General features: G+C 34.3%; 10 protein-coding genes, 2 long non-coding RNA genes and 1 other non-coding gene across 21 annotated transcripts in view; 7 read left to right on the top strand and 6 right to left on the bottom strand.

Moving 5' to 3' along the window:
• LOC105107354 (cold-regulated 413 plasma membrane protein 1-like) overlaps window positions 1-858 on the top strand; it is a 1,966-nt gene extending 1,108 nt beyond the window's left edge. The window contains exons 2-4 of the mRNA XM_011001250.1: window positions 1-36; window positions 116-186; window positions 368-858. The exon at window positions 1-36 is cut by the window's left edge and continues 72 nt beyond it. Of these exons, the coding sequence (XP_010999552.1) occupies window positions 1-36; window positions 116-186; window positions 368-621 (361 nt within the window). The 3' untranslated portion in view covers window positions 622-858. The remainder of the gene's footprint in view (window positions 37-115; window positions 187-367) is intronic.
• A 490-nt stretch (window positions 859-1,348) lies between these two features.
• LACS2 (long-chain acyl-CoA synthetase 2) lies at window positions 1,349-6,837 on the bottom strand. 2 transcript variants are annotated; one of them, XM_011001261.1, is made up of 19 exons: window positions 6,413-6,837; window positions 5,563-5,626; window positions 5,367-5,459; window positions 5,198-5,254; window positions 5,000-5,048; window positions 4,831-4,907; window positions 4,659-4,698; window positions 4,473-4,567; window positions 4,173-4,337; window positions 3,877-3,987; window positions 3,661-3,748; window positions 3,491-3,557; window positions 3,338-3,413; window positions 3,149-3,266; window positions 2,589-2,834; window positions 2,288-2,427; window positions 1,966-2,148; window positions 1,763-1,882; window positions 1,349-1,627 (listed from the first exon to the last, which is right to left on the bottom strand). In XM_011001261.1, the coding sequence occupies exons 1-19, from the start codon at window positions 6,559-6,561 to the stop codon at window positions 1,580-1,582; spliced, it is 1,986 nt and encodes a 661-aa protein (XP_010999563.1). In that variant the 5' UTR covers window positions 6,562-6,837; the 3' UTR covers window positions 1,349-1,579. The 2 variants fall into 2 exon arrangements, with proteins under 2 accessions (XP_010999563.1, XP_010999571.1); XM_011001269.1 differs by having other exon boundaries at window positions 5,367-5,456.
• On the top strand, window positions 5,724-5,797 carry TRNAI-AAU (transfer RNA isoleucine (anticodon AAU)). The gene has a single exon. It is a non-coding gene; the product is annotated as a tRNA-Ile (tRNA).
• Window positions 6,838-10,175: 3,338 nt separating the features above from the next.
• On the top strand, window positions 10,176-13,199 carry LOC105107339 (RING/U-box superfamily protein). Its single transcript, XM_011001235.1, has one exon. It carries the CDS (start codon window positions 11,011-11,013, stop codon window positions 12,286-12,288), a length of 1,278 nt encoding a protein of 425 aa, XP_010999537.1. The 5' UTR covers window positions 10,176-11,010; the 3' UTR covers window positions 12,289-13,199.
• A 3,129-nt stretch (window positions 13,200-16,328) lies between these two features.
• Window positions 16,329-19,611, top strand: LOC105107330 (uncharacterized). Of its 2 annotated transcripts, XR_838857.1 has the most exons (3): window positions 16,456-16,718; window positions 18,733-19,016; window positions 19,273-19,611. It is a non-coding gene; the product is annotated as an uncharacterized LOC105107330 (long non-coding RNA). The 2 variants fall into 2 exon arrangements; XR_838855.1 differs by lacking the exon at window positions 19,273-19,611 and having other exon boundaries at window positions 16,329-16,718; window positions 18,733-18,984.
• A 657-nt stretch (window positions 19,612-20,268) lies between these two features.
• On the top strand, window positions 20,269-22,682 carry LOC105107322 (CASP-like protein 5C1). The gene is made up of 3 exons (XM_011001212.1): window positions 20,269-20,838; window positions 22,022-22,154; window positions 22,237-22,682. Exons 1-3 carry the CDS (start codon window positions 20,708-20,710, stop codon window positions 22,429-22,431), a joined length of 459 nt encoding a protein of 152 aa, XP_010999514.1. The 5' UTR covers window positions 20,269-20,707; the 3' UTR covers window positions 22,432-22,682.
• A 450-nt stretch (window positions 22,683-23,132) lies between these two features.
• LOC105107306 (uncharacterized) lies at window positions 23,133-25,932 on the bottom strand. Of its 2 annotated transcripts, none has more exons than XR_838853.1 (3): window positions 24,322-25,932; window positions 23,887-24,220; window positions 23,133-23,607 (listed from the first exon to the last, which is right to left on the bottom strand). It is a non-coding gene; the product is annotated as an uncharacterized LOC105107306 (long non-coding RNA). The 2 variants fall into 2 exon arrangements; XR_838854.1 differs by having other exon boundaries at window positions 23,820-24,220; window positions 24,322-25,917.
• Window positions 25,933-28,917: 2,985 nt separating this feature from the next.
• LOC105107312 (uncharacterized) lies at window positions 28,918-29,895 on the top strand. Its single transcript, XM_011001199.1, has one exon. It carries the CDS (start codon window positions 29,050-29,052, stop codon window positions 29,758-29,760), a length of 711 nt encoding a protein of 236 aa, XP_010999501.1. The 5' UTR covers window positions 28,918-29,049; the 3' UTR covers window positions 29,761-29,895.
• Window positions 29,896-31,852: 1,957 nt separating this feature from the next.
• Window positions 31,853-32,399, top strand: LOC105111223 (uncharacterized). The gene is made up of 2 exons (XM_011006534.1): window positions 31,853-32,139; window positions 32,172-32,399. The coding sequence occupies exons 1-2, from the start codon at window positions 31,975-31,977 to the stop codon at window positions 32,397-32,399; spliced, it is 393 nt and encodes a 130-aa protein (XP_011004836.1). The 5' UTR covers window positions 31,853-31,974.
• Window positions 32,400-39,599: 7,200 nt separating this feature from the next.
• LOC105111212 (uncharacterized) lies at window positions 39,600-48,573 on the bottom strand. Its single transcript, XM_011006523.1, has 12 exons — window positions 48,047-48,573; window positions 45,761-46,395; window positions 45,614-45,638; window positions 45,301-45,355; window positions 43,145-43,285; window positions 42,975-43,039; window positions 42,008-42,124; window positions 41,422-41,492; window positions 40,541-40,735; window positions 40,308-40,422; window positions 40,080-40,196; window positions 39,600-39,905 (listed from the first exon to the last, which is right to left on the bottom strand). The coding sequence occupies exons 1-12, from the start codon at window positions 48,356-48,358 to the stop codon at window positions 39,768-39,770; spliced, it is 1,986 nt and encodes a 661-aa protein (XP_011004825.1). The 5' UTR covers window positions 48,359-48,573; the 3' UTR covers window positions 39,600-39,767.
• A 1,218-nt stretch (window positions 48,574-49,791) lies between these two features.
• Window positions 49,792-54,074, bottom strand: LOC105107246 (uncharacterized). 6 transcript variants are annotated; one of them, XM_011001127.1, is made up of 13 exons: window positions 53,962-54,038; window positions 53,725-53,859; window positions 53,501-53,502; window positions 53,169-53,268; window positions 52,972-53,058; window positions 52,476-52,592; window positions 51,864-52,283; window positions 51,337-51,743; window positions 51,158-51,257; window positions 50,982-51,041; window positions 50,820-50,906; window positions 50,582-50,710; window positions 49,792-50,509 (listed from the first exon to the last, which is right to left on the bottom strand). In XM_011001127.1, the coding sequence occupies exons 5-13, from the start codon at window positions 53,050-53,052 to the stop codon at window positions 50,210-50,212; spliced, it is 1,701 nt and encodes a 566-aa protein (XP_010999429.1). In that variant the 5' UTR covers window positions 53,053-53,058; window positions 53,169-53,268; window positions 53,501-53,502; window positions 53,725-53,859; window positions 53,962-54,038; the 3' UTR covers window positions 49,792-50,209. The 6 variants fall into 6 exon arrangements, with proteins under 6 accessions (XP_010999429.1, XP_010999421.1, XP_010999405.1 ...); XM_011001119.1 differs by lacking the exon at window positions 53,962-54,038 and having other exon boundaries at window positions 53,725-53,922; XM_011001103.1 differs by lacking the exons at window positions 53,501-53,502; window positions 53,725-53,859 and having other exon boundaries at window positions 53,169-53,247; window positions 53,930-54,074.
• Window positions 54,075-57,691: 3,617 nt separating this feature from the next.
• Window positions 57,692-62,545, bottom strand: LOC105107276 (probable E3 ubiquitin-protein ligase ARI1). Its single transcript, XM_011001155.1, is given in 8 exon segments — window positions 57,692-58,146; window positions 58,890-59,041; window positions 59,114-59,662; window positions 60,307-60,787; window positions 61,184-61,449; window positions 61,451-61,464; window positions 61,575-61,607; window positions 62,108-62,545. Coding segments are annotated over 8 exon segments (1,770 nt in total). The 5' UTR covers window positions 62,243-62,545; the 3' UTR covers window positions 57,692-58,006.
• A 6,095-nt stretch (window positions 62,546-68,640) lies between these two features.
• The window catches only part of LOC105107283 (protein TIC 62, chloroplastic), a 4,283-nt gene continuing 3,707 nt past the window's right edge, over window positions 68,641-69,216 (bottom strand). The window contains exons 12-13 of the mRNA XM_011001166.1: window positions 69,143-69,216; window positions 68,641-69,002 (exon numbers count right to left, since the gene is read on the bottom strand). The exon at window positions 69,143-69,216 is cut by the window's right edge and continues 103 nt beyond it. Coding sequence (XP_010999468.1) covers window positions 68,951-69,002; window positions 69,143-69,216 — 126 coding nt within the window. The 3' untranslated portion in view covers window positions 68,641-68,950. The remainder of the gene's footprint in view (window positions 69,003-69,142) is intronic.

The following is a 69,216-nucleotide window of genomic DNA, read 5'->3' as shown; positions in this document are numbered from 1 at the left end:
CTTTACTCTTCCTTCAATATTGTTCAGCCTGCTCAGGTTAGTTTACGTTCTTCGAGCTGCTTTCTATGGATTCCCCACCACATTTTTTTCATTATTGAGCTGTTTCTTTGTGAAGAGGAGATGTTGGAAAATGGATCGCTTTCGTTGCTGTCATTTTGCGTCTTTTCTTCCCAAAACGTTTCCCAGGTAAGGAACTGTTTACTTCATTGTGACTCGAGATTTTCCATATGAAACATTTATTTTCCTAGCCATTACCATTACCATTTTATATTCTCAGAAAAAAAGCTGCTCTCATGTCCATTGAGTAAATGTATATCAATTTTCTTGGCAATCTATGCATGATAATTAACTATGTCCGTTATTGCAGATTGGCTTGAAATGCCTGGTGCTTTGATTCTTCTAATAGTGGTGGCTCCTAGTTTGTTTACAAGCACGATAAGGAATAACTGGATTGGTGTAGTCATATGTCTAGCCATTGCATGTTATTTGCTGCAAGAACACATCCGAGCATCGGGTGGGTTTAGAAACTCCTTCACAAAAGCACATGGCATATCCAACACTGTTGGCATCATCCTTCTGTTTGTTTATCCTGCCTGGGCATTGCTGATTGATTTGCTTTAAGCACACCTCAGCAGATGTGCATTGTAACCTTATTAGCAGGCTTTTTAAGTGTGTTTTAGTTGTTTCATCAATTTGTTGTGATATTCAAATTCGTTGTGATTGATGTGTCATCGAGACTATCATTCAGTTATATATTGGCATTGCTGTACAAAATCAAACTGTTTGCTGAACAAACCTTGAAGGATTCTTGTATTGCTCTCACCTGTAAAAAAAAAAAACATTTCGTGTTCCCTATAATTGGAGCTGTTGTTAACGCACCATGGATCCAGAGGAGGACCATGGTATTGATAATCGTTAGTCACCAATTTGTTTTCTTTTAAATAGCCTCTGGAAATGGTTTAATGAGAAAACAGCCACATTCACCTACGGCTTGCCGATCCCTCGTTACAGAACTGGGGCAGCAAGACCTTTCCTATGAATGGAAAGCACTGAGCTGATCAGGGGGTGAATGGAAAGCATTGATGCTTGGCAACAAAATTTGATGTTACTGATGCTGTGAGGCTTTCATTTTCATAGGAGCTCAGGCTGCTTAATGAACATTTTCTTTTAGTTAAAATCTGCAATCTTCGAAGTTCAAGCGCATGCATAATAAGCTGAGTTGTTTTTTTTTTTTTTTTTTTCCTGGTGTTTTCTACTTGGTATTTTCCCTTGAAAAAATTAATGACCCCAAGAGAATGAAAATGAAAAAAAAAATATTAATGTCCAATCACATGATTGAAATTTGGAATAGCCTAATAAATTTTCTACTTGAAAATCTTCAAGCAATCTTATTTATATACGAACATTGACAATAAATTATCATAAACGTACAGGTACTGAAAACCTTTCACAAGTTTTTCCTCTTCTTAAGGTTCTCAAGAAAAAAAGATTAACAAGGGAACTGAAGGAATCTATTTATTGAAATTCCAGAGACAGCTCTGCATAGCTTGACTCTGCCTTCTAACTTTATGAACTGCTCTCATGCCTTCAAGCCCTTTGCGTCACTGTACAGTTGATCAATGCAGTCCTACACACAATGATATCGGAACATCAAATCACAGATGATGTTAGAATACCTGAATGTTTGATAAGTAAAATCTGTTTAATAATTCAATTAAAGGCTAATTTTGCACTAATTGGCAAAAGACAGAACAAGGCAAACCTTGTAACATTTGAGTAATTGTGGCCTCTTGAGCTTAAATGTAGGAGTTATCAGGTCCCTCTCCATATCAAATGGATGTGGTTCCAAATGAACAGCTTTTAACATTTCAAATCCTCTAAGCTGCGCCAATATCCTTTGTGTCAGTTGAGGAAACATAATTAAATGCAGTTAGAAAGACGTGGTAGAGCCAGGTATTAACATACGTTGTTTGTTTTACCAATGCTATTGAGCTCATCGAGTATATATTTCCTTGCCTTCAGGTTTTTGCATAACGATTTAAAATCATCAGTCTCGTTATGGTTTGCAGCCCAATCCTCAAGTGCCTGTCTGTCAGGGACAACTACGGCAACAAGAAATGATTCGAAACTGTTTCCATAGACCCAAATCTGTGCACCAGAAAAAGTGAGCAACTGATAGATTAGAAGAAAGCAGAAGGTTTCTGTAGTGCTAGTGTATAGATCATTAGCAGCCTGATTATTTGTAATATTCTATGAATATGGTTTCAATCCTATTGGTTCTACATACCGATGTTATAAGAGGGCATCGCAGGTAGACATTTTCAAGGTTCTCTACCGCAACGTATTCACCTTGAGATAGCTTAAATATGTTCTTTTTCCTGTCAATAATCTTCATTGCTCCATTCGGTTGCCATTCTCCAATGTCACCTGCAATAGTTTGAAGATCATGCCTATTCACGGTAAAGAAAAAAATGGTCCCAGGTAGTTGAGTACGATTCCAAGATGAGCCACACATGTCCATTGAAAGCAGTTTTCTTATCATCTTCAAATTAAAGATCAAGGGAAAAAAAGGCATCACTTATTTTTACCTGTATGAAACCATCCATCAACGACAACTTCATTAGTTAGATCTTCTCGCTTGTGGTAACCAGAGAACAATGTACTTCCCCTCAGGCAAATCTCTCCCCTTGGAACACTGGATAACGCATCATATCCCATCTCTGGCACAGACTCGAGTCTTGATTCAATGGTTGTCATGGGCACTCCAACAGTTCCCACCATGGGATACACATTGCCTATGGATGTGAAACAGCCCCCGCAACTTTCAGTGAGACCTATCACCCAGAACCATTCAAAAGTAAGTAGACGGAGAGGAGTCCAGAGAAAAATGTAAATTACTTCAATGCATTGGATGTAGCACTGCAGAGTACAGGCCTTTCCTGGAGACTAGAATCAGTTTTTAAATTCATCACAAGAAATCAAGGGAAGAGATATTAGATGAAGAGATTTATGTTAGCAAAATATTGATTTTCAATATGAAACTTCTGCCAAGTTTAATGCGAAGATTATTTAAGATTGCATGAATATCAATCGATGCATATCTTCCATAATCACAACGAACTTGAGCAGAAAATTTATTCTATCGTACCATATCCCTGTGATAAAGTAGAACAGGACGTGACCCTCAAAAACTCCTCTACATGCTTAGGCAAAGGAGCAGCACCAGATAACAAGATACGCACTCTCCCCCCTAGTGCTTGCTTTGTCTGCCAAAATCAACACATTTTAGATTGCAGAATCCAAGTTTAAGACAGGACTAAAGGGTACACTGGCCAACCTTATCGAAGACAAGCCTGTCCAGGAGGGGTGCTGCTTTCTCTTGTGGAAATCCCTTCTCTAGATAACCCAACTTGCTGCCAACAGCTTCTTAATTAGTCTTACACTAATTACACAGACGATAACATCCAAGTGATAAACATTACAAACTTACTAGTTATAGGCAAAATCAAATAACTTCTTCTTTAATCCACCTCCAGCCGAAACTTTAGCAAGTGTTCCTTCAAGAAGAAATATTAGAGTTAAATACATGGAATAGCAAAGACCTACAATCTACATATCTAATACAATATATACGTATCCAGTTATAATTGTATACAATACCAGTATATATGCGGTCATAAACTCTAGGAACCCCACAAAATATACTTGGCTTCAGTTCTTGGACGTCCTCCATCAAGTATCTTACATCCTATAAGCAGAGTGCAAGACCAACCTCAGTACATACAATTCAAAGGTGATATGTTTAAAGATAATGGGAAAATAAATAAAAACAGAAGGCAAGGAGTCATTGCAAGAAAAATTGATTCTTCATCTTACCCCTCGCCAAAATCCTATTGAGGCACCTTTGTAGATGCAATAGGTCTCGATTACTTGATCGTATACATGGGCCAAGGGTAGGAAAGAGAAGTATGAATCTTCTTCTGCAGCCTATAACACAGAAAACTCAATATCAGATCATTGCTAAACTATCAACACGCAAAATCAAGGCATTTGGCCCGTAGAGGGCAACTACTCTGTTTCCTAAGACAAAAAATCTAGGAAATATCAACTTTGTAAGTCGAGGGGGTTAATCAGAAACGATTTGAAAACATAATATGTGTTTAGTTGTTCACCACTCGGTCTGTCAGAAAAAGTAGCTGGTCCACAGACAATACTTCTGCCATGAGAGCCCCGTTGGTTAGGATGACACCTTTTGGTTCTCCTGTTGTTCCACTAGTGTACATTATTGTGCAGACATCAGTCTTCTGTTTTGGAGGCAATTCACAATCCAAACTCCCCTGTAAAAAGATGGGCAGTATGGCAGAACTCTTATAAATCCAACTTGAATGACTACTATGACATCAAGGATCAATTAAACGTAAAGAGTTAAATGATCAATTATGAAAGAGGAGAAGTCAAGGTCACCACCATACCAACTGAGGAAATTCTTCCCATGAAAAGCAAGATACCCCTAGTTCATCAGCTTCCTTCTTTTGCATGTCAGAAATTTTTCCAAAGCTGACAATAGCTGAACAAAGAGAATCACAGTCAATTGTTACTCTAGAGTATCCTCTCAAAACTTTCAAAAAAGAGGACCTTTTATTAGTCTTTGGACCTACTTTTTAAATTTGAAGAGCACTTTGGAAGGCAAGATAGAATCTGCAAAAAGAGCAGCAATTGTGTTAAACAAACAACACATTATATATCATTTATTAAAGTTCTGAAAAGATCAAGATTCCACTCTGAGATATAAGAACATCAATTCCCAATTTAGATAGAATGATAACGTACAGAAGAGAGCTTGTTCTCTTGGACAAAGGCGATTGAAACTTCAGCATGATTGATGATGAACTCCACAGCATTAGGCCCTGTGATTGTTAAACCACGTTACGCAGTGAGAATTCAACAGGTCATTCTAGAAGTGAACTGAGACTGATTGAAGAATAAAAGGAAGCAATACCAAGAGTGTCATAGAGTGGTACGTATGTTATGGCCTGGCTGTCGCAAGCCTGAGAAATACCAAACACAAATATATCAAATTTAACAAGTTATGATCCAGTTTCCTTGTGAAAAACTTCAAAAATGACCAGTAATGTCAAATGTCCGCTAAGCTCGAAGAAAAAGGTGAATTGTGTCTGGTATGACACGTGGAATTTACCTCCATAGCAATGATCCATTCTGGGCAGTTGGAACCATATATACCGCAACGGTCTCCCTAGTAATGAAAATCCAACGTTTCCAAGTTGATTACTTACATTAATCGTTAGGGGAAAAAGACAGTTATTATCACCAAATTATGAAGCGAATAGTCCAAGTTTTGAACTTACAGGATTGACACCGCGTCTCCTCATTGCGGAACCCATCCTCATGGCAGAATCATAAACCTCTTTGTATGTCAACCACACATAAGGACCCACCTGCTAGTTTGTGTCAAGGACATTTCAGTTTCTTCTATGGGAAATTCATTTATGTCTCTACGATATCTTCTAGTGATCGAATTACATGTGATCAATGAAATAGTACCTTGGAATCAATGACTTGCCGCCTGCCTAGCATTTTGTTTCCAGGGTTCTTGAGAGCAGAATCACTTCACATCATCAACACAAAAATTCATCAAATTCAAAATGATCGAATCTGTCTCTATTTCTAGTTCAATTTTAGTCGAAGTAAACACATAATCAAATGGCCTATTAGCTCAGTTGGTTAGAGCGTCGTGCTAATAACGCGAAGGTCGCAGGTTCGAAACCTGCATGGGCCAATCATTTTTATTACTTTATAATTGATCAAATGCCCCCTCTACTTTTCAAAGTTAGATCTATCAAACCCTCTATTTACTTAGGTCCAAAAAAATTGACCCATTTTCCTGCAATTAAAGGCGATTTGATATCCTCCACTCAATTTTGTCACAAAACAATCGCCCTTCGTTGACAATTTAAAATTACATGATTTGATATGTTCAAATCGCCCCTAGTAGAGGGGTTCATGCATGATTTTTAAGCTTCTTTTTTTTTCCTTCAAATTTTGTCCCTTTTACCATGAACCTGGAATTATAACAGCAAAATTCTCAACAAGCAAAGGGGCAAATGTGAATAAAAAAAATCCAATTCGTTGCATGAGAAAGCTCACTTCAAGTTATCATCGTGTGCCTAAGAGACGTTAAAAAAAACAATCGATCTTAGTCTGGGAATGCATAACCGAAACCAAAATGCATGAAAAACGCCTCTCTTTCTCCAGTTTTCCAAAGCATATTCATTTTCAAGAACCAAAGAAGAAGAGAATCAGGCAATGTCAATCTGTATGCTTAACAGACAGGAATACCATAGTTCAACATCTGTTTAACATAAATGAGAAACAAAAGGGTGATGATTTATACCTAAAGAACTGCCAAGGAGACTCTAGTCCTGCAGGCAAATCCATGAGGCCATCTTTGGCATAAATGGACCTGTAAACAGGCCCTGCTGATGGTTTCCCATCACTTGCAGGTCTTGATTCTTCAACTTTTACTATGAATTCCATTGACATTGTGTGACCGAAACGAAAGAACGGCAAGGGTTTCAAGAACTAATCAAGCCTGCTGGTTATGACAAAAGAAAGAAGAAGGGGGCAGCAGGAGATGGGAGTTATAGTGATGTTTGTGATAAGATTTCTTGTTGAATTTAACGAAAGTGTGAGGAAGAGAGAAAGAGAAAAGGAGAGAGAGAGGTGAGAAGAGGTGGTGGGTTTGTTGAGCTGCTGCAATAAATTCTTGCATTACTACCAGTGGCAGGCATCTGACCAAATTTTATTGCTGTTTTTATTATGATTTCTCTTTGAACTGTTCTATGTAAGTTACTTGCAACCTCGTTTATTATGGTAGTGATGGGCTGGCCCCCTCCTTCCAACCCCATGAAATTAACCTGTTTACCATGCTGATTAATACTCTTGTGATCTTGATGGCCTCCTTGACCCCTACAAGGCTAAGGTTCAGGGCCGCTAAAAGCTTCATCGATAGGATCGTAAGTTAATCGGTGCTGTAAATGTTAATCTACATGTAACATGCTTGATGGTCTCATCACGCCTTTCAATTCTTGGCGAAAGGACTGCTTTGAATTGAATTATATTCCATCGATCATCTCGGCCAGGTCAAGCTTTATTTATTTATTTATTTATTTATTTATTTTAATCGTGAATGTCGAAATACATGTTAAAAACATAATGATAACCCTCAACTGATCTTGTTAGAATTGGCACAACAAAAGTCTCTTACATTGAAGAGTTACATGAATTTATTTTTTTTATTTTTTAATATAATTCTTATTTAAAAATATATTAAAATAATATATTATTTATTTTTTAAAATTTATTTTTAATATCAACTTATCAATACAATTTCAAAATATAAAAACATAAATTAAAAATAAAAATAAATATTTTTAAATATATTTTTTATCATAAAAACAAACTTTTCTTTACTTCCCGTGGAGAGATCACCTTTAGCTAAGTGCAGGATTGAGTTTTTGTTTTTTTATTTTTATTTTTCCTTTTGGATATTAGCCATATTTTCAATTTCACTTTGATGGGAACCCTCAAAAGTCAAAACTACCAAATTGCAATTAAAATTATCCACCTACCTTTTCGGCTACCCTTTACTCCCTGCTTCGGTTATATAATGAGCCGAGCAACACCATTCGATCGGTGTCCAATCCGAGATATTTGTTTTTAGATTGCATTTAAACCCAAATAGATTTCACAAGGCTAAGTCTAGCATCCTGAGTATTTAACACCGATAAAAGATCAAAGTTTCTCAAATTTAGTTTATAAAACTAAACTACATAGAAAATCTTTTCATAAATTTTGAACAATATAAAATCTATTATGAAATAATTTGTAAAGTTGTTCAAATGGTAGTTAAATTGACCTTGGTTTAAAAGAAAAATGAATCCCAAAACACCAAAAAATCAGAAAATAACTAGGAAAAAAATATAAAATTATAACATAGCATGTTCTAGGCTGAATTTGAGCATATTCCGACTTCAATTGGTGCATAAGGAACATGGTTTGTGGGTAAGATTTTAACATAATTCAATTCAATGATTGTTTAAAAAATTATAATTATTCTTGTCAAAAAAAATTATCTAGCATGCTCGAAATTTTTCATGGATTTCATACTTTCTATCTAGTTTTTAAATGCATCCATCAGACATCCCGTGAAAAGTTACCAGCATCTATACAGATATATCTATAAAAAAATTTAACTTATTTTGGATTAAAATTGCCGGAGGTAAAATTAGTGAAATTAAGCTCAAGAGATGGTTGCAATTAGATAGGAAAATAGAGGGTGATGGTTGGATTTGATAAGAGTTAGAAAGGTATGTGATGATCTCTTCATCCACTCAGGATAACTGGTGGCTTCCATTGAAGAAAACACAGCAACAAGGGAGTTCGGAGTTTGGCAGGTTGGATGCGGACATTTGTGATTAATGCAATTTAACGAAACAAGGGGCCATTCAATTCCCAAGACGACTTTTTTTTATTTGTTTTCAGATTTTTTTAATATACTAATATTAAAAAAATTAAAAAAAAACTATTTTAATAAATTTTCAAATAAAAAAATATTTTTAAAAATAACTGCCTAAAATAACACCTCATCAATTAACTTTGTCCGGTTTAAATAGGAAGTCGAAGCATGTGGGCGGGGTCTTTTATTTGAAGACTTTTTCTTTCAATTGTTTTTTTCTTGAATTACGAGTGATTGAAAATGGTGGCGTCACAAGCAAATCCATTTATATAATAGCATCTCCATCGACGCCTCAAGATAGTTGAGCAATGCAAATGATGATTAATTACATCATATATATATATATATATATCATTTATGACGTAAAATATATCCTCTCGATCTCTTACTATTTTGTAGTCATTTCGGGTGGTATACCTCTCGTAGATTGCTCGAGCATGGAAATTCAAGACTCATTCATTCCATCATTCACTTCTGCCGATGACATGCTGAAAAGAAACTAATTGTATTTTAAAGTAATTTTTATTTAAAAATAAATTAAAATAATATTTTTTTATTTTTAAAAAAATTAATTCTAAATATTAATGTTTGAAAAATCTAAAACATAAAAAAATAATTCTAAATAAAAAAATTTTAATGAAGCACGGGTTCTACCGCATCACGGAACAGCCCTTCGGCGTAGCATGGGAAAGTTCATCAGGGGATAAGTAGAGTCATGAATTTCTTGCTGGTGGATCGTTTGATTATGTCGGAACTTGAAAGGGCCCAGAACGAGCCTTTCATGGGCCTGGAAAAATCTGAGAAGTGGGATAAGTATAATTTTGGACCATCTTTTTACAGGGCTTGAGGGTATAGATTTCTTTCGTGGGCCTGCTCGAAGTGTATGAAAATGAGGGGTAAGAATTGTTTCTCCTATTCTTGTTCTCTCCTTTCTGATCTCTTTTTGGGTAGAGAGGATGAACACACAAGCTAGCTTCTCAAGAAATTAACACCAGCAGCATAGCCATACCCAAACCAAGAGTCCATAATCATCAAAACCTTGACAAGATCTCAGTAGATTTCTAGCAAGACCCCACTCGATTTCTTTCGAAGCTTGATATGATGCATCGTAGCCAAATTAACACAGCCCTCGAATCATCTTGAAAGAGAGACAACAAGAACATTGAAAGAGGGGAAAGGATTTTCTTTTTTGTATTTAAAAAACAAACAAACATATTTAATGGTATAGCAACCGGGCCGGTCCATCATTCCATTGAACAGGAAATCGATGCTGAGACCTCACCAAAAGTCACCGGGACCGGGCCGCCCGACATCACACATGAAAAACATACGTTTTCAAATAGCCAACTTTGTAAAATGTCAGAAAAAACAGAAAGAAAGGAATCTAGTAGTAGATCTTGATCATCCGTCGTATACATCCAACATCTTCTTATTATCAAGATTGTGATGCAGAGCCTACTGGGTTGCGTTGAACCACTGTTTTATTATTTTTAAAATATTTTTAATATGTTGATATTAAAAATAAAAACATGACATTTTCAAACACTTCGTTACCGCACTACCAAACCAGTCAAACGCCGCAAGTGCCCAACAGTCAGGATTATCCAACACCTTATTAGATCGCCTTCAACTCTGTAAGGACACAGTGATCCGCATTAAGCACATTAGCATATTATATGACAGATTCATTCAATTAATGAGAGAAAGATTGTTTCAATCAAATAAAGTAGAAAGGATGGAGGGATGAATAATGGGTAAAAGCCATTAAAATTTCCTTTTCCAAGTAACTGGTTCCCATATACATATACTCAACATTCCAAATCTGCAATGAATTTCCAGATAAGCTTAAATTTGCAGCTGTCTTCTTCTTCTTCTTCTTCTTCTGGGCATGATCCCTGCACCTGGATCTGTTTCTTGTTCTATTAACTTCCTGACCTCTAATGGATGCTACTTGCCTTCTATGCGGGTCAAATTCAACAAGTTGGAATTCCATAGTGGAGAGAGCACGAGCACCCTTCAAACTCCACAAGTCTTGTCTGTGAGAGTGTGTGTCAAAATCAACGAGGAAAATCCTTCAAATTGTGGGTCCCTACATCGAACTCCCCTGAAGCCAAATCCTACAGTAGACTTTTTATTTCACTCCTCAAAACACTCGAATCCACAGCCAAACACCAGAACCCACTCAAAAGTTTGCACGTCAAGCGCCTCACAACCTAGTCTATAATGTGGCAGGTTTTAAACCATTGTTAGGAGTTGTATTAGAGTAGTATTATCCACACTGGATCAGAGAACTGACCCGCCTTAAATTCATGAATGTTGACGTGTCATCCAACTGCAGTCCCCCCGACGACAAGTCATAGTCAACCATTACATTAAACCTCCAAACCCCACAAAACAAAGAAACAACACTCACACACACACAAAAACTCGAAGCACCAGCACGATTAACACCTCCTCCCACCACCACTACCACCATGATCAAAACCACACCATCTCCTTCTCCCACACCACACCACCACCACAATTGGGCCCCATCCCCAACTCCCACAATTTCCTCAACCCCTGCAGCCACCGCCCCTTCGTACCAATCCTCACCACCATCACCAACCTCCAAACTACCAGTTGACTTCAGCCCAACTTTAATAGCCATGGTGGTGGTAGTCGCTGCCGCCTTCTTAATAATCACATACTCGCGCCTAATTTCCCGTTCCCTCCTCCGTGTCATCCGCCGATGGCGTCGGTGGCGCCGTCGTAGACGCCGCCGTTACCCCTCCTCCTCGAATGGTGGCCTCGACTCCCCACCTCCACTCTTTGATTCTTCAGAAGGCTTCCATGTTTACTCTCCTTACGGGCTGGACGAGTCCGTCATCAAGACCATCCCTCTCTCACTCTACACCACGAAAAATAGCAATAGCTTTCACAAGCAAATCAAAGACTGTGCTGTTTGCTTGCTTGAATTCGAAGATGATGAATATGTCCGTACACTTCCTGTTTGCTCGCATGCATTTCATGTTGACTGTATTGATATTTGGCTAAGGTCACACGCGAACTGCCCGCTTTGTCGTGCGGGGATTTTCAGAGCCGAGTCTCCATTTATTCCGGTCATGGCCGCAAGAATTCGTCCTAGTCTTGATGAAACACTCCTACGTAGTACTCTTCTTCCGCTCGAACCATTAATTCAAAGCCCACTACGCACTTACTCTGCTGTTGCAGACACAGCTACAGCTACTGTCACGGAGATTACACCATGTCCTGAAGAACCATCACCGCGAAGACATAGTATGAACAACTTCAATACTAATTCAGAGGACAGATTCAATGGTCGTGATCATTTCTTCTTGAAAAGATCTTATTCTTTCGGGTTTGAACGGAGCTTGGCGTCCGAGAGGATGTTAGTAATGGAGCCAGCTACAGCTTCTCCGTGGAGGCTTAGAAGGGGGGGTTTTTGGAGCAAACGGCCATCACCGTTTGGATCAATATCAAAAGCTAGAGTTTTTTCGTTTAGGCATTATAGAGGGATGAAATCCCCGTTTTTGAGACGGAGAGGATCAGGGTTTTTCCCGTTATCGGAGAGGTTCTCCACCGTAGGCGGAGGAGGTGGTGGTGGGTCGTCGAGGAGGTGTAAGTCTATGGCGAGCCCACAGTTTTTGAGATCATCGGTGGGGTCGAGCATGGCCGCGTTTTCGTCTAGCCGGCTAAGGTGTGGGGACCCCGAGGCACTGCTGTCACCGGAGAGGTTTAACAGGAGGTAGAGAAGGACACACGTGGAGGGCGAGATTGAGTGATCGTGAGAATGGACGGTCGAAAAGGAGGCGGTGATGGGGTCAAGGTGGTATTAAATGGAGAGTGGGTGTTTGCATGGAAGGTGGAGTTTTTAATGAGGGGGGCATGAGAATATACGAGTAGTCTGGCAATTTGTGGATGGGTCATTAATTGTAGGTGCCGATGGCATTTAATGAGAAAATTGAAGAGAGATTGCACCTCTGCTCTCTCTGGCTCGCATTGATTATAGAAAAGAAAAGGTATTCTTGACCGTCTCCCTCTCCCTCTCCCTCTCTATCATTCATTGAGCACTGAGCAGATCATAAATGAGAGGAAGGAGAGTGATATTGGGTTATTAATGTTGAAGGAAATGGTGGGATTTTGACGTGGGGGTTGGGTTTATATGGGGGTTTACTTGGTGGGTTTTGCTGGGGTTGGATTTGGGCATAGATGGGTCAAATCGGCTCAGTGGTTTTCCACTTTTGCTAGCTATTTTGTGAAATGCACCGACAGAGGACAGAAAGGCCCATGCCAGAAAGGGGATGGAAGAGAACATGGCATGCTAGTTGCTTCTCGCTGGACCCTCGGTCTCCAAGACTGGTTAATTCGATGAAATATGAACTCTTCATATCTTTTGTTGAACTCCCGACAATGCCTCTCTCTTTCCCTTCAAGAACAAGATTGCTTCTCTCGTTTGGATTTAGGGTTCACATTCTCGTATTTGGCTTCTGCAAGATCGACGACTCTCTTTTTTTACTTTTCTTTTTCTACTATTATTATTACCACCAGCAGCAAGGTCATTTTTATTGTTAAATTAGACGATGCATAGCATGCGGCTATAAATGCAACATAGCATCTGTGAGAAATGTTGAAGTAATGGATCATTAGGTTTCTTCGTTTATAGCAATAGAACTTTTCATGCGATCCTCCATCACCAATCCATGTGAGAAATTCTACAGCTGATAAAGCGTGGGGACGTTGTTGATAAATCCAACTAATTAAAGAGAATTTATAAACGTCTGGTGCTTAATTCCAATTCTCTCGCACTGTAGAGCTTGGTTGATTTAGAAAAAAAATAAAGAAAAAAGTCCGAGGAGGTGACATCCAAGAGGTGCACGTTTCAAATTCCCTACCTAAAATAACAAATACCAAAAAGTTCGAGGATGGCTAAAACAATGGAAAGCGGTCTAGACATCTACAGCTCTGAATCCATTATTTCAATTCAGTTTAGTAATTACAGTGTTTTAACTGTACAGCAATTATTTAAAAAAAAAAAAAATTTGCTTTAGAAATATATATATATATATAAATATATTTTTTAATTATTTTTATCATTATTATGTCAAAATGATCAAAAAATATAACAAAATTAATCTTAAATATTTTTTAAAAAAACAAAATTACAAAACACGGTTTCACAACAATACCAACAAATTTTATATCATTATTTGACACGGCAATCAACAACAGTGAAAAGGTGTTTTGACTTTTAATAGTCAAAATAATTACTAAATATATATTAAAATTTTATATTTTAAAAGTATTTAAAAAATAATTTTTTTTACTTTAAATTAATTATTTTAATGTGTTGATATAAAAAATATTTTTTTAATTTAATGTATTAAAAAAACATTTTAACAAATAATGCTACTACGTTTCTTAAAAAAACTCTAAAACATGAAACTTGTATGGAAGAATACAAGATGCAATGCACGCTACTGCGGGTTTATAAAATAAATCAACCTGATAGTGTTATAATTGTGAATCAATATTAGATAAATAATAGAAACTAAGGTGTAATGGAGCCAATAATTCATGATGGAAAAAAAATTATATTGATGATAAAAAACTTATAGACTGGACAAAATAATTTATAGCAATCCACAGTATTTATGAGTGACTATGCAATATTTTCTCCACATGAGTTAGTATTTTTGTTAATAAAAAGTAAAAAAAATACAAAGCTAAATTCTCTACCAATTTAATATTAAAAAAATCTACAGATAATTTTGAAAGGAAAAAAATCTATAAGGACAAACGTTATAGTAATTGATAATGTTTTATGATAAAAACTACAATGTTTTTCCTGATAAAATTAACAAAGGTAATTTTATAAAAAATCATAAAAAAATTATTTAAAGAAATATTATAACAATACACAGTATTTTGTGAGGAAAAATATAATTTTTCCCCTTGTGATTTAGTTTTATTTGCAATTATAATTTTAACCAACTCAATATTTTTAAAAATAAAATCAACAAAAATAATTTTAAAAAATTATTAAAAAAATCATGTGAAAAAAATATTGCAGTAATTCACAGTGTTTTAAAGAAAATAATCACAAAAATAAATTTTCAATCAGCTTAATATTTAAAAACACAAAAATAATTTTTCAATCAGCTTAATATTTAAAAAATAAAATCAACAGAGATGATTTTAGAAAAAAAATATAGCAAAAAATAAATAGGAAAAAAAACTATGTTGAAAAAACTATAACAATTCACAATGTTTTATCACGAAAGCTACAATGCTTCCTCACATTATTTAACTTTATTTGTAATTACTTGTAATTGTAATTTTCAACCAGCTCAATATTAAAAAAATTAAAATTGATAAAGATAATTTTGAAAAAATGATAAGAAAAAAAATACAGAGAAACATTATAACAATTCATAATATTTTGCAAGGAAAGTTAGTTGAATTTTCCACACGATTAAGCTTTATTGCAAAGTTAAATTCTAACTAACTTAATATTAAAAAAATAAAATCTACAAAGAAAATTTAAAAATATATATTACAAAAAAAACATAAAAGAAACTGGAAAAAACCCATGCGAGAAAAACCTACATCAATCAATAGTATTTTGCGATGAAAGCTATAGTGTTTCCCCACATAATTTAGTGTTAGTTGTAATTGTAATTATTAACCAGCTTAATATTTAAAAAATAAAATTAACAAAGATAATTTGAGAAAATATATATATATATAAAATCATATGGAAAAAAACACTGTAGGAATCCATAGTAATTCGCCTGGAAAGCTACAGTGTTTTTCTCATATATTATAACTGTAACTCTTAACCAGTTTAATATTAAAAAATAAAATTAATAAAGATAATTTTAGAAAAAATCATAAAAAAAACATGCAGAAAAATATTATATCAATCCACAATGCTTAAAAAAATTACAAAACTAAATTCTAAATAAGTTTAATATTAAAAAAATAAAATCAATAAATATACTTTTTAAAAATAAACAAATAAAAAAAATCATGTGGAAAAATATCATAGCAATCCATAATATTTTTAAGAAAAAAATTTTAATTTTTTTAATTAGCTTAATATTAAAAAATAAAATTGACAGGTATTTTCAGAAAAAAAAAAAAATACTGTAGCAATTTGTAAGGAAAACCATAGTACTTTTTCCACATGTATTTGGCTTTATGTATAATGGTTTTTTCTCCCTAAAACTATTGTTTTTAACTATACATGATAAACAATAACAAAACCAAGTTCAATTCAAAAAAAAAAATTCACTAAACTTATAAATCAGAACAACTTGGGTTATCTTAATAAATAGATAAACAATTTTAAATTTTAACTTTGTTAAAAGATGAAATGAAAAGAAATAAATTATAAAATTTAATTTTTAATTACATTAATATTAATATTAAAAGAATAATTTTTTTAAATAATAATAATAATTTTTTTTTAAAAGTAATATATTTTAGATTATTATAGTAATTTATCATGCAATAAGTGTAGATAAATAATAATTTCTCGAAAAACGTTTGTTTTTATAGAAAAAATGTTTTTTTTTAATTATTTTTTTTAGCCATGGGAATTTGGAAGGACTTCAACTTTTGATTTCGTAAAATTTTAAATGGACCGGCCCAGAGCCTAATAAAAATTCTTAAGAAATAGCAATAATTTATGAAAATTATTATAACTTTTTTTCCTCGTTGTTAAAGACTTTATATGAATATTCAACACGACCGAACATTACATTCTCAAAACTTGAGGACCCAAATCGTAGAACAATTCCTGGATTGACCACACACGTGTTAAGTCAACATCAAACTCACACGTGTCCGAGAATGATCTGAAACCCCCAATCCCCATTCCAGCAATAAAAGCAAGTACAAAACTGCATCTAGGGTTTTAGACAAAGCTGGGGGGAAAAAAAACCCTAATTAAAGAATCGGAGATTCAAAAAAATCGAAATAAAAAGTAAAAATGTTTCCAGGATTGTTTATGAAAAAACCAGACAAAGCAGAGGCTTTGAAGCAGTTAAGGTCACACGTGGCCATGTTTGGTGCCTGGGTTGTTGTGCTCCGTGTCACTCCTTATGCTCTTCATTACCTCTCTCATGAAAAGGATGAGCTCAAGCTCGAGTTCTAGATCCCACCGTTCTTTCTGAAGGTAATCAAATTCTCTAACTTTCTCCTTGTTTTTGGTTTATTAGACTGTTCTGGGAGATGTGTTTTTGTTAATTCTAGGATCGATGGGAATCGGATTTTGTTTAGTTTTTGGGTTCTTTGACAGTTTTGGGAGATGAGTATTAATTTGATTTTCTGTTTGTCTGGGCGATAGGAGTTTCAATTGTCATTCAAAAGAAACCCCTCCCGGGTTAAAAAAGCCGGATTGGGTTGTTAAGTGTTTTTTTTTAATTATTTTTTTATGAACGAGTGTATTGAAATTTTACTGCTTAAATCTATGACGTGGGCCTTTTCTATTTACGATCTTAATAAATTTTTATTTATAAATAAAATAAATAGATCAATCACTTGAATGCTTAGAGTTGAAATCGTGACTTTGCTTGTTCAGTGAGGTGATACTGGTGCTTCGATCTTTGAGCTAGCATGTACTGCTGTGCTGCAAATGTGATTTTATGGACTGTTGGAAATAATTCTGAATTGAAGTTTGAAATATATGGTCCATAAACATTGAATGGAAGGGCTAATGTAAGTTTAGAATGATGAAGGGAAACTTATTTTTCTTCCTTGGGTTTTGTTGAAGAAGCCTGTGGCGAGCAGTGGGTGAAGTAGAGAGGAGAGGAAGATGAAGTGAGGGTATCAGTCAAATTGTCCTCCAGGCATTTACAGGAAGGAATAGTGAATTTTGGCAATTATAAATTGGACATCGTTGATCATAAAAAAACAGTGTTTAGAATGAAATGATGGGATGTTAGTAGTGAGGGGATCTGTTCCATTTGAAATTGAATATGATGGTTAAGCTCAATGTGGAGGATTTCGTTTGGTTTAATGTCAGCTGAATTCTTCAGGTGAAAAAAGGAATTTATGAAGTTTACTGACATCAGTTATCTTTTTTAATTGTCAAATAAATGAACACAGCAATGCGGTGCTGTTGTCCTCCTGGACCTCCTGGGTCCTAGGTGGTTCGTTCTGGTCATAAACCAAAGTCATTTAGAAATGTCTTGTTTTTTGTTTTTTAATATTGACGTCCTGGTAGTGTTGTCTTTTGAGGAATGTTGGTTTGTTATGTGCAATGCTTCAACTTGTATGGTGCTTACAGTCAATCTCAGAGCTGGCTTGCTCAATAGGCCTTTTTCCTTGACAAATAAGAGGAGAACTAGATGCCGGGGCCATTTTAGGCACTGATTGCATGTTAGTTTCCATTAAGAAATTGCTCTAATGCCCAAGCTATATGGGTTGCAAAATTAGTGGCATACTGCCTAGTTAGTATGTAAAGCACATTGATCAATTACTTACTAATTAAGTTGTACAGAATCCCAGGGAGCTTTAGATAGCGCCTCACCCTGCATTTGCTTGAGTTCCTTGTTATTTGTTTCACCAGCTCGCTAAACAGTCCAGGGAACTTTTTTGCCTGCATTGTTGCCTTTTTCATTTTTGCATTTCTGCTGGCATGCTCCTGTGCTGGCACATGCACACTCATAAGGTGTTCGAGTTCTATTTTTAATGTCTCTTGAGCAGTGATGATATTTGCACCATAATATTACTTTATGTTGATGCCTATTATTGTGCATTGAAGGTCATAGTGTGTATTTCTGTGAAGTATCGTGAGGAGCATTTTATTATTTGAAACTTTTTTTCATTTATATGAGTGTCGATTATATTCTGCTGTCCATCAAGGCCAGTAAATTGGTTCAGACTTCTGAATGGCAATGTTAGTCAAGTTCACTGGCTTGTTTAAGTTTTTACTTGTTAATTCGTTATCATTGCTTGTTGCAAAACATTTAACATGCTTTCAGTCTCGTTATTTTTTTGATTTTTTTAGAGATTTTTTTTCAATAGTTGTTAATTTGCGCGCCATATGGTAAGCTTTAAATTGCTAGAAAAAACCATAGATAAACTCGATGTCTTATTTCCAGGTTCCAGTGCCACAAATTGTTTTTAATTTCTTCATCTTATTTACTGGTGTTATATTTATTTGATCTATTTTTCTTCTGCTGCAGTGGTCCTGGAGGAGACGAATTCTGTTGAGATGAAGATGAGTGTCCGAGCTCTATCTATTTTCTTTCCTTATTCTTCAGCTGAAAGCACGTGAAGTTATCTTGTACTTGCATTAGGCCATCTTTTCTAGCTTATGATTTTGGAGTTTCAATACTGTGATATTATTTAATGGCTGGTTGATGTATTTATTCCGCGGAATATACTTAGGTGAAAGAATTTTATTTCTTAGGAGGAATGTTTTACGTGTTATTTCTGAATGGTGTTCTCTGCCCGGAGGCCACTTTGGGCATACAATATTAAGCATGTTCCATATGATTTTTCTTCCATGAAAGGTGGGGAAGACGGGTTGGGAGGGCTGCCGGGAAGGCTGCGCTGTCTTGAAAGTAAATGTCATTAAGGATCGGCCGGCACACCTCTGTTGCAATTTGATCGTCTTTGAAATGAAAAGTTTGAAAGTAAGGGGAATTGGAAGCCGCATGAGAGATCTCTCTAATGCAACTAGAAATTTTACAGGGATATTTCAAATCACCCCGATGAGACAGGCAGAAACCGCGGGTCCATATAAGCAATCTAGTGAAGATAGTTGATTTCATTGTTAAATTAGTAAGAGGGTGACTAAAATGGGTTTTGCTCCTGAAAGGGAAAGAGAGTCAATGAAGGAGAAGACATGCTGGCCAATGAGTGGCTGAACAGTAGAACATCATGCAAACGACCAATAACCAGTTGCCGACAGGTCCAATCATGCCAAGTCACCAAGGCAAGCTTTATCCCGCGCTGTGCTGTGTTGAGCCAGCATGATTTGAGCTGTTTTACCTTTTCTTTCAGCCCTTTTTGCTATGCTATGCATCGATGAAAATAGAAAATACCAGACTCTCAAGGCACGCTAGCATGGTATCTCACTGTTTACTATTTTTGTGCACAGGGGCGATTCACCAGCATTGCTTCCTTTTAGTCCTTCCTTTCCCACTAACAAGGGAGTCAATAAAGGCATGACAAATGGCGAGTCCACAACCCTCCAAATAAAGCACCGGTTAACCTTTCTCTCCTGGCCATCCATGCCTCGTTTTGACTACCAAGGTTTAATTATTTCTTAATGCCTTGAAAATTTTGCGAAGGTGCTTTCTGGTCCCATCCCCCGCGGCCCACGATGAGTAAAATAACAATTAAAGGAAATAATAGAAAGAAGACTGTGGTAGCGCTGTAGCAAATTCCTTGAGTTGATTTCTTGAATGGATAAATTCGAGTAAAAATCAAGCTAAGCTTCGAATTTTATGAAGAATAAAGATACCTCTCCCGATCATGAACACTTGTACAAAATATATAAAAACAGAAGCAGAAGTTAAGACAAACACCCCATAACCTTAATGTATTTATTAACAATAACAAAATTACTTTATATAACAATGTCTTGTATTGAAGTTTAAAAGGAAACAAATAATTCTTTTTCATAAATATATCATTTTAAACATGAATAACGTACCTAAAAACCAATCTATATTTAATATTGATGCCCTAACCTCCATGATAAATAAAAAAATGCCCTAACCTCACTCTTTAAAAAAACGAGAAACGAAAAAGAAGAAGTAAGACCATTTCTTGAGCTCTTAACTACTAAATACTATTCAGTCACCATAAACAGCATCTCCATAACACTTATCCTTCCTTCTTCCCACCTACAAAAACTAATTGCAGTTTGACTCCAAAATTCTGTGACGTTTCCTTGAACACCAATTCTTCCTCTCCATCTCTCTGTCTTTGGCAATTTCTCACTTTAGGCAAGAAAAGGCCAAGAATGTTGATCAAATCCTCGGCATAACACGCACATGTTAGAGACCTTTGGGTTGATTTAGATGAAAAGTCTCTTGGGGTGGAGATGGCTATGGCTGAGAATTGAAGGGCCAGTAAGATGAGCCTTGAAAAAGAGGGCAATCAAAGAAGAAGTAATAACAGGGGAAGAAGATCCCATGCAACAAGCCCATGGATGATGTACCTGGTTCAGTAGGGACTAGTGCTAGCTTCTCTTTGAGATTGGGTCAGACCATCTTCTCTTCTGCTTCTCTTCTTTTCATGTCTCTGGGTGTTGAATTCTACAGCTACACTGCTTTCTGGTAAACTCTGTTCTCTTCTTTTCATCTCATTCATGGAAGTTCATCTAGTGTCTTCGATTTTGTTGTTTCTTGTTTTGGTATTGCAAGACAGATGTTACATTTTCAATTTATTTTTCTTCGGGATAATCTAACGCAAATTTAGGAGGACACAGATTACCGTAAATCTTAAATTAACTCAATTGTTAGTTTCGATCATGAGTCAAAGCAACAACCTGTGATCGATAATGGAAATAGCCTGCCTTAAATTTCACATGATCTCTTACGTTTGGTTACCGATTTGTTGGTAGAAATGAGGAAATCTTCTGTTTTAGTGCTCTAGATTTTTCAAAATAATCCTGGAAACAGAATTTGTCCTCTCAACAAATCAAAGTTACTTAAATTTTCTGTTTTCTGCTTAATTTGTGAAACCATAATGTCTAAGACCTTGTTTTTCCGAACCCAGTCAAGAGCTTTGAGAAATTTACTTCAATCAAATTACTAACTCTAGCCATTATATCAAAATGGATTATTTATCCCCTCAATTTGCCATTTCTGGTCTCAGCTTTCAAGCACGAAAAGTTTTCTTCTGGTAGATGAGCTCTTGTTGATGTTTTTCTTTTTGTGGCACCCACTTCCTGGCGCTGCGTTGCTTCTGGCATCTTTGACAATATTTCACCTGAGTTTAATTTTATTTTAAATTAGTTAATCAATGTCAGGATCTCCGTGTACTCCCCCTAATAGATCTCTTGCATTTCTCTTGTCCAAATAGTTTCAGGTTTTGTTACTCATCTACCTTCTTTCAAAAGTCCACCTTGTTCTTCTACATGTCACGTCTTTCTCGTCTCACACAAACCTTAAATGAAATGTAGTATAATTTGTGTGATGACTCATAATACAGAAACGGGATTCCACTCTGTCCATAAGAGCTAGTTTAACTACTGTGTTGGTTCCATGCGGTATGTTCCCTACTTTCTGTTTAGTGGAAAGCATGTGCTAGTGCCTAACTTTTTGTCCAAAAGTTCCAGCGATTTTAACCATCACTTTCTCGAGAAAGTAGTGCATATTTTGATCAAACAATGGCTGCATATTTTGATCAAACAATGGCTGATTTTACTTGCACAATATCAATTGATCAGCATATTGAATCATCAGAGGCCCTTCATGGGTTTTTATGCTTTTATAAAATCATATTTTTGTTTTTCAGCTACTTAGTTACAATCATGGGTTTGGCTATTCCATGGAGTTTCACATTGGCAATAGTTGATGGATACTCTGTTCTGGTAAAATGCCCTATTCGACAACCGGGAATACTTCTGATTATTGTCCTTGGAGATTGGGTATGTTCCGTAGTTATTTATCCAAAATTAATTGATGCGGGTGATTGGAACAAGTGACAAATTCCATCATGATACATGGCAGGTGTTATCAACTCTCATATTAGCCGCAGCAAGCTCAACAGCTAGCGTTGTGGATCTCCTGCTCCACTCTAATGGATCTCATTGCCCTCCAAAGATTTGCAGCAGGTATAAAATATCGGCTGCCATGGCTTTCTTGTCTTGGCTTCTGTCTATGGCTTCATCTCTTTTCAATCTTTGGTTACTCCCTTCCTTGTGATTTTTCACTCGTAGTTCAAAGGCAAATTTTGCGATTAGTGTAAGATTGTTCATGGTTAGAAAATCCAAGTTCTGTACGTACACATGTTCAAAGTTTTGACAATTGTGGATCCAAAACCATACGGCTACAATTTTGTTTATGTATTTGAGAAATTATACAAAAGCTTTGTAATTAGGTTTACAGTAACTAGATAAAAAACCATCAATGTTTTGTACTTGATGTGCAAAAAAGTTGAAAAATTGGAGTACAAACTGTTGTGGCTTTTCTGTCCAAAGCGCTTGAACGTGGGTATCCTCCAGAATTACTCCTGTTTCCTGATTCAAAACCAAAGGGCCCCTGTAATCAATCCTAAACCTTCCACAAACTCAACACTCCACTCGAATTTCTGCTGAGGTGCTTGCCAGGGGTGACTGAAGTTACTGTGGCTTGCTTGTGGGTAAAATATATCTTGCTCGTAACATCGACTTCCTATTAGGTGATTTGACATATTCACTTGGAATTCTACAGCATCAGCTACCAGTTCTGTTAAGTTCCATAACAGCAGATTCCTGCATCCATGTACCACGTCGTATCATATTATTTTTGTTAATGCCATTTTCTACCAATGCTTTGCAGACCAGTCAAACTCAAACTACAATATGTGCATTAACAGCAACTTATCTTAACTAGTCAGCATCCCATTGTTGTACTAGGCAAACGGGTTTTTTTTCCCCAGAAAAATCTAGCGATTTCATTGCTGCTCGCATATAACTTTAGAAAGTACAATAATTTGTTCGGGAAGCTAACTTAAGCTTATAGCCAACTAGGTTAGCGCCAATCTGAACATAAAAGCACTCAACAGTTTTGCGGCAAACATATTATCTCCAACAATATGTTCCAGGCCTGCAGAAGGATATGGATCGATAATCTTTACGGCCAGCATAAAACTCGTTCTATCAAATTTTAAGTGCCACTCTCCGGTAGTTCACATTTATCACCAATGGACAGACGACATCGCATCAACAGAGAGAAGATTAAGGTCACCAAGTTGGCGGGCAACACCTAAGTCTTCACGTTTCATAACTCTGCATGTTCTTTTTTTAAGGAGTCATTGCTCCGACAAGGAGCAAAACAAATAGATTTCCTTGGTTGCAACGCACCAGAATCTGCTCATCTTGATGAAAACAAACTCGATACCTACAAGATGAGAAGTAAATATATTAATGATGGGGGAAGATAAACATATGCGTACTCATCAATCATTATCTATCTCAACCATTGAATCCACCAAGAAAGGCTGCTTTCTGAATTCATTTGGAGCACACTTGACTGTCTGTTTACATGCTAGACACCTATATGAACATGGACATTTGCATTCATATGATTATAAGAGAGAGAAAAAATATTACTGTCAATAATCAAGATGTTCTAGAGGACCATACACCACCAGCCATCCAATTAGCAAATATCATTCACCTGATTGCCGTGATCTCGTCAATCATTATCTATCTCATCAATCATTATCTATCTCAACCATTGAATCCACCAGGCAAGACTGCTTTCTGAGTTCATTTGTTGCATACTTGAAAGTCAGTTTATGTGTTACACCCAGCTATACCTCCATCGAGCATGTGCACTTCTTTGATTGTAAAAGACACAAAATGTAACTGTCAAGAATCAAGATGTTCTTGATGATCATACACCATCAACCATCCTTTTAGCAAATATCATTTGCCTACTAGCAAAATGCAGAGGCTGGCAGCACATCCATGGTGCTAAAAGCTTTCAAAGATCCTTACAGAACATGCACCTGTATTGAACAGTAAAGGACAGAAATGCGGAAAAATGATATAACAAATCAAATTTGCAGTAAAACCTGATCACAAACATGTAAGTTTAACAAAAACATACCAAATTTCTCAAACTTTTGAAGATGAACACAAAAACCCAAGGTATAGGCTCACAACTAGTCAAATGTTAACATTCAATCCTCTTGCTGCTGCTTTTGAGCTACTGACATTTCCTTCCTCAACAGGCTGCCATGTTCTCATTTCCCAACTTCGCATACCCTGCAATAAAAGCACCATAAATTGCTAAATTTGATTAAAATCCTTTCCCCACCATCTCTGATTGAAGTTTCAATGCTTCCTCCAATTTCCCATCCTCGCAAAATCCCTTAATCAACAACTCACAACTCTTCCCACTCGAATGCAAACTCAGATCTCCCATTGCATTCCTTATAATCTTCAAAGCTTCAAAAACTCTTTTCTGCTAACAAAGCCCTCCAATCAACATCTCCATTGTCAAAGCTTCAAGCCTGAAGTCTCTCCTACACATATTCTTATGCACAATAGCCGAATCAACACCCCCAATTCTAGAATATCCCTTAATAAGATGCTCAAAATTAACACAAGTACTCTCAATTCCACTCAACCCCATTTCTCTAAAAAGACCCTCAGCTTTCTCAACCTCTCCAACCTTACAAAACCCCCCGATGATAGTATTATAAGCAACAATGTCAGGCACTATTCCTTTCACTCTCATTTCCTCCAATAACTTCTCTGTTTCACCCAACCTCCCTCCCTCACAAAAAAAAAAGCCATTAAAACACCAAAGCCAAACCCATATGCAACACAGCCAAATCTGCTTATTTCACTCCAAATCCCCTCAACCATCTGCACTTCACCATCTTTATAGAAACCCACCACTGATTCATTAAAACTATGTACATTAGGCGTCACTCTAAAACCCCTTCTCATTTTCCCCTCAAGTTCACAACTTTCCAATCCGAAAACCTCCTTAAAAACCCCATAACCAGCAAATGACCCTTTACCCCTAGAAACCTCACATATCAAAGTATTACAAGTACTAACTGATGGGCTGATCCCTTTAGACCTTAACATCCTCACAATCTCAAGAGACCCATCAATCCTTTTCAATTCTAAACAAGATTTTATCAACAAATCAAACACAAATGGAGCAGAATCACACTCTCTATAAGTTTTCACAAAAACTTTTTTTAAAAAATCACCTCTTTTAGCGTTTGGTACCTGCGACAACCTTTTTCCTGTACAATTCAGTTCCATCCTGTCTAGTCCTGTCTGCCCCGCATAGGCACCCTCATCATTAGTTAACAAAACGAGTGACCGGAGTCCGGACCGAATAATGCCCCGGCCCTTGGACTTAAGGTGGGCAAGAGAGAGGATATAAATGATGGCGGGATAGGAGTGGAGATTGTGTGTGCAAAGGGAGGAGTTGTGGAGAGTGACGCGGAAGGAGCGGGGGGCAAGATGGAGATTTGATTTTAACTGGAGGGTGATTTGGGAAAAGCGGGTAGGGTTGAGGAGTGTGGTGGTGTTGGTGAGAAGAGAGCGGAGGCGGGACTAGTGGGATTTGGAACGGTTGTAGGTGAGGAGGGAAATGATGGTGGAGAACTGGAGATTAGGGGGAGTGGTGGCTGGGTGGTGGAGGTGGTCGAGAGTGGGGTGGCAGTGGAGGAGGTGGAAGGGGGAGGAGGCGTTTCAGGAGTTTTGGTGGCATTGGAGGGAGAGCATCGACTGCCCTAGGCTGTGTTGAAACTTGAAAGCCAGCTGTTTTTTTTTCTTTTCTTTTCATTTGTTTTTTTTTTTTTTAAAGGGCCGCAAATCCAACAAGTTTTAAATTTTGAAGGTAAGATTTATGTTCCGTAATATATAAGATTGACAAGGTACATCGGAAAGTTATTAAATACCCGTTTGGTAAATTGTTTTTGGTTTTAAATTAACTTTTTTTTGTGGTAATTTTAGATTATTTTAATTAATGATATAAAAAATAAAATTTTAAAAATAAAAAATTATTATTTTAATATATTTTAAAGAATAATCTATATTATATTTTTAAATACTTTATAAATTCATGTCATGATATTCGAGTATGATATGTTTTAATTTAAGTTATAGCTGGAGTGAGTTAATTAAAATTTAACTAATTAAATTTTAATTAATAATATTTTAATATTTTAAAAATTAAAAATTAAAATTACATTGTTTTAATTTATTTAAAAAATCAAATTAGATTTTAATTACATTCATTAAATTATGAGTCAAATTTATCAGATTATATTAAAATTATTTTAACTTGATTTAATTAAAAATATAGTTCAAATTAATGATTAAGTCAGCAATTCATTTAGATTAACATGCTAAATTGAGTCTGATTTGATAATATTAGTATATTATTTTTATATATTGTAATTATTATTTTTTCTCTAATTATCATCTAACAATAAGTCGAGATGAGAAGAAATGAACACTTAGCCATTGAGGTGTTGGTTGAATCCGTTGATGAATTTACCCTTTATTAACCTTCAAAAATCTCGAACTATATATAAGAATAATAGAAACTGGATGATTAATAAATTCACTTGACAGTGTTTCAAGTAACATGAGGTCATTTTCTCAAACAGAAAATTAAGATTAAAAGTTGTAGAAATTATGATCACTAATGGAATCTTAAGGGGGGGTGCAAGAATGACACCAAGGGCCTCTGCAAACAACATATGAATTCTTTACCATCAGAAATACCAATCTAGTTACTTAAGACAATGACCAACACGAAGTATCCTACAGAAAGGAGTCCAAAACAATCTAAAACTTGAACTAGAACCTCTGGAAAAGAAGATTTTGGAGCAATTTTGAATATCAGAAAGGGATTAATGTATACAGGTAAGTGTGTGTACAGTACACACACACACCATATCCATCTGAAACTGGAATAAAAATGCTTTTGGACGATGAACGAGTCATTTTCATTGTTGTTCCCTCTCAAATTCTTGCTAGTACGATCACAAAAAGCAACTGGCTCTGAACAATTCCTTCCAGAATCAATTGCATTTATGCCCTTATTCACTAATGGAAGAAACAAAAGAATAAAAGAAGGCTGCTGAGAGAGTCTTGGCATCATGAGACATCACAATTTTTTTTTTTTGATTTATATGGGATGTCCAGGTCAGTTTGCGCGCATCACAACTAATCTCCATGGCCCACTGAATACTCTGTAAACCTAGCAAACAGGTAAGGCATTGTAGGGGTGACAGACATGCACGTCAGGACTCGAACTCATGTACAGTAAAAGAAGACAAACCCCTTTCACCGCTAGGCCAAGCCCTCGGTGCATGAGACATCACAATTATTTCTTTCTTGTAGTGGTTCTGATCATCTAACATTGACCTGTCACTGTTGAGTGCTGTGATCCTTTAGTTGTATCTTCGATGATGATGCTTTACCAAGTTTATTGAACTAAAAAAACTCAATAATTTATATTCATTCTTAGCCGCAAAGTCTTGAATCTGCACAATACCATGCGTAATCAAATAACTAAGAATAAATTCCCTTGAAAGAAAGATGACAAAGTATAGCCGAAGAGACAGTCATATTTATGGATAAAATATGTATTATCAATATTATACATGCATGTTGCAAAAGTTGCTATCAAATACATGAACAGTTTGAAGGTTAGACCATAACATTACTAGAACAGGAATTTGTTCTCCTATGTCAACATTTCTATCGACAGAGTGATAAATGTAGATATAATTCAAGATCTTAATCATCTTCTAAATGATAGATACATCTTAAGGCCACATGCTTTCATTCTTCCATATGTTTGATTAGCATTAATGAACATCTTTGAATAGTATCATTCGAATTCTGTCTTTAGTCTTTAGAAAATTAGGTCATATATAATTTAATTAATGCCATAAACTTTGGATGCTCTACTAGTGATGAAAGTTAAATTATTGCAGAATCTTTGCTGAGTTATTTTGGTAATCTCGTCTAATCAACTTTTTTAGATGCTAAATTCTTATTCTCGTGGAATTTCCCAGGTTTCTTAGTATGTGCGTGATCCCTCTCAAGATATGCGGACTGGACCTAATCCCTTCATTCTATACCTAATTTACCTGCATCAAGATCAAAGTTCCAAGTTGTTAGATGTCATGTCAAAGATTTATCGGTTGGAACACGTTGTTCAATGTTTTCTGAAATTACTATATTTTTGGATTTCTAATCTTTTTTTTTATTTACGTAGGGTATCCGGGCCAGCTTACGCGCACCACGACTAATCCCCACGGCCCACTGAACATCTTGCAAGCCCAGTGAGTAGGTAAGGCACCGTGGGGGTGACAGGCGTGCATGGTGAGGTTCGAATCCAGGTACGGAGAAAGGGAATAAGCCCCTCCCACCGCTAGGCCAGAACCTTACTTGCTGGATTTCTAATCTTTGATAAGCTTCAGTGTTGGTGGATTGGGACAAAATAGACGTGGAAAGTACTGAAAATTCGTATATATTCTTCAGTGGGACATCATCTAAATATATGCCTAAATGCTCTAATAGGTGCCTTGTACGCCCTTGCCCTTCTTGAAATGGTGATTCTTATGCATCCTCATGTGCCCCCATCACCATATCACTAAGCATAATTCCTTGCGTCAATTATAAGCCAAAAAACACACAATTCAAATTTGAAATCCTCAAGCACAGTCTCTATATAGATATTTGACCTCTAATAATCTCTCTATCAGAAACCCATCATTTTTAGCCCTATATAATGCCTGCTTAGGTAAATTGTTAGACGCAGCAAAAAAATACAAAAAAAAAAAAAACCATGAAATACAGTGAGATAACTCACGATAGCCACCCTCAACACAGGCTGAGATCTGAGCACTCAGAATTCCCATTCAAGTGTGATGGCTGCAAGGAAGTTGGGATTGGATCGCGTTACAAATGCACCATGTGTGATTTTGATCTCCATATGCAATGTGCCATCTCCTCTCCCGCATTCTCCCACTCTTTCTACACCAAATGTTCCTTCCAATTCTTATTCAGACCTCCTGGTGACAAGCCTCGCCTTTGTAACGCGTGCGAAAGGGAGGTCACGGGCTTCCTTTACCATTGCAAAGACTGTGGATTTGATCTTCATCCTTGTTGTGCAAAGTTGCCTATGGTTCTTGACGATGGAGAAATTAAGCTATATCTGTACAAGAAGGTGAGTGCATCATGTCAAAAATGTGGACGTAAAGGCAGGAGTTGGAGTTACAGATCTTCATGCAAGAAATACAATTTGCATGTGGCATGTGTTAAGGACATGCTCGTGGAGAATTGGCAAGGGTACTTGGGTGAAAAGAGTGCAAGGAAATTTGATACGAGGATTCCTAGCTTGAAAAATACACTCCTTACTCATAACAAGAGCAAAAGTAAGGCCAGGAAAGGTTTGGAGATGGCTGGATTGGCCCTCCAGTTTGTTATATCGGCGGTACTGGGCGACCCAACAACTGTTCTAGCAGGGGTGATTGGTACAATGATTTCAAAAGCTTGATGTAAGCATATGTTATGCTTAGATTATTATGTTTTTCCGGTAGACCCTGCAGTAGAAAATGTACAAGTCCGGTAATATGGATAAAGGATCCATGTCCCTCTTATGTGAATAAATACTGTCTCATCTTTATTTTCTCGTGGGCTATTTCTTCTGCTGATGTTTATAGATTTAATGTTGAGAAATTGTAGAGAACAAGACTAAAATGTTTGGTAATCGAGCTGTTCGGCTTATTTTTTCCCCTCCAGTCCACTACAGGCCCAGAACAAGACCAAGCTAGGCTTAAATAAGGGATGCTTCCATATGGGTTGTGGTTTCAATTTGCGATGTAGAGTGTGTTTGGTATTATAATTAATAAAATTAACACTTAAGAAACATTAATAAAATTAAATAATATTAATAAAATTAACACTTAAAAAATATTAATAAAATTAACACTTAAAAAAAATTAATAAAATTAAAAAATATTAATAAAATTAACACTTAAAAAACATTAATAAAATTAAATAATATTAATAAAATTAACACTTAAAAAACATTAATAAAATTAAATAATATTAATAAAATTAACACTTAAAAAAATATTAATAAAATTAAAAAATATTAATAAAATTAACACTTGAAAAATATTAATAAAATTAACATTTAAAAAACATTAATGAAATTAACACTTAAAAAAATATAATAAAATTAAATGAAAAAAAAATAAAAATAAAAACCGTATGAACAGTGCAAGTGAATTGCATTGTTCATGTTAATTGCACTGGTGCAATTAACGTGCACAGTGAATGAAAAGTAGCATTTATCTGCTTTTCATTAACTATGTTTTAAATGTAAAAGTTACGTGAGACCCATATACAATAAACTGATTTTTTTCTTTATCAAACGGCTGCGACTGTGTTTTAAACAAACGGCACCGTAAAGAGAGAGGGTGGCTCGCTGTACAAGAGTCAAGATTGAAGTCCATTATCATGAATTGCAACGCGATGAAGAGTGAACCCAACTTTTTTTTTTAATTTAATTAATTAATCCACCCTGAATATTATTATCATCTATGAATTTTCACTATTCAGTGAAATTTCATTCTAGTTCCTTAATTTTTCAGATTTAGTGTCCTGTAATTTTATATATTTGTGTTTCAATCTTAAATTTCATTTTCCTCACTTTTAATTTCTATAAGTTGCAAAAGTGAGAGAATCATGAAAATGAGATGAGAAAACAGTTTTGGATTAATTTAATTTCACAATAAAAAAAATTGATCTTGTTATTAATAAATTCATTTTAGCAAGGAGAGTTTGATTTTGACTTTTAATGATGCCGAGAAAAGCAGATCAAGATCTAAAAAGAATTTTTATTTGAATTTGGATTTTTAGACTAATTGGAGGGTGTTTATTGGTTAAAAATAGAGTTATTGAGTTTCATGTAATTTTTTTTATATATGTTTCTAGGTGATGACATATTAAATATACGTCTTAATTCCTCTATAATTTTAGATTCTAAAATAAACTTTTTCATGCTACTTTGAATGTGTTAATAAGAAGAAAATGACTATAAGAAAACATAAATTTCAAGTATTTTATTTTATCTTCAATTGTTATAATTTACCATGTATATTTCATTTAATAATACGTTATTTTTATTTGTAATGACGTCTTTTTAGTTCCTAATATATCTCTTTAGCTAGTCGTTACGTCATAAAACAATACTAAGTTATTATTATTAATATTTTATGATCTACAGTATGTGATCGAACACTAGAACCCAAAAAAATCCAGTTATTCATAAGATTCACCATATCTACGTACCAACCCACAGTTTTAAGCTAGTAAGAAAAAATATTTTATTTAACTTGTACTTTTAGAAAATAAAATCATAAAAATTAGACATACATTACTCTTCTTCTTCTTCTTTTTTAATAGAGAAAGACTATTTTAAAATTTGTTACTTCAAAATTTTTAATTAAATACAAAAATATATTAAATACAGTTATTCCAGACTTTGCAATAAATGATGGAGCAAGAATAACAAAAATTGCAGTGAAAATAACACCATCCAAATAATTAACCATTGGATTCACAGGTAGTCACTTTAATTAAGATTTATTTATTAAATAATCCCCAGATAAACACGGTAGTATCCTAATCAAACACCCCTAAATCTTGACCCTCACGAGCACAACAACCATAAATTGAAAGTCCAAGCTAGGAAAAACAACCTATGGGCAATACTTGCAGTTCATGTGAATCCACCTCAGTGGTCGCAGCAAACCTGATCGATGAAGATGGCAAACTCGAAGAATTTTCGTACTCAATTATGGTTTCACAGATACTACAAAGAAACCCTACTAGTTTTGTATGCAAAGCAGATGATATGGACGTCGATGAATATGCAAAATGAATATCTCCAGTTAGGTCATCTTTACCTTTGTGTTGCGATCAAGTTGGTTAAACAATCCTCTTAGAACTAAACAGATGGCTGCCTTGGCCGTGAAGGCAAGTTTGGCTCTAAAGATGGGTAATGGGGGTGGAGATTGTTGTTGGTGTGGGATGAAGAGGTTGGATCCTGTGATCGAGTGGACCAGCAAGAGCACTCGTGATGAGACTAGTCCGACAGTGGCCAGAAACGAGAATCACGAGGTGTGATATTAATATTCTACAAAGCAACACCGTAACATAATAAAGTAAATATATATTGTGCATTTATAATAATAATAATAATAATAATAAGAGTAAGAATGAAATAAACCTCAGAAGCTGTGACAACTTTGTGACTTTTAACCGCTTAATATACAGGGCTACTTTGGTAACGGTTTACATCGTGTTTTCTAAAATTTAAATTTTTAGATTATTTTGATATGCTAATATTAAAAATTATTTTTTTTATATATATATATATATATTAATATATTTTAAATAAAAAATACTTTAAAAAATAATTACTACCACACTTATAAACACCCAATTCATCTGAAGTAATAAATAAACTAATTAGGATAAAATATTTAGTCTAGATGCACAAATCTATTCGGTTATTTAGGAAAAACCAGGTTCTTAGCTTTTGTTGCCAACTTTTATTTTTTTTATTTTTAGCGTGAATATGTTTATAGACTAATTATACATGTTAAAATCTATATATATATATATATAAATCTAAACATGTCAAACAAACAATTTAACAAAAACATTTATAACTTTAAATTTGATTATTAGATTAAACTAATTAAAATTCAACAATGAGGTTTAAATACTATTTTTTATGTTTTTATTTTTCTATTCTTTTGTTTTTAATTATTTTTCATAGTTGTTTTTTGCTTATATATATATATATTATTTTCAAGAGAATTTTATAAATGATTAACTTTTCAAAATATATGAGATTTTTTTCTATAATTCAAGGATATAATCTATTTAAGAAACTCTAGTTATGTCTTTTAAATGCGCTACGTGAATATCACCGCCCAATGACCCAAATAATTAACGCGGCAACAATTGTGGTCGTTGACGAGGTCTTTTCCTGGAAGAAGCGCACATATCTTCAACTCATTTTCCTCGGTCGGTTTAGTGCTTTCTTTTAGATGTTAATAGACAACACCATTGATTTCAAGAGTGCGTGTTTGCAAATAAGTGTAAATTATATTTTTTTAATTTTTTTATTTAAAATAATATTTTTATATTCTCAGATTGTTTTAATGTGCTAATATTTTTTATTAAAAAAAATTAAATTACCATCATTATCATAATTCCAAATACACTCTTAATCAGTCTTAACCAGGCTGTGCTGAATACAACATTCTATAAATTTAGAGGAAAGTTTCCTTTGAAGTGTAGATACCTAAATCTTGAAATTCCATGTCAAATGAGGGGACGGGTTTGCAAAACAATCGAAGATTACACACTACACTTTCTTCTTTATGCCAATGATGCTTGCTCTAGCGGGCAGCAAGGCAAGGCGTTTCCGTGTACTGCTAAAAATGGTCAATTCCCTCTATTTCTAAAAAAGTCGCTCTCAATTTATTAATCTAGAATTAAACTCTTCCGCTTTTAAGTTAATAAGTATTTTAAATATAGCATTTTCGTTAATATTTTCACAAAGTAACATGTCATAGAATGATGAACTTTAAAATTTAATTTATAATGTATTTATACTAAAGAAAATTCTATATTTGATGTTAAACTTTTTATTATTATGAATTCTACTTATAGTTTCTTCATATATTATTTCTCTTCATGCTTGGCCTCATAATTATTTATGACTTCCAATACTTCAATATTTCAATATAATTTCCAATACTTCAATATTTCAATATAATGAAACTTCAAGATAATTTTTTAAAATATTTATAGAAAAATTATCAGAAATTACCGTGTTGTTGTTTGTAAGATTTTTATAAATAAATATTTTAAAAGATATTTATCTCTTATTAATATATATTTTAAAAATATTTTTTATTATTATAATGATTAGGATAAAATTACAATTTATCTCTTCACCTTTATAAAATAAAATACTTGTATGCTATAAACATATTATAAATTCTTCAAACTCTTGGTTTATAATATTTATTCTCTCTATATATATTCAGAATATCTTTTTTTTTAAATATCATTATTTTATATCTCTAAAAAATTATTTATTTATGCATATGAGAGTTTTCAAAAATTTATTAAATGAAACTTTTTACTCACATCAACCATTTTAACCTACCAATCACTATATATCAACTACCACCTAGCTTGATAAAAAAAATAAATCAATAAATTAATTGGTTTTTCAACACATAAATCCTGTATCCAAGCTATTTAAATATTTTGAAATATCATCATTTATATAAGCATATTTTGAAATTCAAACCAAATAAATGTGCTCCCGAATACCATAATATAAAACAACCGGCCCTTTAGTGTCCTCCAATAGAACCAATGGTCAGGCTGTCAAATATGCTGGTTCGAATTCTGGAAGTTCAACACAATTCCATGCTTAACATTATCACACGAATCAAGTCCTGGGAACCTTTTATAGAAGTCTCAAACAATATTAATCTGTGAGTTGTAAAACAAATAAAACAAGAAGTTTCCTTGAGTCTTAGATATGATAGGTGAATTGGTTGGATACCAAAGCCATAATATCAGTATATATGTTCATGGTCTAGACAAGCTGCAATATGTAAATTTTGTTATACATAATTGGCACATTCTATCACAATTACTCCTAAGAAAAATACCAACTGTCTTCTACTAATTAATATACTAATTTTAAGCATTAGCAAGCGGTTAATAATTTCAAATAATTTTTTAAGATTAACAGCTATATATATTTTTAATAATTTTAAAAGAACTCAAATTTATAATTATTACATAATAAATTTAATACCCAATCAATTAAACTATAACAGTGCGGATGGTGGTTAAGGAAACTCTTTCATCTGTCTGTCATTAACAAGCACTTGAATGGTCATGTTTAAATTAGCAGGCACAGATAGAGCGTAGACAAACGGAGAATGGTCCCGCATGTATGATAAAAGAATGAAGGTGACATTTATAGATGGGAAATGGACATTTTGCCTCAGATGGCTAGTAATTGAGCCGGAAAACGCCAAGGCTACGGTCCCAAGAACAGTAAAGAAATGTGAAAGGAGGATAAGTCAAGTCAGTCTAAGCACCACAGAGTCTTGAGATAAGAAATAGTTCCTATAAATTATTGTTCCTTTTCCCCTTACCTCGAGGCTTCCAAGAGGGAAACCTTCCATACCCTTAATGATCACTTCGGCCGAGTAACCGCGTTGAGAGTGATGTGAACTGCCACTGTGAAAGCTCGATTGAAGGTCCATAAACATCGAATCATATTAATCTCTTAGATGTTGAAATTGATGATGAAGGGGTACGTTCTTATTATTATTTTTTGTTAGGTTTGATTTTTATTTATAAAAATAATAAAATTAAAATTTTATAAAATATAAAAAATAAGACTAGAATTGAACTGAAACTAATTTCAATCAATCAATTTTAATTATATTTGATTCAATTATTTTATATTAAAAACTAAAATTCAACCTATTATATTTTATTCGGTTCGATTCAGTTATTTTATATTAAAAATATAAAATTATATTTTTTTTGTGATTTTTTAGACTTTGTAATATGTTTTATGATGGGTTTGTTTTTTATTCAATTTAATTTTTTTTGATTTGGTTAATTTATATTTTTAACTAAAGCAGTTCAGTTGAGATTTTTTAGTTTTAAACTTATAAAATTGAATTGAACCAAATATTTTTTTAATATTTTTATTTATTTTTTTATAATTTGGTTTTTTTTATTTTTTTATTTTCTCAATTTAATCCCTTTTTTTTAATTTTTTTTCACCCCTCTCAATTTAATCTTGCAATATCAAGATTGAATTATAAACTACGTGATACTTCAAGATCCTAGCGATGAATATATATAAACCCTGCAAATGTGGGCAGATCTCTTCTTGGTAGCCACACAACGCCGTGTCATAACTGTTTGGCAGCCACACAGCGCCGTTGTTTCTTATGCTAATTAATCATATCAAAATATAGTGGCTCACATTTTATTCATTACTAGCTATTTCACCGCTATTTTGTAACGAGTCAGATTTTGTATTTTTAATAAATATATAGTTTTTTTAATATATTTTTAACGTCTTTCTTGTAAAAAAAATCAAAAATAAAAATAAAGAAACTTATGTATACATCTAATAAAATTAATTAATTGGTAATCAATAACTAAATAAAAATTAACAATAAATTAAAATTAAAATTAAACAAAATTAAGATTCATATTCAGCCTTGTAACTTGGATCTTGGACATGGTTGTGTCTAATGACCTTACTCACAAAAATTAATTTTTTATTTAATTAAATAATAATAAAAATAGACACATGAAATTAATTAAATATAAAAATAAAAAAAACATTAGACAAGGTTACATATATTAAAAATATTATTCAAAAATAAATATTTTTAATTTTTTCAAATAAATCTTATTTATACAAAAATTAAAAAAATTATAGATAAATTAGAACAATTTCTCAAAACATCAAATGCATATAAAATAACTGTTATTCAAAAATTCTAGATAAACATAATAAAACAAAGATTGATTATTAATTGACATATAAATTTAAAAATTATTTTGAAAAAATACATATAAAAAAATTAATTAAAAAATATTTTTTTAACAAAAACAAGCGCTACTAAGCTTGACAAGTTAAGCAGCATGTGTGACCTGTTTAGTAAGGGCCATGTATGGGCTTGTAAGAGTAAACTCGTATGTTTAAGTCTTTAAATTTTTTATAGAATGAATGACATGTTGTTTGATTTGATTTTTTTTTAAAATAGACAATTTATCATTTAATATTACCTAGTCTTTAGCCATTGTAGTAGCCAAAAAAATAGGACAAAAGTTTTTTCGACTTAAAAAATAAATTTTTAATTTATTTTTTATTTAAAATACCTAGAAAGCATCATGAACAACTTGATAAACTCGTTCATGCTCTAGAAAACCTAAAAAATCATCACAAAACCTGAAATCAACTCGAAATAAAATATTTTATCAAGCTTAGATTTATTTTTCTAAGCAATTTTAAGAAAAAAAAATCTAATATGAACTTTTATCGTTAAACAAAACAATTTAACATCAATTTCAATTGTTTTTGTTATTGGAATTGATGCTAACAAGAAATCTCTCTTTATATGCGAGTTTCTCTCAAATCAAAAGCCAAGAAATAAAAAAAAAAATTAGATCAAAATTGATTTTATTCTTAGATTTTAAAAATTAAAGAAATCTCGTATTTATAATTTAAAAAGTAAGACGATTACAATTAACATTTCATCTAAAATTTTTAAAATCATCCTTTCTTTCCATGTTTTTTTATATATTTTAGTTTTTCATCTTTCAATCTCACCTTTCCCCTATAAATAAGTTTATAATTTGATCCAATAAGAAAAAAAAGCATTGTGAACTAATTATTTAAAGTTCCATGTAATCCTCCACGCGTTAAAGATTTTTAGTTGATACTTCTCCTGTTTAAATCACTTTTGTTGGGTCAATATTCTTGACCTTATAATATTCTCGCCCATGCCTTTTCCCTCCCTGTATAAATTAATCACTTGTTGATTCCTTCCATGAACAACCCAATTCATCACTCTACTCTCTCTTCAGTTTTAAAAACAAAAAAAATTCTTCCCCTCTCTTTAGAAGATGGGCAATTGTGCATCACCTCAATACAAAAAAAAGGTTGGTCGTGGTGGTGGTCTGAACTGGCCATCCACAGCCCAAATCATTCACGTAGATGGAAGGCTACAAGAATTCAGGCAACCAGTCAAAGCCAGCCATATACTCTCCCTGAACCCCAAAAGCTTTCTCTGCAGTTCAGAATCCATGTACATTGATTGTCACCTACCTCAAGTGCCAGATGACGAGGAACTACAATTGGGTCAACTTTATTTCCTCGTGCCACTATCCAAGTCAAATGTCCCGTTATCCTTACAAGAATTATGTGCACTTGCTAGCAAAGCTAGTGCTTCTCTTGCTCAGTCGGACACCATGGGCTTTACGCCGGACAACATGGGTTTTACGCCGAACAAAACAATATTGCCGTATTCGGATAGAAGTGACCCAAAAATCCTGGCCACTGATGAATGGCGCTGTAAGATTCCGCTTGCACTGACCCAATCCGCGAATTGGTTATTAAAACCACAGAAACAATAATGAAATGAACTTTTTTGTTTCTTCCATCGATTTCAGAGTGTAGAAAAACGTGATTAATGGCGTACGATAGGGTTTCCTCCACCTTCTATAGCTAGATTAATTGTAATGCAAGATCAGCCCTCCTTTAGATGCATCTAAAGCAATGAAATAGTTGTTGAAGCTTTGGAGGGATAAAATACAGCAGGAGCCTTGTCTTTTGGCCTCCCTTGCGCTCTATTTGTAAGATTGTACATGCTTTTTAATATAAGAATCTAATGCTCTTACTTTCCAGATTAGTTCATGGGATTTGTGGGGGTGATGTTAAGGCTCCCTTAAATCATAATATTAATTTTGAGGCCCATCAATTGAGCTATCTCCAGCTGAATTTTTGTAAAATATTTTTATTTTTTTAAAGCACAAAAACAAACAATATCTAAAAAAAAATTAACAGATCTTTTGTACGTTAATTCATTACCAAACATTATAAATCACTGTCATGGAGGATATTGTTCAAAAATAGTGATAACAACTCGTGTAGAAAGATTATTAGGTGCCTCCGAGAAGCTGCTAAGAAATAGCTAGCATGGCACTGCTTCTTTGAATCTAAAACTTTGTAATAAGCGGACAAAATACTTTATTTTTATTAAAATAATATTTTTTAAGTTAAGGATTGGATTGACTAGATTAAACAAATAATTTGGGCCCACTTTTGATTTTTTGTTTTGAAATATCTTTGTAAGAATTATCACATCGAAGAGAAAGATCAGAGGAGATTTTGGCATTAGCTAGCTACTTGCAGGTTATTAAACCTCCATAGTAATTTGGATTTAGAAGCAGACGAAGACATGATTTTCTTATAATAAGCTTTTAGCTGGTTTTTTTTTTCAAGATATTATATCTGCTTTTTTTAAAGGAAGTTTTTTTTTTCCAAACACTTATATTTTTAAAAATTATATTAAAATTTGTTTAAATTACAAGCACAACGTGGTCAAATGAAAAGGAAAAAAAAAAGTCCTTTTGTGACTGAAATTGGTTTTTTTTTTTTTTTTTTTTTTTGAGGAGGGATTTTATATTTGTTAAAAAATCACAACATCTGTATAATTGAATTGATATATAGCTTCGTGGATTCTTCACACGATTATGAAAATATGATAAGTTTTATTCAAACATACCCGCTGCCGAGCGCGGGCCAAACTCTAGTAAATACATGATGAGCAAACATTCCCAGACACCCGGATTAGTAAACAAAGATTAGCATAACACACATGCTTAATTTTGCAAAGTTTAATTCATTCAAGAAACCTAGGAAGGGGGCTTCATTTCTGTCTTGATAGCAGCAACTAGCTGATCGTAAGCCTCTCCCCATGCTTTCTTCATATCTGGTGACCACATTTCAGGTACAGCTTCCTTAATTGTCTCCAATAAGGCAAACTTTGTTACCTGTGCAACATTTACATAGGCAAAGTTGAATAAAACAGGGTGTATGCACACTAGTTTAGTTCTTAAAATGGGCAGATTTGTTCCCAAAACAAAAATAAAGTGTTTTTTGTTTTATTTGAATTATATTGCTAATTAGTTTTAATTTGATCACAGGTTGATTATTAACAATTATACCTCATAATGTTCATCAACCACACCATATTTGAAGTGGACAGCTCCTAATTTTTTCAAGCTGGACTCTCTCACTGTTACTTTCCCAGCTTTCCTTAGCTGCACAGCAGATTCACAAGTCTGCAATATCACACGGTACAGGATATTTTAGTGTAAGATTTTGGAGGCAATGAACCCATGGAACTTGGTGATGGACAAAGTATCAACAGAATATAAAAGGTGGGTTTCTACCATGATAAAGACAGACATGGCATGGGGCTTGAGTTTTGGATTCTGCTCGACAGGAACGCTTGAGTCTCTCAGGAATGGGAACAGTTTCTGTGCTGATGGAGCAATTTCAAATATCCTGCAAACATCAATTAATGCAACAGTAAACAACTTGTACTATAACATTTGGAAAATGCAGTGTTGAACCTGAACTTGTTGGTGCACAGGAGGATATTAAAAGGACAAGACTGGCTTACTTCAAGAAGAATTTAAGACCCAATTCTGAAGCATTCTTCTTCATTGCACTCCATGACTTCACAACAAGAGCTTCTTGTTCTTCTGTGAAACCCTTGAACTCCGAGGAACACATAGTGGCCCGGTGTTTTAGAATGTGACAGGTTGGTGATTTTATAAAAATGGGATTGGTGTTCTGAGCCCATCTTGGATAGCTTTTCATTTATATAGCCAAATTCAGAGAAGATGAGATTGACTCTTCGTGGCTTTGGAAAGCCATTTTGTTGGACTATAATAATAATTCACAAAAGTTACCAGCAAACCAAATGTCCAAAAACCAGGGGCCAGGCCAGGTTGTTTGTGGCGGACGTGGTTTTAATTATTCAATTTGGATTGGCATTGTAATGGGATTGACCAATGGCTAGTATATCTTCGACAGGATACAACTATTCAATTTGAAATTTTCTTCAATTGTTAATGGAGATCCTATAAGTAAATTCTCCACAGACACTCGCTCAACAGCTGTCCCCCTTGATTTTTCAGTTTCCCCCCCTCTTTTTTCTTCAGTTTTGAAGGCTGATTTTAATAAACAGAGTTATGATTCTGTTTAAATACAGTGCACAAAACTACTGAACCTGGTTCTCCAGTGTTTGCTACCCTCATATATTTGTGAAGGGTGTTGATGGTGAAAGTTGACTTTCAAATTATAATAATTTGTATATCAATCTCTCTTTAGGATTTGAACCATCTGTAAATTCCGTTCAAATTTGGGGAGCATATATTGATGTGAAATCCAACGGTTGCATTTTCTCACACTTTCTTTTTTGGATTTTGGTTACAAGGTAGATGGGACATGGATGCCGGACGGTTGAGCTACATGCTCATTGGCAACATTTTCAAATACTGTAACAGTGTAGTCGGCATTACTTCTATGGCAGTGTCATCAGCAACTATGGCATTTGGAAGAAGAACAAGCTACAACGGGGTTTGAGACAGGAAAAACATCACGAAAAAATGACCTATTCTGATAGCTTCTTCGTTCACCATGTTATTCAAAGAAAACAGTACAGCAGAATTAGATACGCAGAGTGAAAAATGACCTCTTCTGATAGCTAAAACATTAACAGAAAAGAATGACCAATTCTGATACATTCTTGGTTCACCTTTTTATTCAATAACTAATACAGAATGATCAAAGAACCCTACTTGAACATTTTTATGACAAAAATTCAAGCTTAATTCATCAGATATAATGTCTCCCTCCCAATGTCTTGCTCAAGGAGTCTGTGAAGGGGACTTCATTTCATTTTTCTATACCAGCAACCAGCAGGTCATAAGCTTCTCCCTATGAATTCTGTGGATAATTAGTTAAGCAAATCATGTTCTGCTGCTTAAGTAAAGAGGATGTTCCTGAATTTATTAGGGTTGGTTAATGAATAGATTGATAACTTAATTTCAACATAACAGTTAATTATTAATTGCATTGTTACCTCAAAATGTTCATCGACAAACCCGTATTTCAAATGAGTAGCTCCTAAATCTTTCAGACTGGACTCTTTGACAGTGACTTTGCCAGCCTTCCGGAGTTGCGCTGCTGATTCAGAGGTCTGTAACGGGCATCTTAAATCTTAGTTATTCTAACACTTGCAATAAAAAAATCCATCCATTCACTATTTCAAAGATAGCTCAAGAAGAAATAAGCACTTAAATGCAACTTGTTTCCTATTTCATACTGCACTTGACTTGGCCCTGGGATTCTCCTTTCATGAATAGTGACTTGCCTACAGGATCAAACTGCCATTGTTGAAGTCCCAGACCAAATACGGAATTTCTTTATTCCTTCTAGCATTTAGGTCTTCGAATTTATGTTCCAAGGAATTATCTAAAGACATTGTTAACAAGCAGGATAGCACATGGTTTAAGTCAGAGTACTTAACCAGGACACAGTAGAGAATGATCACACTTACACAAGACATGGTTTATATCGGCGATTGATTGCTTTCAAGTTATTTCTAGCAATGTTCATTCTGTTTTGGAATAATTTTTGAGAAGTTAGCACTCTTTCTTTAGGCCGGTTTGAGAAAATGAAAAACCCAACTCACATAATTGTCATGCCTCAATAGCCTGCCTAGTTCTCTTTGTCAGAATCTTCATCATCCAAGTTATCTATATGAGTTATTTCAAACTATCTATCCAGATCCTAATCAAGCCAGGTGTTGTGTTTCTCTACCTTCAACTTTAGCTTAATCCAACAGAAATTTCATTTTTAACTTTTTTTCCTTTTGTGATATATCCCATAGCTTGTTAAGACATCAAATCTGAGCTCTTCACAAGCTGTGGTTCCTTTAAAAACCTAGCAGTGCCTATGTTGCTTACCCGACTACCATATTTCTAGTAAGCATATAGTACGGAAGTAATTGAAATAGTTATGTAGATAGGAGAAACGAATAGACTGACCATAACAAAGACAGTCACGGCATGAGGTTTAAGCTTTGGATTCTGCTCCAGAGGAACTTCTGAATCTTTCAAAAATGAGAACAGCTTCTTTGCAGTGGTGCAATCTCAAAGATTCTGCAAATAAAAACTATCTCGTTCAACGTATACTCAAGATTAAATCCCAAACCCGCTTGGTATTAAAGTAAGTTCGCAGAAGAACTTCAGGCCCCATTCTCCAGCATTGTTCTTCATGGAATTCCATGATTTGACCATCAGAGCCTGTTGCTCTTCACTAAATGCACCAACTTCTAATCTTACACTCCTTTCCAAATCTTTGTATATAGCCAGATCATACAATGAATACCAAAAACCAAGAAAATATAGCCAGGGAAAAGGTAAAAAGAAAAACGACGCTACTTCTGGAATATTTTGGAGTTCTGCATTCAAGCCCGTGGAGTGCTGCCTCTCTCTCTCCCAGTGGTGGAGCTAAAAAAAATTTAAATGATGGTCGAATTACAAATAAATATTTAATATTATATATTATATAAACATGTATTACTAATAAAAAAATAAATTTAAAAAACATGTGTTAAATAAAATTAATTTAAAAATATTTTTAAAATAAAAAATTTTACATTATAATTATTTTTTTCAAGTTTTTATATTTTAAATTGTTTTATAATCTTTATTTTTAATTTTATTAAAAATATTTTAAAATTATTGACAATAATTTTTTATTGACTTATTATTTTATATAAGTGAGTTAAATATAAATATTAATATATTTTTAATTTTTTTTTTATTGTATCTCTAAATTTTTAAATTTTTAAATTGTTCAATTTTTTATTTTTAATTTATTTTTAATTACTACTAAGTTAATCAACATTATTTTTTTATATAAAATTCATAACAAAATATATATTAATTTATAAAAACTCATTTCAATTCATATTCATATACATATAATATTATCCATACACATATTATTTTAATAAATTTATAATTACTTTAATAAATTCATAAATTATTATAAATTTTAATATTTTTAATAACTAATTATTAAAAAATAAAATTAAAACTAAATAAAAATAATAAAAAAACTTACATAAAAGGTTATTTATTTAATTAATTAATAGTTTAGAACTTGAAAAGAAATTTTGTAGAATGAAGAGAGGCATGAAAAATAATTAAAAAAGAAAAGCTTGTATCAATTAGTAGTTAATAAAAAAATTTAAAATTATTAAGTTATTATATTAAAATTTTAATAAAAAATATTAAAAAAAAAGGGATTAAGGGGGCAATTGCCCCCTTAATTTTCATTGTGTCTCCGCCACTGCTCTCTCCTGACCCATGATAACTCCCATGGATTGCTGATGCAAGAATCTTGGACCAGATTTTTGTATTACATAATGCTTAGAGACATCTCTTATGTCACATTTATTGATGCCTGTATCTGTAAGTTATAGTTGCAGTTTTTTCCAAAAAAAATTAGGTAAAGAAGTCAAAAGAGAGAGAGAGAGATGGAAAGCAAAAGATACTAACCATTAGAGAGGATCGTAGTAGCCCTTGTAGTAGGAGTGCTGATAGTGAGACTCATCATCTGGTGAACACTTAGTAACAGAGACAAAGAAGAACTTGGGAGGAAATGATAAACAGCTGAAATCGGTTAGCTTTGAAGCACTCATATAGATGAATAGAAAGCAGCTTCATCAGTTAGGTTCTGTTATTAAAAAAAAAAAAAACCTGGCTTTGGCTGAAACCAAAGAAATTTAATTTTTTTTTTTTTTTGATTTACGTGGGGTGTCCGGGCCAGCTTACGCGCACCACGACTAATCCCCACGGCCCACTGAACACCCTGCAAACCCAGCAGGCAGGTAAGGCAGCGCGGGGCTGACAGGCATGCAACTCCAAGACTCGAATCTGTGACAGCAGAAGGCGTAAAACGCCATTCCACCGCTGAGCCGTTGCCTTGGGTGCAGAAATTTAAATTTTAACCTTTCAGGTTGTGGTGGAGCCAAGATTATTTTTCTACTCTGGTGGGGTCATTCTAGTACAATGCATGACCTGGGACAGTGTATTTCTTGAAAGCTGGCATCCATGATTTGGACTTGGTGACTGAAGATGCGACTCTCACATAGTTGCTGCTTTATTTTGGATATGTCCCATGCTGGCACAGGAATCTGGACTCAGAGAAAAGGCCTGGACGTGTATAATATGGGGGTTAAAATTTGTAGCATCTGTAACTGCTCAACAAGACCTTCAACCCCTTCGGAAGATGCTTGAAAAAGTTTGGGCTGACATTAATCTTAGTATCTCACCAGATGCGCAGAACCAATTCAAGTCTGACCCCTGTGAGAGGCCTTCAAAGAGAAACCATAGTTAATAGTGGCCAAAACTTTCCGCTGTTCACGTTTCCAGGGTTCAGTCAAGGAGACATTGGCATTCAAAGAGAAACCATAATCGATACACTGTCAACTGCCGACAGCAAGCCCTCCTGATAATCACAATTAATGTCAACATGAAGAAAAAGCCAAGGACTGCAACGAATGGAAGTTTTGTATAATTTGTGAAGCAACCAATTTTATTTAGGATCTAACGTGGCTTCTCAGATTTGGAAAACAGGATTTCCAATTATCAACTGCAATAAAGATCATGCATACGCACCACTTGCGAGTATCGTGAATACTACAGGTCATTGAAGCAAACTCTTCATTCACTATAATGAAGAATGGAAGTGTAAAAAAGATAGACAATAAATCTACCAAAACTTTCGAAAGAGAGTCAAGATAAGACACCAATTATGAAACTATCCACTTCCATAATTTACATCAGGCTTTCCAACCACTGAATTAAAAGGAACTGCCACCCTTTCTTTCACGACGCAGCGAACTTCCCCATGTTGCCGTACCAGGATTCTCCCAGGTGGGCATTGAACACTTTGTTTCCTCTCATCAGCTGCTGGTTGCCGACACAAGCCCAAAACCTTGAGAGTAACATTTTTCTTTCCAATGCCAGGTCCAAAACCAGCCAAGCTTAACACTGATATTACACCAACAAGGCTAATCACAGTCTTGGCTGTTGTACTGATGATGTGCCCCAACCCTTTTCTTGAGTTGGATGCAGTTGGTACCTGATTGCTTTCTGACTCGTCCTGATACCTCTTTGCTTCACCATTTATTATCCCATTGGACTTGTGTGTGGAATGAAAGTGCGAAAGATGGTGATTGTTTAAAATCAAGGACTGTGGAAAGCGGCTAGGATATGGAGGAAGCAAGAGATCATTATTATGCTCCACAGTTTCCCCAGCAAATGCAGAGGCTTCCTTTATTACTTCCAAGTCTTCCCCTTTGTACTCCTTAAGCTTATCCAATAATATCTTGCGGCTATGTTCAATCTCACCAAGGGCAACTTCTTTTTCATAACGTTGCTGCTGCTGCAAAGCCTGGCCACCAGAGGGAAACAATTAAAGAGCTCCTAACAATTATGTATTGCATCTCAAAGAAGTTTGTCTCTATACATGTCCTTTTATTGAATAAAGAAAGGTATTACCTATTGATTTTGGATAATTCCCATATGCATAAATCATACAACTAAACTTTGGACTGAAAAAGTTTACTACCTCATTCTCTTCATTGTCAATCACAAGTTATTTATACTACCAATATTCTCCATGCCACCACAATATCTCCACCCGCACTAGCACACAAGTGCATGCACACATGACGAAGGAAATTACATTAAAGAAACAAAAAGAAGAGAATGTATGTAAGCTGAAAAGTTAAAGAGTGCAAAATATGATTGGAATATCCCATTTCAAAGCAAGATGGAGAGAACATTGATAGGATGTCAAGTGAGAGCAGTTCATGAAACAAAAGATTTTCTTAGGCTCACAGAACAGAAATGAACAAAACTGATTTATCAGATCATACAAGTATTCTAAAACATCATTGTTTGTGTGAGCCTGACACCCCCTTCAAAATTTTATACCCTGTCCTTTTATTAGTTCGTAATATGTGCAGCAAAAACCCTGTGAAGATAGAGCACATTCTAGTGAAGGACTAAAACCCACACATAATTCACACCCCTGTCCATGTTTACAAGTCACCACATCAAATTAGACGCAAGGCATCCATGCCTCAGTAGATCTGAAATCGAATACTCATCAAGACCTCGCAGAAAGTATTCAAGTAGTAACTAAAGTTTTCTTTGCTGCCAACAAAATCAATTTTAAAACAAATCCATCTCCTTGTCATTGGTAAGGAAATCCACTACAAACATACAGAAACAATGAAATCATTGTGGTTAGTGTGTGATATGTCACAGTCCTTGTCATTAGCAAGGAAATCCACTACAAACATACAGGAACAATGAAATCATTGTGGTTAGTGTATGATATTTCACAGCTGTAGCAACTTGTAAACACTAGTAAGAATTCAGTAAGTAATCTTTAGCATTTTACAATCTTGAATAGTAGGTACTGGTCAAATGATTTACATCAGGACTATAGCAAAGACAAACTCAAGTACTTTCAACATAGTTTCAAGAGAACTACGGCGTTCAAACAATTAGTTGCATGACATGGAATAGCTTTTTTCAGTCTCAGTAAATCATAATTTGTATGATGAAGTAGGAAAAAATTGAAAATGTTAACATCAATCCAAGATGATAAAAATAATTCTATCTCTGCTTTCATGTGCACAAAATTTCCCAGCTTCCAATTGATGAGTAGCAATCACATGATAAGTTCGTCACAGCAATTTTGCAAGAAAAGCTGATTCCAAAGCCAAAAGATATGAAAAATACAATAAATCAACCCAAACCTTAGAAACCAAATCCTCTCACCCACTCCCATTCATGCTCAAGCTTTTGCCTTTGGGCACAAGACATAAACTTCAAAATATGGTCTCCACAATGAACCTAAAACCCAATTTATACGTCTCATCCATTATTCATCAAAAACAAACAAATGGGTATTTTATATTCTTCTTAAAAACACTCTTATTGTCAACAAGGTTGGTGTTTTGGCGTAAAAAGCCAAAACCCTAACTTTAACAAGAACAGAGAAATTGGAATCATAGAAAATGAAAAGAAACCTGCAAGTTAGAGAGCTGGTTCTCAAGGGACTCAAGAGCATCACGGATATGCAAAAGCCTCACGGTCTCATCATCATCTCCTTCCTCTGCTTCACTCAATAAAACCCCATCAAGAAACTCCGAATTATTATGACTCTTTCTCTTCTCCCCTTTCTCTTCAAGACCGTCACTCTCTTGCTTATCTTCTTCAAAAGATTGATTCTTTATGCTGTTGGAAATGTTGTTGGTGGTTGCTTTCTGAATGCAATTACTGATTTTTAATCTCAAGTCTGTAGCTTTAGCCAACACTGCTTCAATTCCCTCATCTTCCATTTTTGTTTTCTCTACGTGGGTTTTGTTGGCACTGAAAAGAGTAAAGAAGCTCGGGGTTTGTAGGTGATATTTTATTTTTCAAGGGTTTTGTTATATGTGGCAGAAGCGCCAAAAAGGGGTGCTGGGTTTGGGCCATTCTGCGTTGCGCAAGTGATCCTGGTGCTTTCTGAAGAGATAGATCCCTGTTTCTCTTTCTTTTCTTTTGCTTTCCACTAGTGCAAGACAAGACCGAAGTAAACAAATTTCATGTCACGAACATCTTCACACACACACACACACACACACACACACACACACATATATATGTATTATCCAGAAACAATTTTTATAAATGGTTCATACAGCTTATATTTTACATTCATAAATTAACACTTCAATTTGTATAAGAATTTAACGTGAAGAATTTGTTTTCTCGAAATCCACGCACACACACATATATATATGACCATGCATTTCATTCACGAAAAAAAATAAATCTTCGACTTTATAATAGTAATAAAAAGTCTTAGAAAGTTTTTAACATGATTTGCGAGATTCAAATCTTACCATAGATCTATGTATTGACTTTTCTTTTAACTAGCTATTTTTGGCCAACTCCCCTGTATGAAAATTGAGTTTTCTTATGTTTTAAATAAATTATTTATATATAAATTGGTAAAATTATAATAATGTTTTTTATAAAATGAATCTATTTTTTGCCATCTCTTCCGTATGATAACTGAGTTTTTTAGCTTTTAAATAAATTGTTTACATTTAAATTGATATATTTAATAAAAAAAATTATTTGGAGAGGAAAGGAAAGGATATGTAGAGCACATAGCATCAAAGAAAAGGGAGCAAGAAAAGATGCTTTGTGTGGCTGAGGGAAAAGGTGCCCTGCCATGGACAGGTGGTGCACCGTGCACATGTGACACGGGAGCAAGGTTTCTGTGCCCTTTTTGTTTTTTCAATTTATTTAACTCACAAAAAAATCTTATAGTTCTGTTTCCACCATGTTTGATTCTATTGACATCCTAGGGCAAGTACTGGAAGCAGCGCATTCGTAGTGTTGACCATGAATTTGGAAAATCCCACCCACCCATACTTTCTGACTTTTGAAACCTTTCCTTCATATTTGTTGGGAGATAGCTTATCTCTCTCAGATAAGGCTAGCAAGAAAGGTCAGATTGTGTTTAATTTTTCTTCCCTCTTTTTGGTTCTTTTCCACTTGGTCAAAAAGAGAACAGACACTGTTTGCTGGGGTTCAGCCACCGTTTGAAGCAGAGATTGATCCACTATCAAAAATAAAATTTTTAAAAATAAAATAAAAATATTATTTTAATACATTTTCAAATATAAAATATTTTAAAAAATTAACATAAACATGTCAAGTTGGAGAAAAAGAGAAGAAAAGAAATCAAGTGTAGATAAAAGATGGTGAAGAAGTTATCACGTGAAATACTATCTAGATACTTCCTGTTGATAATATTAAATTTTGCTGAGACATTCCTTTCACAAAATGTTACGCAATATGGATAAATATTACACAAGGTAGTAACAACCATACTATCAACTTTTGCTTCCTTTGCATCATGCCATCATCATGGATTTTGTAGACAAGAGAAGGGGAATGACAGCCAAATCACAACAATGCTGATCTAAGAAGATTGTTGATCATATAAGCTCAAGCAGTTGGAATATTTTTCTGATCATAAAGCCCATTTGATCATCATTCTTCTAAGATAGATACTTCAATATGGTGTCTAAATCAACTTGGTACTGCCTAGTTGACCATGAATTTCAGTTATGATTCTTCTGTCGTTTCCACATTATATTGCAAACACTCCCGCCCATGCTGAGGTAATGAGGTAACTAGGCTAATTCCTTGGAAAGCAGATAGCGAAACGTGAAGTTGTGAGGAATCCACTCGATGTTCTTGCCAAATTTTCTGTGCCGACACTCCTGAATTCTTTTCCGCAAACAATTAGGCAGTAAATGCTCTATCATTTCCATCAAAGCGGCAGGGCAAAGTTCCAAATCCTTGGCGAAGGACTCCACAATCTTTGGTATATGAAGTTTCTTTTCTTTATGTACAATGAATGTTGATTGGATGTATTCTTCCTTTGCAGCTTCCAGATCCTCAAACACTCGCTTAGGAGTATATACTCGAACCTGAACAATCGCAATTCATTGCTTCAATGAGGAGCATCAGCCGGCATACAAATCATGAATAATGGAACATACCGCAGGATCAGAATAGCTTCCTGCACAAAGTGCAAAATACAAGCGAGGTTCAGGATGATCAATAGAATAAGCTTTCCTTCCATCTCCAACCTTGAATTTTGTCTTAGAAGAAAATAGCTGCCATAGCCACTGCATCCAGATATATTCCATCATTATTAGGAAACCTTAGTTAAAACTGAAACTAAACCATACTAGCAGGCAATGTTGTTAAATAGAAGTTTCAGAGAAGCATATTTACCTGTCCTGGACGGAGAAGCCGACATCCCAGAATAGAACTCTGTATCATGTCTACATTAACTGTATGACCCCCAACATTGTATGCTGCCTGAAACATACAACAGCTTTTAAATGGTGTTACACAGGCTTTCTTCTTGAAGATGAGCGATAAAGTTTTTCTCACCTTGAGTATTGAGGACATCCTTTTCATGTTATTTAGTGGAATGCCATTTACTAAATATGCCTGTTGGGCAACATAATGCAATGTAATGCATTAGCTCGGAGACTAGAAGTAAAACTGCAAAAAGGAACAAAACAGAGTAGAATCTTGAGGATATATAATGAGCTTTAGAACCTCACGTGCATCACAAGTGCATTGTGCACATTGATCCAAAACGCTAGTTTTTCCTCGTGTTTCATCTTCCTAGGATTAACCCCTTCTAGCTGAGAGACAAGTGACCTGAAACAGGATTAACCAACAGTAGCATTAGACCATATGGTGCATAGTGCATTTTGTCAGCTATGGTCACTGAACTCACCTAAAATCTTGCAGCTTATGTTGAATATCTCTCAGCTTTTGACTATCTCTACAAATGTGTTGGACCTTGGCCATTGAGCAGTATGGTCCACTGAATTCCTTGGAGGCTCCAATGTGGAAAGGATTGTCAATTGATGAGTTGAAGGATGAAAAGTTCCCATACCGGGGGCTCCATATATCACCATGGCCTTGTGATGGAAACTCGTTTGGTGATGAAGAGACTGAAATACGTGAGGAAGAATAATCAGGATTGATCAAAGGTGGGTCTGCAAGTTCACAATATATGGCTGAGATCCTCCTGATCATCTCCTCAGAAAGCCAGTTCGGCGTCTCTACTACACCATAGCGAATAGAGGTTCCAAGATGATCTGCTAGACTGGTTGCATTTGAAGTATCATTCGAAGCTTGCTGAAAAGAAAACGAAAGAGAACAGAATTTTCAAAAAGTTACTAATTTTTACCAAAGTTCAGTTGTTGAAGAAACTTTGCAGGAGTGATTGCTAGGAACACTTCAAATCAATCAAGTTACCTCCAGCATTGACAGTGGGAGAGAATGGTACGAGTCTATGGCTCTGGCTATAGATCGCGTTGGAGGAGAAGTTCCAATAGACCGCTGAGATATTGAGGAATGACATCGATGAATGCTGGAATCTAACAGTTTTTCCAGTCCCCAAGTGTCATTGAATTCCTTGGTTAGTGAAGTAAGATGACTTGCATTATCAGTGGAATTGTCGTTAACTGACACGACATCATTTCTAGGAACTGCTGGAAACATTCCTCTATGTGCGTCTGAACTCTTTTTGAATCTCTCATCCTCCCTTTCATCCTTGGTTGACAGAGATGATGCTTGTTGATCAAATATTTTTCTATACAGTGAGAGAAGATACCGTTCCATATACACTACTTCCAGTTCCAATACTGCAATTTCCTTCATCAAATCCTTAGTGGGCTGCAATTTCAGTAAAATGAATGTCGCATTGCTGTTAGAAGCAGTTTCACTCAGCCTATTGCTAAGGTGAGAAAGGGAAACAGCTAGGCAAAACATTTAAATCAACGATTAGTAAATTACAGTGCATAGTAGGAGATACGTATGCATTGGCAAAATGTAACCTACTATGTGATTTACAACAAGAAACCTTACCTTGGGGATTGACCTATCAGTCATGATATCATGGGAAAAAGACCTACTACTTAATGCCTTCTCCAAGGCACGGCGAAACAAAACCTGGTCCTGCAATCGGTCTTGAAGATCTAAAATCTGCATGAGGAAACAACTTGCAATAAGTGAAAAGATTGTTGCATTCTAGAATACAAAAAATAACAAAGACTCTTCTCTGTTTGTCCTATTTCTTCTCAGCTGTGGACTGTTGGATATTTTTTCTCAAGCACTGGCGAATTATATAAATTACAATTGTTCATAGCTTCCTCTGCAGATTGACCAAATTTCTGGTCTAAACTTGCAATGGGTAGCAAAAAGTTAAGAGCAAAGCATCTAGAGAGACTTCCTTGAAAGGAACTAACTTTTACAGAGGAGAAATAAACAGGGTTCTTGAGCATGTACTAACATTAGCAATCTTAATGAATTTCTTAAAGCTTTTACAAAGTTCGAACAGAAATAAGTCAAGAAATATACCCACCTCCTGCTTTAATGAATTTTGAACCTCTGTGTTAGGAAATTGCCTCTTCTTGGCTTCAACACAGTCCTCAAGCTGTCCCATTTTATTCTGTGAAACAAAATTAACAATCAAGCTAAGTTAAACCTTAACAGAAGCAAATATACTTGTAAACTGACTGCAGATAGTTTATTGCTAAATATCAACCTGTAAAGGCTTACCGATTTAAGGTGACAAAAATCTTCAAAGATGCTGTTTGGTTCTTGTTTAGCAACATCAAATTTTCTTTGAAATGGATCACTGTCAATGAAAAGAACAGAACTGATCATGATAGATAGCAAAAGACATCGAAGAAGAATAAGTTCTTCTCTTTTTTACCCTAAAACATGGTCCATCAGCAGCTAAACATGAACAACCAGAACAAGCGTGTAAGACTTAGATGATGATTCACTGACTAGAAAAGAAAAATGGAGGCAGAAGAAAAAATGAGTTCATACTTTCTATTAATAGAGATCTATTTCTAAGATCACTGCAGAAGAGCCATATATCTAACAGCTGCTAGTATCTGCTGGGCCAGAAAAAGTATAGAGTATGGGCATGAAGCTACACCAATAGTATTATGAAGTTACAACAAGTAAAGGCTACCAACTGATAGCCATAACCAGAAACCATCATATGCTTTAACTTCTACTTCTCGGCTTCTGCCATAGCAGCAATTTAAAACCGAAAAATAATTGTAAAACATAGACTCGGCAAGAAAAGTGTTCGTAGTCGTACCTCCTTATTTGTTAGCCTAAAAACGTTAAGGGTATGGACATGGAGCTGCACCAATATTAATGTTTAGATACAGAATATTTCAGCTCTATCTCTTCCCAGAAACCATCTTTTTTCTGATTTCCAGTCCTAGCACGCCTTCAGAAGGATAAAATAAGATTAGCAGCAATAATGATTATTTTACTACTAAAGAAAACAGTGAAGCTACCTATTACAATGCTTGTGCCTTGAAACTCTTACCTCCATGGACTTGAACTGTTTAAAAGTTGAACCAGCCCGACACTTCACTGCATGCATTGAGGCAAATAAGTTGTCTTTAGACCCCACAGCTGAGGATTTTCTGAGATAGCATTAAATGGATGGCAAATACTACCAGAAAGCATTGACATGCACTAAGCATATAAAAATACACTTCATGAAGGAAACGTCCAAAAAACATTAAATGATAACAGAATAAACTCGGTTTATAAACAAAAGAACCACCTTGTATGGAGAGAGACTAGTCATGCAAATGGGCTCCTTTTCTTTTTTTCTGTTTTTTAAAAAGCTGAGCAGAAACTAGTGGTTCAAAAAACCAAAGTCGTGTTTTAGCTATATCTATGCGAGCCCCCAAAAAATCCAGTTGTTTTATTGACATGTAGCATAAAACTATAGCAAGTATGATGCAAATATAACATGCCTGTGGATAAGTGCTATACATAATAGATAGTGCTTAAAGGGGTTGTCAGTTTTTGACTAGTCGCTTTGTCTTAGAAAGCAATGCCACCTTTGAAGCTTTTGGCTATGGTGGGCTTTTTGCATTGCATGAAAAGAAGCAAATGATCAGTTCATGGCTTTACCTTGTAAGATCTTAGAGGTGATGCTTAAGTGATTCAAAAGGAAGAAAGAGACAAGAAACAAGGAGGTTACTGATTTGTGCTGTATATATAGCAATTAGAGTTCATGGGATTTGAGCTTCAACGAAATTTAAACTTTGCACTTCATTGAAAGCATGAATATAATAACAATATATAGAGAGATCAAGATACTAACCTAACCAAAGGATTATCAAATATTCAAATTATATATTGTGCCATGTCTGCCATGCAACAGTACCATGTTTATCCACTAATTATAGTGATTTAATGATTTTGATACTGAAAATAATTGAAGTATAATGTTCATTTCATTCAAAACCGTTGGGTTTTCAATCCCATGATTCTCCTGTTCAAGTACTTGCAACACGTGCAAAGATTTTACTTTTTGAAAAGCTGGGAAGTGTATCAAATATGGATGCAAAGTGATGTTCCTCTGATACTCATCAGCAATATTGTCTTTGTTTTTCCAATCACAAAAACGAAAGGGCTCGTAGCCTGCGCTAGCTAGCACATTCTGCACCAGAGAAGGCATTAACAGTGGAGTTGGTGATCTGTTAGAAATAGAAAGGTGAAGAGACCTTAAAAGAGCCGAGAGGTAGAGGTCAAAGGAAAGGAAAAAATACAATAATATTGTTTTGATATGAAATGACTGGTTTGGTGGGCTAACCATTGCCTAACCATGCAAAGCTCCTTTTTTCTAGTAAAAAAAACAGTACTTGCTGGGGAAAGCCTCTTGCCTTTATCTTGGGTAGAGTGCCATACATGGTAAAATAAAAATTAATTAAATAAAAAAAACAACATTGAAGGTCAAAAAACAAAAAAGATTCTAACGGTTGCCCTAGTGGGAATTGTTTTGAAGTGGCACGTTTAACTAGGGTTCCAGGACCATGCTTCGATCAATGGCGGAGCGAAAGACACAAAAATAAACAAAGCATTGGGTAAAAAGGCTACAGTGTCAACAGAAATTTTTATAGTGTTTAAAATTTTTAATTTTTAATTTTTTAAATCATTTTAATATATTAATATTAAAAACAAATTTTTAAATATAAAAAAATACTAAAAAATATTCTAAAAGGTAATATTACCGACAAACTCAAACACTTTGAAAGTACCCTTTTGCTGCCAAAAATAGGGAGGGAATTACTGATGATTTCAAGATTATTTTATTTATTTATTTATTTTTGGACCAAAGTATATCCACACCAACTGGATTCTATGAGAAGATAAATGGCACTAATCCAATAATGCTGGGATAGGATTTTTTTTTATTTTTTTTTTCCTGTCTTTTTTACTTTGCCTTTGGCTTGCCAAATCTCCAATCCAGCGACAGAAAATATGGAGTCGTCGACAGAATGAGTAGGAGGACTACACCTGTCAAAATGTTAACCCTACGCTGCGACACAAGCCTAACCACATGGGATGATGTCACTGACACCGCTCTTCTGGTCTTTGACGACTCCTAGGTCCTCTGGTAGCATATGTCTGAAATGCCCTTAACTCTTTTAGAGTTGGGATACATGTCGTTTGCTGCAAAGGAGAAAATCTCTGACCACAGACGACAAACTATCATAGGCTGACAGGCTACATGTCGTTGGTGCACTCTCATATCCCATAGTTTTTATTTTTAATCACATCCCTTCATATTAATTAATTTTATTTTTGAATGGACTGTAGATAAGTTTTGACCACAGATCGCATCTCAAGAAGTTTCTAATTTGGATCGAGGTGATGGGTCAACTTGGAAAATCCAATCATATAATCATAGATTAAACAGGCCATCGATTTCATAAACTTGTATAAAACCAATAGCAAACAAAAATCCAAGAGCAATTTGACTTGATGGAGAGCAAGATACTCGAGATTTGCAGAGCAACGTGACACAGAGAAGTTTCCGATTTGGGGGTATAAGGTGCGGCAACTCTGGCAGTACCATAGCAGGATTGAATCAAATTATAGTTTTTAGTTTCAATCTACCAATAAAACTTGATATAGACAAAATGACAGACAAGAGGTCTCGTTCTTGAACAAGCCAAGCTTCAGTTTTCAAAGGAAACTGACAGACATGCTCCCTGGTGTTTATTTAAAATGGTGGCACTTGCATTTATTGTTTTTGTTTAACCCAAAAACAAACAAAAATCTCTACTAACTACGAAACCCATTTGATTTAGTGCAAAATGTAGACATTAATTAGCATCTCTAAAAGACGGTGTTGGAAGGCAAGTCCACATCTCTATAATTTTTTTAAACCATCTGTTAGCATTTTCGGAACAGTTTCATTCACTATTCATATTAAAAACCAGGAGAATCGTGAGTCTCTCTCTTTGTAACTTATAGTCTTGAATTTAAACCCTAACGACATGAGAAGAATTATACCTCGAAGCCATTCAAACCCCTCATGCCAAATCTCTATAACTATGGGATGGAAAGAATAGGATCTGATTAAACGAAAGTGTTCTCACTGGGAGGCCAACTGGCTAGTGATAACGGGTTTCTAACAATTAACTAAACATCAGGTTCCGTTTCCGTTTTTTAACATCGATTCTTCATGTCAAGACTAATGCGTTCTTGACTCCCGTCATACAGGTGGAGCCTCGTGGAATGGTATTATAGAAACCCAGGAAGAGACACATGAAGAAAGTGAAGTTTCCAATAGCAGCTTAGTCAATGCCAATGATAAAAGATAGAACAACCAAAGGCATCTTCTGTTGGTTTTTGAGCTCTCTCATTTCCTGTTGCCTGCGAGTCTGCTGACAGATTAAAAATTTTCCTTTCTTCAAAAAAAGAGAAGCTTAAATTGTTTCATTTCATGTACAGATGTCAGGCTGTGCAATCACTAACACCAAAGTAAAAAAATCTGAGCTTCACAGACAACCTAGAATCTAAGATCCGAGGGTTTGTCTAACCCCATCAAACACACAAGTTGTTGCTCTGGTGTATATGCAAACCCACAACCAAAAAGGCGATTGTGGGACAAACAACCAGGCCCTCCTAAATATCCCTAAGCCCAAGTGTAACTATCTAATTAAAAGTTTTATTTATTTATTTATTGTATATAATAACTATTTTGATTTCTGCATCTGCATGCTTATTTGCACAAAGGAAGGTGAAAAGAATACGAGGAGCTGACCTGCCACCAGTAAGATTATCATCATTTGTAAAATTACGACAAAGATATGTTTCAAGTCTAGCTCAAATCTCTCAGGTAGAGAGTATTACAAATCTATCACCAACCAGTGTCCTGATAAAAGGCTATGTACAACAAGAAAACAATATGTAGACATGGAAAATCAGATTTGACTTCCAGAATATCCTATGGTAACAGGCAAGCACTTGATGCTTAATCCACCAATTATCAATTCCATAGCAAAAAAAGAGGGTCCTGAGTTAGAGCTGTACAGCAGTATATATGGAGTCTGCAGTCTCTGGGTTCAGTTCCTGTCTACAATCTCTGCTGGCAAGTTCAGATCAAAAAACCCACCACCCTCCTTTTTAGCACGCTTCCGATAAGAACATCCACTATCATCTGAACTCCCAGAGCCAGAAGGTCTGTCATGTTCTGATGTCCCACCTACAATGCAAATTTGTCAGTGCACCTTTAAAAAAAATACACAAGCGTCAATTAGCTTTCTAACCTTGCATAGTCTTATTGGCACACACGCTATAAACCAAGATCTAATACATAAAAAAGAGAGCATACTCTATAAGAACCGCAATGGCTCCCTACTCCATGTTGTAGACAAAGTATAGCAATAACAATACAAGACCTCATTCTGCATGTCACAAGATATAGTTGAATGAATAAAAGGTTTGAGATGTATACTTTCCCAAAATCAAGGATTTTGGGAAAAAGAAGAAGATTGCTTATAAATAACTTCTGGCAGCATTATAGTAGTATTATGTGATTCACAAAATTGGACATTCATTTAGAATGGAATAATGCTTTTCTTTTCAAAGATATGAACAGTCTTTCCATCCTCCAAACAGACAGCCCTTGCACTAGAAAATCTGACACAAAAATCAACTGAAAGATTTTACAAAACAATAATGGCCAACCCAAAAAAAAAAAAAAAAATTGCTGACAAAAATGAGCACCACAGATGCAAAATCACCTGACAATTTACATATAGTAGAATATAGACATGCAATAATTACCTACAACTTCCACATGATTCTAAAGAAGAAATAGATAGTTAAAATTGTTTTTGATGCAACACTACTGTATGGCTATTAAATGGTGGACAGATAAAAAAGTAGTTTTCTCCTCAACTAAAATGAAGCGTCCTTGTTAGAACAGATTCAAACTCAAATTACCACTTGGTACATATTCATCTGTAGAACCAAGTTTGGTGTTCCAACAGGAGGAAAGTTCCGATGCCCTTTCAATGCCCTTTGACTTGTAAGGAGCTATATGATGGGTGCCTAGATGAAGAGAACCCAACAAATCGCTCTCAATGCATTCATACCTGCAAATCCCTTCGTTAGTTTATGAGTTACAGTTTTTTAAAGATATTCAAAGCCATTGTAATCAGACTCACATTTTCTGACAGAGGGTATCAATGGTCACAGACAGATTGATGACACGCATCCTTATATCCATAACTTTATCCTGGCTGAACTGCTGAAAGGGCTCCTCCAGAAACATGGAGAGTTTCTCAACATTCGACTCAAGCTGCTGTTGTTGATCCTCAAATAGATTCTTTTTTATTTCTCTTTCCTCGTCTGTCATCTCATCCTTAAAAAACTCTTCACCAAACATGTAAAATGCAAATGGGTACGAATAAGAAAGAACCCGTCTTGATCTGAAAAGTCTGTTGAGTCCATTAGTTACCCAGCTGAAATCTTTGAGTCTCAATTCCCTCTCTTCTGCAACAGACACCTTGTCTAGGATTGATTCCTTCAGTTTACTTTCAAGCTTAAAGGAATCTGTATGAGCCTTGAAGCGGTTATGATAATGCATATATCGATAGAGATCCCGTTTCGCCCTTTCAGTTTGTTTCTCTCGGTCTTCTTTGTAGCGACCACAACTGTGACCTGCTATTCTTGACCAAGTGTGGTCTCTACCAGTAGCTCCACCACACACCCAACTGTGACAAGTGAAAAGAAGAAGGACAAAGTTTTAATGTCAGCCAACTTCACTGAAAGATATTATCAAAAGACTAAACATGTTGCAGCAATGCAGTAAATCAGTACAATGAATCCACAAGAAAGTGGTAGTGATGGAGGAAGAAAAAGGCAAAAAATACCTAACACAGCCTTTGGCTGGTTGTCTGCGCTGAACAACCAGAAAAAAGAGATTATTTTTTATAGTAGCAGCACTTTAAATGGTAGCAAAATCACAAGTAAAATCATTGCCCCTAAAATAACTAAATCTTATCTGTCCAAACTAACACCATATATATTATGTAAATAAGCTATTCAAAGAAAAACCCTAATTATATGAAAGCTACTGCAGATCTAGCTCCTGCTTCAGGTAGTCAGCCGCCCTAAGTCAAACTCAACAATCCCAGCAGAAAAAGGGGCAGTGAAGTCATGCTAAACCATTCTGACAGGGCTGTATGAGTATGGAGGCATATTACCATGACTAATATTCAAGAAATGGAGAACAAATTTTTAAAATCCACAAACCTATGTTACAACCATACACATCTAATTCCTTTTCTTTTGGTCAAACAAGCATCAAGTTGCAAATTTACACATTAATGAAAGAGAGACAGGAAAGTATGCTGACCAAAATGACTGTCCACAGATGCAGCTAACAAGGTTGCAGCCACCATTTTTCTCGACAGGTTTGTAGCACTTTGGACAAGGCTTTGTATGAACCGTGATCCAGTTAACAGTTTCAGATTCATCGTGGCACTTCTTGCTCCAGCGTTCCCACATTAAGCATGAGCAAGGCGAGTGTGCTTCTGATAAGCAACTGAAACAAAACTGCAGACCACATGAACATTCTACCTCGCAAAATTCATCCTCCTCAACTCGTATAGCTTTCCCACAATGAGGAATGCTCGGACACCATTTGACCATTTTATTGTCCTCAATATACGACTCAAGAAGAAAGCGATCAAATTTCTCTGCCAAATTAGGATGCCTTCTACTAACTAAATTCCTGACAATAGCTTCATCACAAATAGCACTACATCTGTGTGCCATGCACTGGATGCGCCTGCTCTGGCCCTCATTTATTTTTATAATGAAGTGTTCTGTCCAGCCTTCAAACAGCAAAAGAAATATAGTTAGAAACAAGGTGTTTAAAAGAAAAGGAAGCTATGAAGAGGTTAATCATGATTGAAACATCAGCATTAGGTATATCCCCATATAGCATATCAATATACCACCAATACATTCATATATCATCATCAGCTGCTAAAGCTCCAAATATCAGTTCAAAATGGCTCCGCAACTGGCAAGCACAATTCAAGGATCTTGAATTGGAATTCAACAGACTTAGGGACAAGTATCTAAAATAAAGCTGTAGACAACCATACTAACTTTGACCAACTGATAAAGTCAAAATTAACCATATTTATAGAATTTTGCATATCAGAAAAGATATAACCAAGGCTGTAAGAAGAAAATCAATCATTAAGAATGGGTGAAGTGCTTACAATTGTTGCAGAAACAATGGCCACATTCCATTCTTGTGGCGTTATCAGCAGATGCATCCTCTATGCATATATCACAAGTTATTGTAGAAGATGAACTCAGTGGCACATCATCACCGACATTTTCAACCACAGTAACACCTGCTTCAGTAAACAAACACGATTTCCCTTTCTCCACAAGCACTGCAAGTAGCTTTTCAACATCCCATCGATAATGGATCAATAAAGTCCGTGCATGGTGTTCTTTTAGTGATAGCAACTCCATGACTCAGCAAATCTTCCCTCTAAATCAACAAATCCCAAATCAAAATATCAATAACTGGAACTATAAAGTACATATAAAAGAAGACAGTTCAAAAGGTTTGATTTTTTTTTTTCGCTTTTAGAAGTATACCTGTGCAGCCAAGAGGGACTCTTTAGTGATCACCTGCAAGAAATCCAAAAAGGGTCACCAAATACAGATACCACACTAAGAACCCAGCAACTATCCACACATAATCTTCGATTTAACCAACGATTCAAGCTCCATAAAGCTACCAATCACCATATTTTACTTCTAACAGATATAACTGCCAACACACAATCTTCAATTTACAGCTTGATTAAGCTACCAACCACCAAAGTTTACTTCTTTTAGGGCTTTTTTCTCACAATGGAGATTAAAAAAAAAACTAACAAACCAAAAAGCTCAACAACTTACGCACAAAACACCCCTTAACTCAAAACAATCACCAGCTACACACACAACATTAACAAATTCCTCGTTCAAATACCTCAAATTGCCCCAATTAAATAAATCACGACCAAATTAAACACAGAAAACCTCGTACACAAAACACAAAAAATGGCCACCAAAAACAAATAAAAGTTAAATCTTTTTCACGCTGAAAATCAAACAAACACAACAACCACAGAAAATAAGCATACCTTAGTAGTTGAGCCCTTAGGTGGAGCCCACTGTAAAGCAGAATCGTCATTGTCGGCAAGGCCGTCATGCGAGTCACCATCATCGGCGTAAGAGTACTCCTCTTCACTAAATCCATAATCCTCCTCACCCTCCATCTCTAATCAATTACAACTAAAATTATTCAAAATTGAATCCAAAATAATATGATAATCTTTTATGTGTCTCTCGTATATGTAACAAAAGCTGCTGAAATTGTGTTAATTTGACGCTGGAGACTCAATTGTTGAGTCGAAATGGGTGATCGACGGTATTTTCCGGCGAGATCGAGGTGGCCAGCGAGGGAGATGTGTGTGTGGGTGTGGGGGTGTGTGTTGAGAGAGAGAGAAAGCAAGCGAGATGTACAGAGAGAAAAGGCTTCCAGCAGAAGCATTTTGTAGAGAGAGAAGCTTAAAAGGACACCATGAAATTTAATTATTTACTTTTTTTTAGTAATTTAATTTAATTTCTTGCCATGTAAATATGTCGGTTTTTTTAGATATACATTTTAGGTAGGAAATAATGGTTGTAACGGTGCCGCTTTAGGAGTTTTTGAGATAAAAAGCAGTGCCGTTTTTGGTGTTGTTGAAAAAGTCTTGATTGTGATTTGTTGTGTAGATTTTATGTATGTGTGTGTTTATATATATATATATATATATATATATATATATGGAATTATTTAATTCCAAGTACAACTAAGTTTTTTTTCTTGAATTTTTTGGCTGAATGATGTTTCCTTTATGACCATATTTTTTGGATACTTTAGTCTTTACATTTTAATAACTTTATTTATATGGTTGTAATTATTTTTTATTTATAAAAATATTAAAATAATATTTTTTTATTTTTAAAAACTATTTTTAATATCATCATATTAAAATAATTTAAAAATACTAAAAAAATATTTATTTGAATCAAATAAAATATAAATTAAATTTTAATTTTTTTAAAAAATAATTTTAAAATAAAAAAAATGACAATAGGTTGAGTTTTTGTTCTCATTGTAATTCAATGGTGATTTTTTTATATTTAAAATATGTTTTTAAGATATTTTTAGTATTATTTTGATACATTAACTTTAAAAATAAATTTTTAAAGATAAACAATATTTTAAAAAATAATATATATCCTACTCTCAAACATGAGTCAGAATATTAATAAATTATAACACTAAAAATTATTTATGAGATAGTTAATTATATTTGAAACTTGTGTTCTATAATAATAGTTTGTACTGTGGTTGTGAAAGATAACAAAATAACAATTTACTGGTCTGTTATGATTTTTAAAAAAATAGTTTTTTTTCTCTTAAACTAGTTTTTTTTTTCTCTTTTTCTTGCTATTTATTCATTAGAATTTAGAGATGCACTGAATTTGACGCTAATATAAACTCGAGTTCTTAAGAATCTTATCTTAGCTAATAAATTTTTTTTTTAAAAAAAGAGGTCACATCTTATATGGTGACTAGTCAATTTGGCACGATGATTTTCAAAACTCTTCAAGAACAAAAGATATGTGATAATTTATTGATTTAAATAATATTTAATATTGCAGTGATTGTTTTTTAATGTATTTTTATTTAAAAATATATTAAAAAAATATTTTTGATATTAATATTTTAAAATAAAAAAAAAAGATAAAAATATTTATATACAGCAAAACAAATTCAAAATGATATTCTCGTCCAGCATGGTTCTAATAAATCCACTCCATTTATTTTGAATTTTTTTTTCTAGTATAGTAAATATGTCACTTGAGTGAACTCAACGATAAAACTAATGGAATCAGAAAATGGCAAAAATCTCTATGAAAACGAAAAGGGCATAACTGTCTTTCAACAAAGCACTGCCATGTCCTTAAAATGATCTTCTATTCTCGACGTCGTTCCCTTGAGAGCTCTCCAATAGGGAGATTTAATCTCTTTATTTTAATATATTAAAATATGACACCGAGTTTACCTTGACTCTAAAATGAACGTTAACGGTATTTTTTTGAATTGTGATAGTAATTGTAATTTAAAATATTTTTATTTAAAAATATATTAAAAATAATTATTTATTTTTGTATTTTAAAAAAAATTTAAAAAAATTTAATTTTTTTATTTTTTACTTCAAATTAATAATTTTTATATTAAAAATAATTTTTAAAAAACACTTTATAAAACAACTGTAAAAACACTTCAAAACAACCATATTATTTGATATAGTCTTTTATAAAACATGAAAATGTCATGTCTACGTGGTTGCTGACATGGGATGATGGACCGTTAATCAAAATATTTTAACTTCAACTGGTGGCGCCGGTCACCCATGGTTTTGCATTTTTCTCAGGAAATCATAAATATTTGTAGTTTTTTGCCTTTCAGCTTGTTATTATATTTTTTTTTCATTGTTTTTTATCTACGGAATCATAACCAGTTACGGAATTTTTTTTTTTTAGATTAATATGGGTGTTCAGGCCAGCTTGCATGCATCACGACTAATCCCACGGGCCCTGAAGTTAAGGATCATGTAAGCTTCCAGTGGCCATCATCTGAGCAACCAAGGATTCGAACCTGAGACCACATAGAGAGCAAACCTCTTGATCCCAAGTCTTTATTATTTGACCACCACCTAAATAGTTAGTTACCAGATTATTATTGATTTGGCGCCAACTTGCATGGATTTATTTTTAACAAACTCTCTACCACTGTAAACATCACACATGGTATGTAATAATCTCTCAATTAAACAACATATTTAAGTTATATTTCTGAGAATCTATTTCTTTTTTGTTTTTTTATTTTAAAAATATTTATAAAAAAATTAAAAAATATATTTTATTACTTTAAATTAATTTTTTTAATGTATTCAAATCATTTTAATATATTAATATCGAAAATATATTTTTAAATAAATAATATTTTAAAAAATAATATTACCTCATCCTTAAACAACTCTGGAACTAGCAAGCCAGATCAATGTCTGAACAATTAATTTGACACGAACCAATCTGATTTTTTATTTTAAGAAGCTATTGATCTAGAGACAAGACACGGGATCGTGTCTTGTGTTATATGTGATAATCTATTGATGCAAGACAATTGATAATCATGCCGACAAGATGATCTTCTCGCCCCATCACAACTCCAGGCAACTCACTTCGTTTATTTTTTTCATACGTTATAAGTTACGGAACTCGAGTGAACCCACTGAGACTGGATGGCGTCAAAATATATTAAATTTTAAGTTGAAAATATTATTACGAAAAATATCATCTCTACAACGTAAATACTGCTTCTCAATTTAGATTCTTGTAGTAAAAAAAAATAATTTTAACCAAAGATCATATTCAACAAATCAAGTGGCATGGGAGTGCTAGTTAATACAGTAACGGTTAATTTTAACAATATTTTTATTTAAAAATAAAATAAAATAAATTATTATTATTATTATTTAAAATTTATTTTTATCACCAATACATCAAATTAATCTAAAACATTAAATAAAAATTATTTTTTAAAAAAAATTAAGAAATAATATCTTGATCCTAATGCAAAACACACTATAAATTTAATACTTGGAGGCCATGCATTCTCAAATCTAACCTCTTGATCAAAATGAAATTAATAGTATTTTTTTTAAAATTATATTTGATATTATGATAGTTTTTATGGTTACAGTTTGAAAAATATTATTTTATAAAAGATATTTTTAATTGAGGTTGGTTTGATATTGATACATGTTTAATTAAAACTATAATTAAAATTAAAACTAAATAAAAAATAATTTAATATACTTAGTTAAAAATACTTTTTAAATTAATGTTATAAAATAATATTGTATATAAAATATTTTTTATTATTTCATTAAATTATTTATAATTTCATCAAATACAAAATTCAATCTTCTAAGTTTTTAAAAAACAATATATATATATATATATATATTTGGATTCATGACACTTAAAATATACTTTAAAAATGAAAACAATATTATTTTAATATATTTAAAAACAAAAAATCACTTTAAAACATAACACCAGATCCTCCAGAACAAAATACCATTTTTTTGCTGGCATAACCATTTCTCTTTGTTTTTTGGGATCGACTGAATTGTTCTCTTCTTACTTTTTTTAGTTCGTTTCTTTCTTACCCTGGGTTAATATCTCTTCCTGTGTTTCTTATCACAGAATCAGTAGAAAATCCAATTGGGCTTTCACCACCAACACCCGCTGCTATATATCTAAATACCTCAGCTACATATCTAAATACCTCAGCTACAAGTACAAGTTATACTAGCTTAACTAGTAATGTAGTTGCTAGTATACTTGCTTATTCAACAGCATCACCCGCTACTATCCCACAATGAGCATCATCATCGGCGTTCCTAGTGTTTTGTAGCTTAGCTCACTCTAAATGTCCTCCTACTATCCAACATCCAGAACAATGGATCTTCTGTCACTCTCTCTTTCACCATCTACTTGTCTCTCCAACACCACCTCCTCTCTCTTCCCTACAGGCCAAGATCATGAATAGTAAAGTCATTTTTCATTGTTCACTTTATAAAAGTGAGTAGTGGAAAGTTTCAAGACCACAAGAAAAGAGAAGTAATTCTCAGCTATTTTTGATAAATCCCATAAATAATGAAGAGTTTCAAGATCACAAGAGAAGGGAAGAAGCAACTTTTGGTAAACCTATGGTGATAACATAATTTTTCAAGAGTCCTGTAAATAATAAATTAAATTTTAATATTAATCATGTTTATGAAGTTTTTTTTAAAAGCAAAAACTACTACAAAAACAAACAGCACCAAGATATTTTGCAAGCTATGATCCAACTTCAAAGAATTCAAGCATGATACCACAACTTTGCCAAACCAGCAACGCACTATTACAATTAAGAACGTGCCAGATAATAACCATTTAGGTGGTGGTCAAGCGGTAAGGATTTGGGATCAAGGGGTTTGCTCCCTTTATGGTCTCAGGTTCGAGTTTTTGGTTGCTTATATGATGGCCATTGGAGACTTATATAGTTGTTAACTTCAGGGCCTGTAAGATTAGTCGTGATACACACAAACTAGCCTGAACAACCACGTTAATCTAAAAAAGAAGTGTAGGTAAACTATTCTTTCCTGTCCTTTCGCTACGGCATTTTCCTCCTCTCATCTTTCAATACAAATACCTTATGTTCGAAATGCCGTCATCTGCTGGACCACAAGGTCGAAGGTTCAAGCCCTTCTTCTAGCGTTTATATTCTATTACTGTGCATTTGTGAAAGGCCCAACTTATTCGCATGTTAATAAACCTCATTGGGTATGGATCCGGATCCAGATCCAGTCAGTAACCCAAGGTACTTCGGGACCTGGGAGGCAAAAAAAACAAGTTGCTGCAGGAGTTTTGCATTTTTTATTTAAAAATATATTAAAATAATATTTTTTTATTTTTTAAAATTATTTAAAAATATAAAAAATATTAATTTAAAACAAAAAAAATAATTTTTTTTACATTTTTTTAAAAATATTTTTAAAATATAAAAACAAATATCACGCAGAGCCTTCTCTAATCCCTCTTCTATCAAATTCTCTTCCGCTTCAGTCAGTGGCTCTTAACTTCGTTAATGGAGGCACTTGTTACTAAGACGGTGTACTGACAGTGATAGAAGTTTTTTTTAAAGTATATTTGGTTAGAAATATATTAAAATAATATTTTTTATTTTTTATTTTTAACAATTTATTATTAATAATAATATATCAAAACTATTTAAACAAAAAATAATGTGAAGCAATTTTTTTTTTAAAATCAACAAAACGGTGATTTAACTGATACGCCAGACAAGGTCTCAATTTAACCAAGACACCATGCCGCAAGTAGGAGGTAAACGGTTAATGGAGGCATTTGCCACTACGTTGCCACCAAGATTCAAGATTACTACGTTCAACGGGAGCCTGTTTTGGCTAACGAATCCCTTAGCTTTCAGAAACATATTCCAATTTATATCCCTTAGCTTCTGACCGTTTCTGCATCTTCTCGACCGCAACAGCAGACAAGTCATTGCAAGTAATCTCGGCAATCCCATCTCTTTAAATCTCTTCACAAAACGGTGAATTCCCACGGCCAAGCTCCAACACCTCCAATAAACCATTCAAATTTTCTTATTCCTAAAACAAGCACAGCAAAATGAGTCCTCGAGAGAAACGATTCCTGAAAGTGAAAATAAATGAAAGAACCCAACAGCAGTACACAAGAGAGGGAGAGAGTGCACACAGAGGAGCTTGGAGGGACGTGGGCCTGAATTAGATCGCGAAAATGAGAGTAATCTTCGAACCATTCGTAATGTTTCTCCTTAGAGGATCTCTCGTTCCATTAGTGAGGATCCCGGTAAGCCAGAACAAAAATGACAGCATCTATTAACGGTGCTAGAAGCCGACCAATAGTACACTTGAACCGATAACCAAGATTTCGGAGCATAAACGTAGAACTTGCCACTGAAATTGACCATTTAATAGAAGCAAACATTAGAGCCAGATGACATAACCAGTTAAACCACAAAGCAAATTCTCTTTGAAGCTGTTCAAGGATGAATAGGGCTCCTATCCATGAAACAAGATTGGAAGAAAAAATAGGTAAAACTGTCGAATTGATTTTGCTGCGTTTACATCAAATTGGTCAAAAGAATAATCAAGATAGATTCGATAAGAAAACTGTTACAACGTAAACTTTATTATAAAAAACATTGAAAGAATTCCGCAATTTCTGCTGCTAGCCTCTTCATAGGTCGCAAGTAAAAATGCTGCACGAATTCCCAAGTGTAATGTCATGATTGATGCTTTGCTCTGTATTAGATCAGTCTATAGCTTCAGTGACGGCGTTGGAGAAGCTGGAGGCTTTAAGTCTTCATACCTTGTATGGAAAGAAAAGAGAAACTCAGTGGCATAAAAGAAAAAAACTTGGTGGCATTACACAATGACTAATCTTTCTTGCAAATCTTCACAACAGGAAGTTTGAAGGAAAATAAATTGAATCTGAGACATCAAGCTTACATGGGATAAGGTGAAAGTGGCTTTGGGTTTGGTTCTTTATGATGCTGATTGTCGATTGCGGCTGTTGGAGGTGC

This window comes from Populus euphratica, unplaced genomic scaffold (assembly GCF_000495115.2).
Source record: "Populus euphratica unplaced genomic scaffold, PopEup_1.0 scaffold3.1, whole genome shotgun sequence".
NCBI classification, from domain to species: Eukaryota; Viridiplantae; Streptophyta; class Magnoliopsida; order Malpighiales; family Salicaceae; genus Populus; species Populus euphratica.
Note: the sequence above shows the minus strand (reverse complement) of the source record. Positions and strands in the feature narration are given on the sequence as shown.

Bases quoted from the DNA above. Each gene is read 5' to 3' on its own strand.
- LOC105107322 (XM_011001212.1), top strand. From the start codon at position 20,708: ATGGATGATGTACCTGGTTCAGTAGGGACTAGTGCTAGCTTCTCTTTG. The intron at 20,839-22,021 runs GTAAACTCTGTT...TTTGTTTTTCAG, and splicing joins TACAGCTACACTGCTTTCTG to CTACTTAGTTACAATCATGG. The intron at 22,155-22,236 runs GTATGTTCCGTA...GATACATGGCAG, and splicing joins TTATTGTCCTTGGAGATTGG to GTGTTATCAACTCTCATATT.
- LOC105107339 (XM_011001235.1), top strand. From the start codon at position 11,011: ATGATCAAAACCACACCATCTCCTTCTCCCACACCACACCACCACCAC.
- LOC105111223 (XM_011006534.1), top strand. From the start codon at position 31,975: ATGGGCAATACTTGCAGTTCATGTGAATCCACCTCAGTGGTCGCAGCA. The intron at 32,140-32,171 runs GAATATGCAAAA...TCCAGTTAGGTC, and splicing joins CAGATGATATGGACGTCGAT to ATCTTTACCTTTGTGTTGCG.
- LACS2 (XM_011001261.1), bottom strand. From the start codon at position 6,561: ATGTCAATGGAATTCATAGTAAAAGTTGAAGAATCAAGACCTGCAAGT. The intron at 5,460-5,562 runs GTACTATTTCAT...GACACAAACTAG, and splicing joins GGCAAGTCATTGATTCCAAG to CAGGTGGGTCCTTATGTGTG. The intron at 1,883-1,965 runs GTATGTTAATAC...ATATTGGCGCAG, and splicing joins GCATTGGTAAAACAAACAAC to CTTAGAGGATTTGAAATGTT.
- LOC105107246 (XM_011001103.1), bottom strand. From the start codon at position 54,018: ATGCATGCAGTGAAGTGTCGGGCTGGTTCAACTTTTAAACAGTTCAAG. The intron at 52,284-52,475 runs GTAAGGTTTCTT...CTGAAATTGCAG, and splicing joins CTGATAGGTCAATCCCCAAG to CCCACTAAGGATTTGATGAA. The intron at 51,744-51,863 runs GTAACTTGATTG...TTTTCTTTTCAG, and splicing joins TCCCACTGTCAATGCTGGAG to CAAGCTTCGAATGATACTTC.
- LOC105111212 (XM_011006523.1), bottom strand. From the start codon at position 48,358: ATGGAAGATGAGGGAATTGAAGCAGTGTTGGCTAAAGCTACAGACTTG. The intron at 43,286-45,300 runs GTCAGACTTGAA...CTATATACAAAG, and splicing joins TTTGAAGGCCTCTCACAGGG to ATTTGGAAAGGAGTGTAAGA. The intron at 40,736-41,421 runs GTATTTGAAAAT...TATATAAATGAA, and splicing joins ATGCCGACTACACTGTTACA to AAGCTATCCAAGATGGGCTC.
- LOC105107312 (XM_011001199.1), top strand. From the start codon at position 29,050: ATGAAATACAGTGAGATAACTCACGATAGCCACCCTCAACACAGGCTG.